At 43.3% G+C, this 72,089-nt stretch overlaps 1 protein-coding gene across 1 annotated transcript; it reads left to right on the top strand.

Moving 5' to 3' along the window:
• Positions 1 to 22,299: 22,299 nt before the first annotated feature.
• Positions 22,300 to 57,403, top strand: ONECUT1 (one cut homeobox 1). The gene is made up of 2 exons (XM_049769316.1): positions 22,300 to 23,457; positions 56,033 to 57,403. The coding sequence occupies exons 1-2, from the start codon at positions 22,320 to 22,322 to the stop codon at positions 56,323 to 56,325; spliced, it is 1,431 nt and encodes a 476-aa protein (XP_049625273.1). The 5' UTR covers positions 22,300 to 22,319; the 3' UTR covers positions 56,326 to 57,403.
• The last annotated feature ends 14,686 nt before the right edge of the window (positions 57,404 to 72,089 follow it).

The following is a 72,089-nucleotide window of genomic DNA, read 5'->3' as shown; positions in this document are numbered from 1 at the left end:
GGAGCAGAATCAGGTACCACTCTAGGGTGGGAGCAGAATGCCAGGTCACACCCTAGGTAGGGCACAATCACCGATCAGGGTAGGGTCAGTAACATAATAATCCCATAAAAGTGTTTACATATACAACAATGGATGACCAATAGGTATCAGAAAAAAATGCTCCACATAACCCATTATTAAATTAATGAAACTCAAACAACAATGAGATATTATCGCTTTACACCAGTAAGTCTGAAACACATTTAGGATACCAAAACCAACCAATGTTGACTTGGATGTAGGGAAAAGGATAAAGGAACTCTCATCTAGTGTTAATGTGAATATCAACTGGTTCAACCTTTTTTTTTAAGTCAATATGGACTCTTCAAAATAAAAAAATAGAATTAAGTTTCTATATGACCCAGAAATTCTACTGCTTGGCATCTATGCTAAGGAAGCAAAAATTCTATTTATGAAAGACATATGTCACTCCAGTAGTTACATGCCAATTTAGGTATCAACATGAATTAAAAGTCACCTAATGTTCAGAAACAAAAAAAGAGGTCACTAGCAATAAATCAAATTAGCAACCTTTCTGACATGACTTAATGACCTCATTGAGAGATACAATAATTTTCACAAAATTTGTATTACTTATTTAAAAATAATTTAAATTTCACTTACCTGTAAACAGCAAAATAAAACATATTATTTCATGCCTGCCAAGAGGAATGGGTGGAAATACAGAGCAACAATGGAGAGAATTTTACATTGGTAGTAAAATTGGTTTTGGAACAAAAGTATTATAAACAACTATGTAATACAGTCTTTAAATAAAGTAGTTTATATTTTAAAAAAAGAAAGACATTTGTGCCCCTATGTTCAATGCAGCACTATTCAACATGCCAAAATCTGGAAACAACCCAAATGTCCAAGATAAAATAATTGGATTAAGAAACTCTAATATGGGCCCGGAGAGATAGCACAGTGGTGTTTGCCTTGCAAGCAGCCAATCCAGGACCAAAGGTGGTTGGTTCGAATCCCGGTGTCCCATATGGTCCCCCGTGCCTGCCAGGAGCTATTTCTGAGCAGAAAGCCAGGAGTGACCCCTGAGCACTGCCGGGTGTGGCCCAAAAAACCAAAAAAAAAAAAAAAAAAAAAAAAGAAACTCTAATATAAAAAAGTTTTAAGAAAAGTATATTTTTATATATAAATGTATATGATTTTATATTTTATTATATATTTTTATATATTATGTATATTTTATATATATATAGGGGCCTTATATGTGATTAAATCAGATTCAATCTCTGGCACTGCATGTGATCCTCATAAGCACCATGAGAAGCAATTTGTGAGCAGAGCCAGAACTACTCCTGAGCACCGCTGGGCATGGCCTTAACTCCTCCCTCAAAAAAGTTTTAAGAACTTAATGATGGGGCCCGAGAGATAGCACAGCAATGTTTGCCTTGCAAGCAGCCGATCCAGGACCTAAGGTGGTTGGTTCGAATCCCAACGTCCCATATGGTCCCCCGTGCCTGCCAGGAGCTATTTCTGAGCAGATAGCCAGGAGTAACCCCTGAGCACCGCAGGCTGTGGCCCAAAAAAAAAAAAAAAAAAAAAAAAAAAGAACTTAATGTTAGGGGCCAGAGAGATAACTCAGTGGTAGGGCGTTTGCCTTGCATGACCTAACCCCAGACTGACCCAAGTTGGATTCCCTACATCCCATATGGTTTCCCAAGCCTGCCAGGGGAAATTTTTGAGTGTAAAGCCAGGGGTAACCCCTGAGTGCTGCTGGATGTGGCCCAAAAACAAACAAAAAAAATTTTAATGTTACATCTTTTAACATTTATTTTTAAAGAACCATGTTTAAAGCATCTAACATTATTCTTTCTCCCTAATGCTTGTTAAATCATTCTAATTCAGATTATTTCTAGAAAGCAAAACTGCATTTGTATTGTCATTATGAAAAAAGACATAAAATAAAATACACAAAATACCCTTATCAATAAGAAACTATAATTATTTTATAATGTCAGAAATCTAGTTAGGGATCTTTGACATTTCAAAAGAAAACAAAGCTCAGAAAAATAAATAGAATATTTTTATGAATATGACTCAATTTATTTCTACTTTACTAAAATTAATTTTAGAAAAGAATTTTATTGTATTTGTTATAGTGAAGACAGATTTTCCTAAGAATGAGAACTGAATCATCCAGATGTTCTGAAAATTCTGATAGAATGTAATTTCTACTTGATTTCAACAAAAATGCTTCTCCATTGCTTTTGATTATAACTGGCTTATTTCAATCACATTTTATAAAGCAAAGTTACTATGGTTTGGTGGGGACAAAATCTAGAACTTCATCCTGAGAGCTCACTTTCACTAGTTTTCCTAGGAAAGTAAGGCTTATCAGAGTCCTGTTTTATAATGTACAGTTGTTCAAATTGTACCTTTTTACTACTGAAAATAATGGATTTTAAAGCACAAAATTGAGAAGCACCAAATGTTTCATCTTAATATATTGTTTCTATTTCTAATCCTATCTCAAAGTGCCTATTGTTCTCAAGCTGCTTACATGATTCACTCTGTTTTAATTATATTTTGAGACACTACATGTGTAGTGACTATGAATTTTCAATTTCTAAAAGTCAAAGAAAAGAAGTATATATTTTAAGGAATACATTAAGCATGTCTTCATTCACTGTTTTGTTTTAATACCTTTAGGTAAAGTGAGCAATAAACCATTGTCCACTGTAAGGCCAGGTTTCACACTCTAAATGCAAACAAAAGTCCAATGATTTAGAAAAGAAAAACTATTTCTCTCTTATGAAAAAAAAAATGGATATAGAGTACAGAATTAAGGACTAAAACAATGACATTAGAAATAAATTTCCTGGGCTGGAGTGAAGTGTTGTATGTAGGGCATTTCCTTTGCGTATATAAATATATAAATATAAATGAAAAATTATATTAGAAAGGGGTAAAGAGATTTCTACAAACTAGATGATTTTTCTATAGGTACCAATACACCTGAGTTAAAAGGGTATATCACAATAGAAAGAAAAATGATAATGCTATGAGGAAAGAATAGATAAATGGCACTCAAGCGAAAAGAGAAACACTTGATAGCATATGATGTGAACTAAGTCACTGAGGGAAGCTTCTTCGTTTTTTTTTCCAGTAAATGCATAACGTGTTACCCAACCTGGATACAGACCTGCCTCACAATCAGCTTAGGTAGCAGATTTTTTATTTGGCTTGTGTTTGGAAAAGTACTATTCAGCCCAATCAAACTCAATACATCCTTCATTAAAGGTAATTTATTATGTCTCCTTGGCTATTCTAAATCTAAGCTAATTAATATTATGTCCAATTGTTGTATATATTCCGTATGGCTCCAATAGTCATATCAAGAAACAAAATAAAATATTTTAACAATTATGAATATATATGAGGTTTTTTGGGGGGGCAGCACCTGGCAACACTCAGGGGTTGCTCCTGACTCTACACTCAGAAATCGCTCCTGGCTTGGGGGACCTTATGGGATGCCGGGATTTGAACCATCATCCTTCTGCAGGCAAGGCAAACACCCAACCTCCATGCAATTTCTCCAGCCCCAGAATATATGTTATTTAATGTGAATTTTAGTCTTGACTTCACTGATGATCTAGTAAAGTCACTGTAGTTTACAACTATTAGTAATGACTTAAGAAATGTAAAAAAATGGGGCCGGAGAGATAGCATGGAGGTCAGGCGTTTGCCTTTCATGCAGAAGGTCATTGGTTCGAATCCCGGCATCCCATATGGTCCCCCTAGCCTGCCAAGAGCGATTTCTGAGCATGGAGCCAGGAGTAACCCCTGAGCATGGCCGGGTATGACCCCCCCCCAAAAAAAAATAATGAAATGTAAAAAAAATTAATCTAAATTCATTTCCTGATAAATAGAAGTAAATAAAACGTGACATATGAATGTGAATGTATAGAATAACAACTGATAAGCAACAATAAATAAAAGTGCATCTGTCTGCAATGAGACAAAAGGAGAATAACCAATATGCCTAGATAAGTGAAAGACTGTCAGCATTGAAAATGAAGAAAACACTAGGACCAGAGAGATAGCACAGCAGTAGGGCGTTTGCCTTGCAAGCAGCCAACACAGGACCAAAGGTGGTTCGAATCCCGGCATCCCATATAGTCCCCCGTGCCTGCCAGGAGCAATTTCTGAACACAGAACCAGGAGTAACCCCTGAACATCGCTAGGTGTGCCCCCCCCCCAAAATGAAGAAGACTGATATTATCTTGAATAAAAGGTTAGCGATGATTGTCAGTACAACCCTACCAGAACTTCCAGCTTTTTTAAAATCTACATTAGAAAGTCTAGAGGTTGTATCACTTAGAAACACTTTAACTGTTAGTAGTATAACTGAAATAAACTTTACTCAAAATGATGAAAAGAAAAACTATTTCTCTCTTATGAAAAAAATGGATATAGAGTACAGAATTAAGGACTAAAATAATAACATTAGAAATAAATTTTCTGGGCTCAAGTGAAGTGTTGTATGTGGGCATTTGCTTTGCATGCAACTTACCCAGGTTCAATCCTAGGCATCCCATCTGGTCCCTGAGCTTACCAGGAGTGATTCCTGAGTGCAGAACCAAGAGTTGCCCCTGTGACAGTTGAGTGCAGTCCAAAAAAAAAATTAAAATTAAAATAGTAAAATAATTCAATTTCTTTCTATCTTTAATTCTATCTTTATTTATATTTAATTTATATCATATATTATATATTATATCATATATAATATATTTATATATGATATATTATATATTAAATTATATTTAATTTATATTTAATTCTATCTTTATTCTCAAAACTGTCTCATAGTTGCAAAAGATCGCTGTAGCTCCAATCAAGTCTATGATTCAGGCATTTAATAAATAAATATATATATATCAAGAATCAAAGGTATCACATCTCAGTTGATCTACTCTCATATAAAGTACTTTAAGCTTGCCACAAAATTGCCTACTCTCATGGACCACTTTCTGCAAGATGTTCAGAAATAGTCTTGCATTTCTAAGCACATTGCTTAGAACAATATGGGAATTATATTACAGAGGAAGCATGGGCTAGATTTAGAAGAGATTTATGTAAAGACCAGCTTTATGAAATTGAATGCAGAGACTATTGTTTAAGAATAGACAGTGAGAGGGAGTACTGCATGATCAGAGCAATAGAAACACAGGTAAGTCACTTGCCTTGCACACAATGAACCAAAGTAAATTCCCCAGCACCCCATCGAGTTCCCCAGTTCTCACTAGGACTGATCCTTGAGCACAGCCTGATGTGACCCAAACAACAAAAAGAACAATAGAGGCTCAGAGATATGGTATAAGGGGAAGGCACTTACCTTGCCAGTGGCTGAGTACAATTCAATCCCCAGCACCCCATGATCCACATTGTTATAGCAGATTTACTGAAAGTGTTTAATTCTGGTACATCCTCAAAAGACACCTAGTCTAGGAAACTAAAAGTGAAAGACTGTCCCCATTCTTTTGGGGGACCACACTCAGGCATTACTCCTGGCAGGCTTGGGGAACCATATGGGATGCTGGGGATCGAACCAGATTAGCCATATGCAAGGCAAACACCCTACCCACTCTGCTTTTGCTCCAGCCCCTAGATAATCCCATTCTTAATAGTCTCATTTAAGCAAAAACTGGTGACAGTGAAATTTGTAGAGATTCAATGATGCTTCCAGGATTCTTTACAAATAGGGAAAAGTCCCTGTCAAATGCAGATGGCTCAGTACCACCTTCCTCCTTTTGGACTAAATGGGGTCCTTTTAAGGAGGAAGCTGCTAATATGGCATCAGGCTATTAATGGGCAAAGCATTTACTTTAGATTAAGAACAGTGTAAAGTAGAGAGAGGGCCCTCTCTGACTGGCTATTAGGGATGTTAATTAAATATTTATAATGTCTAAATTAGCATAGTGAAAGCTCAATTCATCAATTTGTTCTGGTCTGTTTGCAAGCAGGGAAAAATAACTCCAAATGCCCCTGAAGAAAGATGCTATATGAATCAATAGGAAGATGACTGAACAATTTATTATGATTGTGGTGTGCTTTTTATTTGGATTTTATTTAAAGGTACTTGTTGCAGCACCTCCCTTTAAAGACCATTTACCACAGTCAATATAGTAAAGGGCCCTACATTCATTGTTAGCAATAAAAATTTTGCTAAGATGCTTTAATGGCAAATGTCTGGCAAAATTGCTTCATAGTTTTTTGTTTGTTTGTTTTTAGGGAATAGGTTTAAATGTTCAGATCTGGAGCTGGAGACCAAACACCTTGGGTTCTCCTCCATTGCAGCTCAAAAATTTGGTGTTCCTAGCCTCGAAAAATATGTCTTGCTCACAGACTTATTTCAGGCTTCATAGTTAATAATTGAGAGGAAAAGTTGCGTCTTCCACTGAAAATTACAATGTGTGGCTGCTTCTTCCTGCATTTAGTCTAAAGGAGCCCAAAATATGAACACCTAAATATTCATCCTTTGTAGAGGTTTAATGAATGCATTTATGACTTCCAATGCTTATCATTTTTACTTCACCATGACAAACTTCCAAAAAGAAAAGGTAAACTGCCCAGCTTATTTTCCTTTTTTTTTTTTTCTGGTTTTTGAGCCCCATCCAGCCACACCCAGCTTGCCCAAGTATATGCTTACCAAATGGAAAGATCAGATCGTTCCAGACCTGTCCAACTAGACATGAAGCTAGCTACAAGAAAATCTTCATCTCCAACCCTCTAAATAAAGTCATCTGAAGCTTCTCGACCCTCTCAAACGTATGGATAAAAGCAATTAGGGGGTCAGGAGGGGATCGTTTAGGTGCCCCTTCCTCCTTCTCCTCCAACTGGCCCCAGTAATTCCCGATCCTATTGAATGAATGAATGGATGAATACTGCTTCTCCCAAAGTGAACCTGGGAAAATGAAAACTATCTGAACATGTTTTGCTTTGTTTGGACTCGAACCACCTGGTTTACTTCTGCTCAAAAACCAGTGACTAGGACAAACAGTTGGACTCTCCGGATGAGACTGCAGACAGAGGCCGGCAAGAAGGGGTTAAAGGTTCTCTAGGCAAAATGACCCAACAGAAGGAGCCCAGGACGGGGCTGAAATCTAAGTGCTAATGACCGCTGCCCTTCACCCCAATGCTGTCCACCGCGCGGCCATCGGCGGGGTGGGGCCCTGGTTGGGCCCAGGCACAATGTCCCTGCATTTAACATTTGAACTTCTCCCTCTCCCGGGCAGCAGGCCGTTTTGTCCTGGGGTCGCTGACCCTGGCTCTCCCATCAGCTGCCCCGAAACCTTAATTGAATGACAGATGGTCATCTTCGGGGACGCCAGAAGCCTCGGGGCTGCGGGCTGAGCTGGGGGTTGCGGCCCCCCGGCCCCAGCGGTCCTGCCCGGCAGCAGGCGGTTCCCGTGCTGGCCGAGGCCCTGGAGGGAACCCGCCTGGTCCTAAGCGGATCTTCGCAGGGAGGAAGCCAGTGGGGTCCCTTGTGGGGCTGGACCCCAGGTTGTGCCAGGGAAGGCAGCCTCCGGTCTTGCATCTTGGAGCTCTGGGCTTTTGGGGTCGGTCACTGTGAGGTCAACCAGCAGTAGGTCGACGTAGGGCCTAGAGGACACAGTTGGACCTGGCCCGAGTGCCCAGTCTCAGGTCGGCCGGCTGGACCAGAGAAAAACCATGGACTCGCTCGGAGCCTCCTGCTCGGGAAGCACCAGAGATTCCTGGCCCAGTCCCAGACCATGCGCCTGGTCACGGCCTGAGCATCCTGGTGGAGGGTGTTGGAGGGGGGCCTAGTGGTACTTGGGCTCCAGAGGCCAAGAGACTCGCGAGTCTCAGTCGCTCAGCGTCGGCGCCTGCCTGAGCCCGAATGTCCTATTTCTTTAAAATAAAGGCTGCGAGCCCTACAATTACTGGGATTACGACAAGCGAGTATTGATCCGCAGCCAGCATTGTAGGATCCAGCAGGCGGGCGGTGGAGGGAGGGAGGGAGAGAGGGAGGCAGACATCCCCACCCCCGCCCCTCGCCTCCTAGGCTTGCAAAATGCCTTTTAAAAAAATAAATAAAAATAAAAATAAAAAAGCCTTTTCTAAATGTTTGGTTCCAGGCACAGGGTCTACACCTGCTGCAGTCACACACCACACACACATACACACACACACACACACACACACACACACACACACACACACACACACACACACACACACACACACGCCGCACCCTACCCGCATCCACCCCTGTGCTATCAAGCCCCACCGCCTCCTTTTTTCCTGCCTCTGGGCCTCCCAGACCATAGCCTGCCACGCAGTCACCTTCAGTCCACCTCCTTTCCCCCCCCCCTTGTTTTTAATTACTGAGGGAAAATATACACATAAGAAGGGAAGAAAAGGGGGAAAAAAGAGAAAGAAAAAAAAAAGCAGGCTCCAGGCAGGCACGAGGCGGATGATGAGGGGCTGGCTGGCGAAGGCGGTAATGCAACCCTAATGCACAGATAGCTGACATCAACTTCCGTCAGCCTGCTCCAGGAGATCGAACCTTTCGATTGTAACTGGGACGATTTGCATAGTGATTCCCTTTCAGAGCTTTCCCGGGTCCGTAATAAGCCCAGGCAGCTATTCAAATGCAAGTTGCAACCTCAAATGCGAGGCCGCCTGCACCCAAAAGAGGCGGCGGGCACACTGGGAACCAAGAAACGCCGCTTCTTCTTTCTTGTACCTTCTTTTGGCTTTCTTCTCTTTCTCTCTTTCTCTCTCTCCTCCGCAGTCCTGATTTAGCGGGGAGCTGTTTGTTTATGGCTGCAAATGTGCGTGTGGCTCGCCAGAGAGAGAGACAGAGAGGGAGAGAATAAATTGATCCTTGCTTGGACTTAAAGATGGAGTCGGAAAAGGCGCTGGAAGGGAATTGAGTTTGGCCAGGATGGCTCCAACCCTGGGAACCAACCGAAGTCGAAGGCTGCTTGGCACGGAGCCCGTGGTCTTTCTTCCCAGCACGCCTCACCTGGAACCCCTGCAGGACCCCGCGGGCCTAGGAACTATCCGGCATGACCCACCTGCCCGAGGCCTGCTTGCCAAGGAAAAAAAAGCCTTCGCCGAGGACTCTGTCCAGTCCCGGGTGTTAAATGAGTGCAATAAAAGGTATCACCTGCGACCTGTTCGGATTCTTTCTTCTAACGGGGTTTGTGGGGTGGAGGGGGTGTAGTTTCTGGGGTGGGGGTGGAATTAGTCTCTCCCTCACCTATTTCTGTGTCCACATTGCCTTTGACTGTCCTGCAGTATCCCACCTTCTTAAGGACCCAATCCTCCAAGGCAAACCTAATGGCTTGTCGCAGGGGCCACTTGCCATGAAATCTGCTAATGCTCCACGACTACCCACCGAGGAAGGTGGGCGCGTGTGGGGTGTGAAGGCAGTCCCGGTTTGATCTGGGGTTCCAGGGTCATCACTCCCCGGGCCGCTGCCAAGCAAACGGGATATCAGAGGAGGAAGGACACTAGCCCTGTCTGTCACCGATGATGAGACAGCGGGGACGATCCACTCTCGGCCTGACCTCCTGGCTACAGCCACTAACAGGCCATCCTCTGGGCGAGTTCACGGAGGCCAGGAAGGGGCTAGCAGGAGGCCCCGAATCCAGTGTGAAAATGAGGCGTTACCTAGGTCGGTGGCCTGACAGCGAACGCGCTTCTTTCGTCTACGTGCGGTTCTCAGACCCAACTGCTGTCGGTAGTGGAACCGCCTCTGCCGGACAGCCTGTTATCAAATTGGAACCTGCCCGGGCTATTCCCGCCTGGAGCCCCCCAAAAGTGGAGCTTGACCGCACTTCCCAGTGCTGGTTCTTTTGGCTTTCTCGACCTACTGGGTTGCCGGCTGAGTCTCCAAATCTAATCCAAATCCGAGAGAAAGTGAACGTGGTTTGTGTTCTAGAAAACCGTTATCTAGGTGGCAGACCTAATTCCTCTGGTCAGGAAGCATACAAAGGCGACCAAATTCGTATCTTTCTCTCTTTTTTTTTTTTTCTAAGTGATGAGAAACTGGGAGCTTCTGAAATCCACAGGCATATATCAGATGCCTGTCCCGGTGCTCTTTGCTGATTTTTGGTTAGGGTGTTAAATGTTGTCCGATTGAGGTTTTCGTTGCGTTGAGTTTTATGCAGAGCGTTTGAGGCTTGTTTGTTTGTTTGTTTGTTTTTATTTTTAAAGTATTTGTATATTTATTTAATTTAGGGTGTTTTTTAGATCCTTTTAAAATGGGTTTCCAAAGGACCAAACATATAGGGAGCAAGAGGTTGAAATCAAATGGTGGAAAAAGCAGGCTCAAAAGTTACAAATAAACTTGATGCCAATTACAAAGACAAAATAATTAGGAACAAAAGATGAGAGGATTAACTAGCCTAGGAAATTGAACTTTAAGGTCTGAATGTTCCAAATGCAGTAGCCGTGCAAAACAATTCAAAAGAAATTAAATCTATTTTGCTATCTCTGTGTACAGACAATCCTTCAGGGAACCTCAGAGAGTCAAGTGTCTCATTTCAGGCATTTCCAAAGACAATTTTGCTTTAACCCCTTAGTTTTTCAATAAATGACAACTGGTCGAACGGCCTTTCGTTTTGATGGGGAACTATTTGCAATTTATTTCTTGCTGTAGAAAAAAATAAAATGTGTTTTTAACCCTGGTAAATTGTTCCTGACTTCTAAGAATAAATTTTATGTAAATAACCTCCCCATCTTTGCCCACAGTACACAGTGGAGATAGCAGTAGTAGTCCAGGGCAAGAAACCTGGTCGGTTAGCTAGGTGAAGACAGTTGTGTGAATCTGAGGGGTGTGTAGGAAAGCTAAGATCCTAACTTGGTTTTGCTGCATCATTCTTGCTCTCTTAAAACAGTAACTCAAGATGTAAGTAAAAGTGTTTTCATTTTTTTATTGATCCTGCTAACATCTTTCATTATCCAGCATGTAGCCACAGCAAATTATTGCTCATTTGATACTGAGAATTCTATTGACCATCTTTTTTGTTGGAGAGAGAATTCTAACTCTTCAGCTGCTTGGCAGTCAAGAAAGGGCTGGAAGTGTTCCTCCACAAAAACCAGAGCAAATTGAGCCGTCTGCCTCCAGGAATTGATGGAGATGTGTTCATTACATGGGCCACGTGAACATGCATAGAAATCTGCTTTTTACTCTGCCATCTTTGCCCCCACTCCAGGAAAGGTCGGCCCCTTTGGAACAGATCTGCTTACTTGTATGGCTGGGCTTTCCTTGGCTTTTCCTAGAACCCTTCTGGCAACCTTTTCAGCATTGGCCAGATTGGGGCAACTGAAAATATGCAGTTGGAAACCTGCTTCAGTGGTCCGTTCTATCTTTAAATCTACCCCTAGTTTGGACACCTGTATAAACCATTAATATGCCCCCAAAGAAAAGCTAAAATACCCAAATAGTGAGCTACATAATTAAGTGACATCATTTCTTTTATTATACTGCCCCCACCCCGGATCCTTTGCCATCAGAAGGCTAAAGCCAGAAAGCATGCTGCGGGAACTTTGGGATCAGCGACTTTCTCTTTAAGTGGCAGTGGGCATGTAGCCCAGAATGGTAGGCGGGCACACACATGTACGCACAAGCGCGTACACACCCACACACTCCTTTCTGCTGTTCCAGAAGGAGTACCGGCTCCATCAGCTGAAGGCTTGACCTTTGACCCTCGGCTGGCAGCTGGGGCACTGAAGGCTAGAGAGCACAGCTAATAAGGATCCCTGGAAACTAAGCCAGTAGGTTTCCCCCCTGAAATTGGTGAGGAACCCACCTTCACGCCATCCCGCACCCCAGCCCAGGGACTGGACTGCCTTTGGCTACAATGCCTCTGCAGTCTGTCTGCAACCATTCTCTGGGGCCCACCTCGCAGAGGCCCCTATACCAGAAGGCCGGGCTTGACTTAGGTTGAGAGACATAGAACCTGACAGTCAGCTAAGCGGCCCAGCCCGAAAGTTAGAATTCCTAAGCGTCTGCTTCTCCTTAAGCCCTAGAGCCCACAAAGAACTCAAGCAGTTCCCCCAAGGGTTTCAGTGGTTGGGTTTCGTCCTCCATGCCAGACTTAAAGCCTGCTGAGTTCCAGAAGAAACCAGGCGTTGAACAAATGAGTCTAAGTAGAAGGCCAAACTTGAAGGTGCTTTTGAGGGCTGACTTATTCTATTACTGCTGGTGCTTTTTAAATGTGCGATGAGTCCATCGAACAAGAACGGGGTGAGAGTAATCTCTAAGGGGCTTTTGGGGGTATGGAAGACAGACGCAGACGGGCTTTCAGAGGACAATCACAAAGTGGATGTTGTTGGTTTTTCTTTGTGTTTTTAATGTAGATAAATAACCCCCGCGGCGGCGGCGTTGTTGGTGTAAACCGCGTACGTCCAGTGACAATGACTAGACTGCTCCCAGTATTTCGACACTCACCTTACTTGGAGAATACGGCCCCACCGAGGTTTTGCAAATGTTTCTAATTGCACCCTTAAACCTGGGCCTCCCGCAAGACTCCCAGAGAAGTGAACTTGAACCCGGATAAACAGCTTGTCCGACGCACATAAGAAGGTTGCTGCGCTGGGCAACAGAAGCAACGCTGCGTGGTCGTGAAGATCCAGAACTAGACGGGCGGCTTAGGTCTGACTTCAGGAGGTGCTGGTACCCTCTTAGTCGCGCCCTGGAAGTTACTTGGGGTAACACGGTTTGAGTTGAAAGAAGTCGGCGCCAAGGGGCCCGTAACCCACCGTTTTTTAGGGAGGAAGCAGAGTCGGAACAGCATCGCATCAGACTGGACCTTTGGAAACTATGCCGGCCCACACCGAGCCCCAGGGAGAGTCCCTGCCTCTGAGGGGCTACCCGATTTCTCCCAGCTCTTCCCCGTCCCTCTTCCAGCCGCCTCCATATTTTGCCAGGCAAATGAAAGCAGCAGAACTCGATCGTAAATGGCTTTTCTCTGCCTTCTGTCTTTTTATGAAAATAAAAGACAACGCTTTGTCATTTTTAATCATATAAGCAACACAATAAACCTAATTTTATATTGATTTTTTTCCCTCAGAGTCAAGTGATTTTGTGCATTGTTCTGTTGTGTTTCCAGGCTGCGGAAGGCCCTTTCTTGTGAGACGGCCTCTAGACAATCTTAGTGTGAAATGTCTTTTGTGTGTGTGTGTGTGGGCTCTAGCCTGGTGGCTGAGAGGGAAGTCTTCCTGGAGCAGGAAGTTTGTCTTTGTGCGTGGGTAACTATCTACAGAATGGCTTCAACTGGGCAGCCTGGTGACCTAGAAAAGACTTAAGGATTGACTTGTGCTTTGGGAAGCTATGGGGGTCTAATTTTTTTTTCTATTACAAGAGGATTTGCTGGTCTCAGAAACCCAGGCAGCACCTTGACGGGTATTTCTCAGGGGACAAATGTCTCTGATGCCCAATTTGGTTGAATGGTCCAACCATGAGTAGGGATGTGTCAACACACACACACACACACACACACACACACACACACACACCATCAGCAAATGCCAGGGGTGTCCTTTAGAGCAACAGGTCCCAGGGGTGCAGTGTTTTCTATAACCTGATCTTCACTCACCTCTTACCTTTCCCAAAATCAGGACTTCTAAAGGGACCAGAGAGGTAATACAGGAATTAAGGTACTTGCCCTGCGACCCTGGGATAGGGGCACCGCATATGGTCCCCCAGAACACCACCAGGGGTCACTCCTGAGCACAGAACCAGAAATAGCCCCCAGCACCACCATTCCCCCAAAAAATATTTTGTGTACAAGCTAAGTCAAGTTTTACGAAAGAGTTTAGAAATGAGGAGATGGCAAGCAGGCAGGCCTCTTCTTAAAAGATGAAAAGGAAAAGTGTTGTGGGGGAGAATAAGGGAGAAGCGGGAACCAAAAATAAAAAAAAAGGAAGAGAAAAAGAGCCTAAAAGAAAAGAATGAGGAAGAAAAGATAGAAATTAAAGGGAAAGTGGTGAAGAAGGAGAAGGGGGGGGGGGAAGAAGACAGTTCTAACGTCTTAAAAATAATGTGGTTCGGTGTTTGGGATTTTATTAGCTGCTGCTGGAGTGGCATAAACAGCAGAATAAAGGATAGTCCCGAGCTTGAATTAAGCCTTCCCTCCACACACACCACACCACCTCTTCCACCACGCCTGGACTTGGGGTGTGCCAGAAGCGCCGTTGGGCTTGGACTCCGCGACCCCCAGCTTCCACCAAACCAGACCAGGTTACCCTCCAGGCTGTTGGGGTCAGGGGCGCTCCCGAAGGGCGAGAGCTGGGGAGTGTGGGGAGCGGTGTCGATGCGACTGCGATGACCCTCAGGCTCTGGCCTTTCCCCGCACTCCTCGGAGCTGAGTATTAGTCCTTTCCCTCCGTGCCAGGTGGGAGGGAGCAGAACTGAGAGCGACCGGGTCTGGATCTAGCTTGCGCACCCCTCTCCTGACACCCGTGATCACCCATCCGGGAGGACCCTGTACACTGAGTCCAACAGGACCCGCACGTGAGAAGGAGCCCGCAAGAGATCGAGAGGAGATGGGGTGTCCTCCCAGCTTCCAGGTCCCATTTAAACAGTTTCTCTTCCTACAAGTCGCTCCCTGCCAGCACCGGTTTGCAATCTCAAATCCAGAATCTAGCCTAAGTTGATGGATCAAGGGGAAGCCAGACGAGTTCTGGTCCTTTGCAGGAGTGCAAGGAAGCAAAACTGAAGGAGACCAGTCAAGAATTTGGGGCCCAGTCCAAGCTGCTGGCCCAGCGGCCAGCAACAGCCACGCACCGGCCGGCCGGGACAGCAGGGACCGAGCAGCGACTCGCCTTCGATCAGCGCCGACCACCGGCGCCCACTAGGCTGTCCCCACGGGAACACGGGAGGCTGCAGGAGGCCCGCAGTGCCCCAGACCGGCAGGGCCCCAGCCCCCCTGTCATCTCCCCAAGGCTTGGGGTTTTCGCGGTCTCCCCAGCTGGAGCCGGGGCCGCCAGGAGCCGGGCGCGTTAGGTTCAAATGCATCAAAGGCTCTGAAGTCATTTATCCGGTTTCATAAATAATTTTCTTATTACGCTTAATTCCTGCTCCCCTTCCCCCCTCCCCTTTTATTGCGGGGTTTCAGCGGCTAAAAAGTTTCTCGGTCGGGTGGGGCCGTTGTTTTCCTTTCTCCATCATTAACATCATTAATATAAGCTATCAATAACCCTGTCGTTGGGAGCCTAGTTTCACGATATTGATCCACGAAGGGCTATTCATCTCTGCCATGCAAGACACGGAATAATTTTCGCATTACAGTAGCTTGGATTTGCTTTTAATTCATATTTAAAGCTGCAACCGGCTCGATGGAGCGCTCTGCGAAAGACTAGAGGCGCCTAATTAATAATAAGTTAGAAACGAAGGAAGGCACCAGCGAATAAATAATTAATACAGACATCTATGTCTCTTTGAATATTGTTCCTTTAAAAATTTAGACTTACCAGGACCATTCTGTAAGTCTGCAATTTATATTGTGGGGATGATTTAAGAAAGCTATTTTTTTCCTTGAAATACAATACTAAATTATTCACAATGTATTTTGCAAGCCGAAGTTTCTTCATTCGCCACCCCCTGCTGTTTGTCCTTTCACGGAGGGAAAACACCAATTTAAAAAACAAGGATCATAATAAACTTTAAACAAGAATCAGCTGCTGAGAATTAGTGTAGGTGGGCAGGGTGGCATTGAGAAGATCAGGGGCACTAAATGAGGAGGCGGCCCAGGAGGGGTGCTGGGTACTCGCTTTAGTCAACAAGGGAGAACAAAAACCAAAGTCTTTGGACAGTGACTTTTTTCTGATACTGAAAGGACAGTTTGAGATACATTTGAGGACTCAAATGACCTTCTGGTGGATGGGGGAAGGCAGGGATTTGAAGATCCCTAGGCTTCTCCTAAGGCTAAAGAATATCAGCATTTTTGATGGGACAAGAAAAAAAAAAGGTTCTGGACACGGGAACTGAATTACAGGCTTGCCAGAATTCAATGGACTAAGGAAAAGAAAAAAAATTCATGGTAACTAAAAATGAGAAATAGGTTTTTGTGTGAGAGGCCCAGATTTGTTTTACAATATTGTTGCAATATTGATTTTTTTTTGGTTATTTGGATTAATGTATGTGAAACATGAAAATGCAGTCTTTAGTCAAGTATATTATAATTATCTATTGTTGAGAGTAAAGTTTGTCGAGTGAGTGCTGGAGACTCAAAAAAGTAGGCAATTCAGAGACAAGAGTCCATTCTAGGTTCAAGAAGGGGAGACCCAGCTGGCTGGGCAAAGGCAGCCAGAGAGAAAGCAATTTTTCCCTCAGATCATGCTTCTTCCCTCCTTTTATCATCACAGCCCTTCAGCTTTCAAAATACAATCTCTCCTGTTTGCTTAAAACATGATTCCAGAAACTGAGAGGTAGAGGAAGCTGTTCTTGGCTACCAGAGCCCCCCTCCCAGAATTTCTCACCCATCCTTATCTCTACAATCCCTTAGACTCCTGTGGTGACTAATCCTTGGTCCCATTCAGTTCTAGGTACTGAACCAGTACCAAACCTAGTACCCAGGGAGACACAGTCCATGGCCTATAGTGACATCTGCCTATTCTCCCCACCTATTAGTGTCTTTCTAAACAGGTGTGGGTTGAGAAGGTGAAGATAGTGTCACTGGATCCCATAGTCACTGATGTAGAGAAGCCATTCTGACCCTTCCTCTGTCAGGGCTCAGGCCATGGCCCAACCCAGAGAAGCACACATAGGACAAGCCAGCCTGAGCCACACTTTGCTTCTGGCAAGGGTATCCCCTTGCCCCATAGGCCCTGCTTCCTTACCCAATTCTCAAGCCTGGGGGCTCAACTCTGCTTTTTCTCTCAATTCCCATTCTTGTGCCAAGCCCTCTCTCTCCCTTAAAGCATTTATAGGTGAAGACTCTGAGAGACCTAACTGCACAGGGGCCTGTCTGGAAAGAAAAAGGTGGGGGGGGTGTGAGAGAGAGAGAAGATAAAGGAGAGGGAGGGAGAAGGAGACTTTGCTGAGGAAAACGAAAGGCCCGGCAAAGTCCAAGCCAGTCTGTGGGAAGGCACCGGAAGGGCAGGGGAGTCCTGAACAGCACCGTTTCATTTTTAAATCTTCTAGGTGTCTTCGGGTCAAATAGAGACAAGGGCGGTAACGATTATTCTGTTAAATCTATGGCACTTGACTACGCAAACGCTAATTGATTAGACACCAAAATGATTTGTTTAAAGAGTTTTTCTTCCCAAGTGCAGCTGCTCTCAAGCCCAGGGTGGGCATTCACCTTCAGGCTGTGGTGATTCGCCCAGAGTCCCTAGGTCCTGTACCTGGGGTCCCCTTGGCTGACCTAAGCTCACCTTTCAAGCCTAAAACCCACCCTTCAGGCCTAGAGAGCTGGAGGATAGTGCACCAGGAGACATGCCCTGAGCATTCCTTACTTTGGATGGCTCTACACTTCACCAGTTTGATGGGCCATTTTCCCTGGTCTCTATCCTGTCCATCCACCAATAGTGGCTCCTCTCAATACTTTCCACCTACACGTGCCCCCATGTACCCCTAACTCTGAGCCCAGTGTGTGATGGAAGCTATGACCCAAAGCTGAAAGATTTGGGCTCCTCAACCCCTCATCAGACACTTGGACATGTCTGTCTCCTTTGTCACATATTTCAGAGCAGACAAGAAAAAAATATCCAGAAAAGGGTTGAGAAGGGAGGCTTTATGGGCTTCATTCCATTCTGCAATGGAATTTCTGTAGGTAAAACAGAAGATGGCACTTTTGGCACCCAGAGGCCCCCTTCAGTTTAGGGGGTCTGAAGCTTTGTAAAGCTCTTGGCTGCTATCTAAGGGGACTGAAGCCCAGGTGAAGCTGCCTCTAGTTTATTGCCTGGTTCAGGAGAGGAAGTAACAAGAGATGCTTGAAAAGCAGCCGTCATCATGGGGCCACTGCCTGTCGCCTGGCCATCTCCTACATCCAAGGTCAGCAGGGCTTGTCAGCAGCTATAAAAAGTGCCTTCAGCAGAGCATCCCTTTCAGATTTGGAAGGAGCAGGTGAAAGACTGACCAAAGGCGAGTACAAAATATAGCATACTAAAATCATAGTAGGCTGGGAAAACACGGTTTGAGGTTAAAAAGAAAAGGGAAAGGACAGGGAAATGTTAACAAAACAGATGAATAAAAAACTGTATGCTAACAGACAAGTGACAAATCAGGTCAAATAAACTGGTTACCACTTCCCAACCCCCCAGAAAATGACAAGAATTCTTTGACTTAAAAAAAAGGGTGCATAATATTGAATTTACAGACCACCCCCCTTTTTGAATGTCTTGGTATTCTATTCTGAGCCAAGAGTGATTTTCTAGATAAAGTTTCTGCAGTGGAAGACAGCAAGGTCTGGCGGGAAACACCTAAAACTAAATTCTTGCCTGCAGTGACTAAATTCCCTACCCCAGTATCAGACCCCAGTTCCAAAGAACTGCTTCCTCACCAGCAGTGTAGCTACAGGCATCAGAACTGGTGGGTTACCTGCTTTCTGAAGCTCAGGCCATGAAGTCAGCCTTTCCTTGGACACTGAGTGTTGGGCCTTTACACTCAGGCCTACTTGCTTACTGGTCAACAAGTTATTTGGATGGTCAGAGGAGTGAGGAGCATTTCTTTGGAATGGTCCTGAAAGTTGGGCATATATTACATCTCTATTACTCAGAGAGAGAACTAAATAAAACTAATGGAAACTCTCTGGGAATTCCATGTGACTGATATTTGGAGAAACTGATATTTCTCTTTGTTTTCTAGGTTAATTGGACAATCTGACAAGTGTTAGACTACCCTGCATAGGAAAAATTGTATTTAAACAACTATCACCATAGCTACCACTCAACATTTACCAAATAAGCTGTCTAGAATACTCTCCACACTGAAAACATGCTAATAATATGAAGCTTCCAGTCAATACTCTTATTTTTCTTCCAAAATATATACATATGTGTAATATTGTGATGTGACTGTTTTTCCTTGCTACATTCTCTGTGCTTTACAAAAACTAGGTTTCATAAGGGCTATGCCTCAAACTTCTTACCTGTTTTTTAAAAAAAAATTGAATGAAATTTTGTTATTATATACTGATCAATCAAGGATTATTAAGGAGCCACTCTTTGGGTTCTACTTTGTTCATTCCCTATAGCACACTTGGTAAGTGCCAGGCACTCTACTGGGCACAAGAGGTGGAAAGAGGGAGAGGGATAAAAATGATGACAAGGACAGCAAAACCCCAGCCCTTCAGCAACTGGCAATCCATCTTATTGCTCTCAAGCACAAAAAGACCCATATAGTACATTCAACTTCACTAGGCCTCGTAGTATCCTTCTTATCTACCATATATCCTTGAGTAATGGGGGGGGGGGGGGAACTACAGTTGATGGCCATCTTAAATAAAAGATGTGAAGACTCACAAAAGGTTAGGAGGATTTGCACACCAAAGTAAGAGCTACACACAAGGTATCCTAAATACCTAGAATATTTATCCAGATCTTTCCTTTGGCCTCTGTTTAGGGAAACTGGCATGGAAGCAGGCCCTCTTTTCATCAACAGAACAGAGGGTACAGGGGTGCAGTCAGAGGCCCACCTGGGACTCAGCCAGAATCACACTTAACATGGGGTTTCCAGGACCAAGCACCTACTTAGGTTCAGAAAGAAAAAACTATTGTGTAAGTGATGGTATTTACACTTTCTGCACCAACTGCTTTAGGAAGGAGACTTGTCTTAAGTGTAAATTTAAGGAACTAAAGGTAAATTAAGGAATTAAGGGTAACTGTAAGGAAAATTAAAGTATGGCGGTGAAGACTCAGCTGAAAGTTTCTCTACTGCCTTCACTCATTGTTGGGTATCCAAGGACAGCACATGCTCCATGCTAAAAGAGAACAGAAACAAACAATAAGGCTCTTGAGTATGAGGCTTCCCACCAAAATAGATAGAACTAGGGGTAAGTATAAGAGACTTCAGACTGCTTTCTGAATTTCTTTGAGTTCTTTCTTTATGTCAGTGTCTTCACACACACACACACACACACACACACACACACACACACACACACACACGAGCTTTCTCTCTCCGCAGGCTTAATAGCCCTAACTGTTCATTGGGCAGTAGATGTTAAATCCTCTGAGATTGGCACCGGTTTCCCAGAAGCTCCATAGGCAATGCTTGGACAAGAGAGCCATGTGTCTCTCGAAGGAGCCAGTCTAAAGGATATCAGGTCTGCAGGCATCGTCTGGCACAGGATCCACCTGGACAGTAGTCACAATCGTTGGCAGCTGGTGGAAGGTCCTTCAGCAGCATAAGCTTTTGTCTAAGAACAAATCACCACTACTACTGTCACTCTACCCGGACTTCTCCTGAGGCCTGGGGACATTGCTTTGCTAGACACATCGCCCAGCAAAGGAACGCACAGCCTGACGTTGACCCAGAAAAGGCCACACACACTTTGTCCCCTGTCCGGCCCGGTGTCTGGGTAGTATCCAAGTTCCGAGAGAGGCAGTTCCATTGAGACCACCGTGCAGCTGGAAAGGGGGGGGGGGAGCTGAGGCTTGGCGCTGACCCGGTCGTAACTGCCACCGGCGGACAATGAGCACATCTGTCCTTTCTCCGGGGGTTGAAAGCACCTTAACACGCCGGAGCTCTGCCTTTTGTTACGGAGCACCCCACACGCACACACCCTCCTTTCTTTTGTAAATGAAAGCCGCCGCCTCTGGCAGTCTGCTCTTAAGGTCTTCGGGCGTCCCCACCGGGGCCCAAAGGAACCGGTCGGTTCGATTCCGGATTGGAGCGTGAGGGTGGGAAGCGGACAGTGATTCCCCCGGTGTTGGGATTGATTTTTTTCCAATCTGGAGGCTTCTCCGGAGGCCTCCGGGAGTAGAAGCGTGCGCCTGGTGCAGGCAGCCTGCCTTTTTTGGGGGGTGTGGGGAGGGTCTTGGGAGAGAAAGAGAGAGAAAGAGGGGATTGGAACCACTGCAGATAGGCAGCTGGGAACTAACTCCCCAGGGCGCTGCCCCCCCCCCCCAAAAAAAAAACAGACACCGAGCGGCCGCCGCCTTAGGTCCCAGCCGAGTCGGGGACAGCCAACAAGCCAGCAGCCAGGGACTGACAGCGAGGTACGGCCCGGGGCGGCATCTCCAAGACTCTGAGCGCTCCAGGCCCCGCTAGTCGGAGTGGATGGAGGGTGGGAAAGAAACGGAGGATCAGGGAGAAATTGTGGGGTTCGGTCAATAAATGGCAAATAGCCCAGGCAGGAGGGAGGGAGGGAGGGCCTTGGAGAGAAGAGATCTGCTCCCTTTTTTCCGCGTGGAACTCCCAAAACAAAAACAAAACAAGACAAAAAAAAAAAATCCTAGGAGGAGGAGCAGGGAGTGATAAGCGTCGGGGGGTGGGGGGTGGCAAGGGTGGAAGGAAGGAAGGAAGGAATGCAGAAGACACGCCACGGTGCTCACCCCGAAGCCGGGCAGCGTGCAACTCGGGGGGCTCCCAGCTCGGAGGCGAGGGGCGCCCCGCGAGCGCTGCCAGGCGAGCCCAGCTTGCGCCCGGCCAGCCCGGGGAGAGCAACTGCCCGCTGCCTGCCAGGCCTGGCGGGGCTCCGAGCTCGGGCACGTGGGCGCCGCCAGCCCTCGCCCGCCCGCCCGCCCGGGGACCGCTCTGGCCACCCCACGCGGCCGGGCCGGGGCCGGGGCCGGGGCGCAGGCGGAGGCGGGGCCAGCGCCGAGCGTGCGCATTGAGCTCGGCGGGCGTGGGCGTGGGCGTGGGCAGGCCGCGGCGGCGGTGGCGGCGGCGGCGGCGGCGGCGGCGGCAGCGGCGGCGGCTCGGCTGCCCGCGAGTCTGCAAGCAAGAGCGACCGAGCCATGGCTCCAGCTGGCCAGCGGCGCGGGCGGCCGGCAGCCGCGGCTGCAAGCGCGCGAGCAGCACCGGGGGCGCGGGGGGCCTCGCGATTGTAAGCCAGAGACGGACCAGCACCACGGGGCTAGCTAGAGAGTCGAGCTGGCGGCTCCTCTCCTTTTTTTTAGGGGGGACCCATAAGGGTTTGTTTCTTTTCTTTGCTTTTCTTTATTTTTCTTATTTTGGAGAGCCAGCCACGCGCGCTCCGGGGGGCGCTTAGCGGGCCCGATTGCAAGAACCGAAAGGTGCCGGAGCGGACCCCCTGGGCTGCTTCATCCATGCGGAGGTGCTGTCCGCCGCCGCCCGCTCGCCCGCCCGGAGGAGGAAGCGCATCCTCCTCACCATGAACGCGCAGCTGAGCATGGAGGCGATCGGAGAGCTGCACGGGGTGAGCCACGAAGCCGTGCCCGCCCCGGCCGACCTGCTGGGCGGCAGCCCCCACGCGCGCGGCTCCGTGGCGCACCGAGGCGGCGGGCACCTGCCCCCCGCGCACCCGCGCTCCCTCGGCATGGCGAGCCTGCTGGACGGCGGGGCGGGCGGCGGCGGCGGCGGCGGGGGCAGCGACTACCATCACCACCATCACCACCGCGGCCCCGAGCACAGCCTGGCGGGCCCCCTGCACCCCACCATGACCATGGCCTGCGAGACCCCGCCGGGCATGAGCATGCCCACCACCTACACCACCCTCACCCCGCTGCAGCCGCTGCCGCCCATCTCCACCGTGTCCGACAAGTTCCCGCACCACCACCACCACCACCACCACCATCACCACCACCACCCGCACCCGCACCAGCGCCTGGCGGGCAACGTGAGCGGCAGCTTCACGCTCATGCGGGACGAGCGCGGGCTGGCCTCCATGAACAACCTCTACACCCCCTACCACAAGGACGTGGCCGGGATGGGGCAGAGCCTGTCCCCCCTGGCGGGCTCCGGCCTCGGGGGCCTCCACAACTCCCAGCAGGGGCTGCCCCATTACGCGCACCCGGGCGCCGCTATGCCCGCCGACAAGATGCTCACGCCGAACGGTTTCGAAGCCCACCACCCTGCCATGCTCGGCCGGCACGGCGAGCAGCACCTCACGCCCACCTCCGCCGGCATGGTGCCCCTCAACGGCCTTCCCCCGCACCACCCGCACGCCCACCTGAACGCGCAGGGCCACGGGCAGCTCCTGGGCACCGCGCGGGAGCCCAACCCCTCGGTCACCGGCGCGCAGGTCAGCAACGGGAGCAGCTCGGGCCAGATGGAGGAGATCAACACCAAGGAGGTGGCCCAGAGGATCACCACGGAGCTCAAGCGCTACAGCATCCCGCAGGCCATTTTCGCGCAGCGGGTGCTCTGCCGCTCGCAGGGCACCCTGTCCGACCTGCTGCGGAACCCCAAACCCTGGAGCAAACTCAAGTCGGGACGGGAGACCTTCCGGAGGATGTGGAAGTGGCTGCAGGAGCCCGAGTTCCAGCGCATGTCTGCGCTCCGCCTAGCAGGTGAGTTGGGGCTCGGACCCCCCCGGCGCGCGGCGCATCGAGGTTCTCTTTGGACTTGGGTGGGGACGTCTATGGGATCCCGGGAGGAAGGGAAAGAGAGAAAGAGGGCATGGCTCGCCCCCCGTTCTGCCCAGGGAAGGGACTTCTCCTAGGCCTGGAATAGCTTGCGCGCCTCCTTGAGCGCTTGGTGAGTTTTGGGCAGCGCTGTGCTGAGCGCAGAAGCTCGGTGCCAGCCAGCACTTGGGTTTGGGAAAGTTGGTGGAAGCTCCACTAGCTCGCTCGCTATTCTCGGCCAGAGGTAGGGAGAAGTCCCTGCACCAAGTCACACCTAGGAATGTGAAGGGACACTCCGTTGGAGCCGTTGGAGCCCAGCAAGGCGGCATGCTCTCGGGAACTGCGCGTAGGTGTTGCCAGGCAGTGCCCCAGGATGGCGCCTACTTAGGCTGGCAACCGCTGGAGCTGCCCCGACCACCCCTTTTTGCATCCTCTCTCGCTATTTGGCTATGTATTTGGCCTGGACTCCTGAAGTCACCGGCCCCCTTGAGCTCTCAGTGCAAAGATTTGAGCAAAGCCCTTTGCTTGCCATATAGAACGAGAAGCCAAAGTCTGTCTCTGCCAACGGAGCAAAAGGGTGCTAGCGGACAGCCCGGCCGGGACAGTGCCTTTCCTCAGGCTGCTTGCTCCGGGATATCGCTCTTGCTTTGATTTGATTCCACTCCTGCGTGATTTTTTCATTTGAAACCTCCATGCAGGGGTCGAGGGTGTGAAGTGACCCCTAAGTCAGCAAGCTGAGGACTCAGGCCCAACCCCAGGACGTTCGTTGTGCTCCTTGTTCGATTTGAGCGGGAAAGGTGCCTGCCACCAGTGACCGAGGACAACAGTGGCCGCCGCGTCTACTGCACGCCAGCTGGAGCTCGGATCCTAGAAGCCTGAAGCTTGAGCCAGGAGTGGGGAACTGGAGAAAGGAACGCCAGTGGCCAGGACTCCTGGGTCCTGCCACCTCCCCCCAACACCCGAATTTCAGCTGGGGCCCAGTGCTCAGTGCAGCGAGATCACGGGAGAGTCGAAAGAGGGTGTGTTAATTAACTGGTCATTGTCCATTAATTCGTCCCCCGAGAACAAGAAACAGTCAATCCTCTCGGAGCCCGGGGGGCACTGAGCCGTTTCACCAGCTAAAATCAAAGCCACGCCGGAGTCTCCTCCCCCTCGCTATGGCCAACGGGGAACAGGGGAACCAAGCCATTGCCAGCAGAGCTACACACCACCTGGAGAGCTTCCTGTGCCAGCAGCCAGGACCCTGTCCCCTGGTTGACTACACACTACTAGAACTTGAGGTTGCACTCTCTCGCCCTTGAGTGCATTCCCTTTGTCTCCTGTACCCAAGGTGGAGGCACATCTCTCAGCAGATAACACTCATTCCAGCTCTGAGATTTGTTCTGCAGAGTTGGTCCATGCTCTGCACACAGACTGTGTTGTGTCCTCTCACTCCCTCACATCGTCATCATTATCATTGGTGTCAGTCTTGATTTCTCTCTGGATTCCTTTACGAAACTGATGCCAATACTGCTCTGCAGAGTCCTGCAACACTCCTGCAGAAAGGAGCACCCCCGAGGGATGTGCTTCCCCACCCCTACCTGGTGAAGCCCTGCTCCGGGACTGAAGTGCCGCTCTCCCTTATACCAACCCCCCTCCGCTATCTCCTGGGTCCCCTAAGAGGATAGAGTTTGTCCAAAAAATGATTCCCTCCTCACCTGGACAGCTGTGCTCCTCTGCCTGGGAGTCTTCTGAGTTTTAGGAGCAAGCCTAGCCATGCTGAAGTGGCTGAAGGGGGACAGGCCAACTCACCCATCAAAAGTGATCCTAAGGGCGCCTGTTGGGGTGCTGCACACGTGCTCAGTCTAGGGTCCTGCTTTCCAAAAGCACATGGTTTTTGCCTAGGCTATGTGTATGGAGGATTGGTGGGAAGGGAAACTGAAAATTGATGTCTGTCAAGATGTGGGTTTGGGGCCAAGCATTGCACCTTTAGACTCTCTAGGTTTCCTTTCTTTAACTAAAAGACTTAAGGATGCAAGAAAAAATGTCCATGCTGAGGGTGCCAAGCCACGATCTCTTATACATATATTTTTGGAGGTCGATCCATACCTGGCATTGTTCAGAGACTACTCCTGGGTCAGTGCTCAGGGGTTCTTCCTGAATCAGTGCTCAGAGCCTATTCCTATCTCTGTGTTCAGGAACCACTCCTGATAGGGCTTGGGACCATGCCAGTGCCAGGAATCAAATGGTTAGCAATGTGCAAAGCAAATGTCTAAAGCCCCATTCTATCTGCTATCACACTGAAGATCTCAGGCTCATATAATTCTGCATAGAGCAATGTGTCCTCCCTTTACAGTTTCCATTTGGGTAGAAAAAAATTGGGGAGCTCATTTCCTGAATCTTCCCAATCCTTGAATATGGCATTCCTCAGTTTGCTTGCTGTTTCAGAACTCCTTGGCTTCCACTTTGGTCTGTGCCAGAGGCATCCAGGAATAGAAGGCATGGTAGTCTGGGGGAGTGACTTCTCCGTGCTCTTCCCTGTACCCCAAATTCCGTCTGTGCCTGTGTGAAGCAAAGCCCTGTCCAGGTATCAGCATTTTTTTTCGAGAGACACCTTCCCTTAGGAAATCACAACAGCTGGTGGAAGAGGAAATTCTCACCGAATTAACTACCTTTAACAAAATCAATACATGTTCCCTCCTTGTAATACTTTCTGCCGCCCCATTAAAATGCAGCATAACTATTCTCAAGCTGCCTTTGGTCCCCATGGAGTTAGGTGGGCTGGGCTATGCTTGTTGGTAGGTGGTCACTGCTGAAGTAGAGCCCATTAAGAGGGCTCTGAGAGACAACATGGCAGTTAAGGCTTTAAATGTGGCTGACCTGGGCTCAGGTCCAATACCTGGCAACCACATGTCAGTCATTGCCTGGAGTAACTCTTGAACACTACGGGGGTGTTCCAAAGCCACCTCCCACAAAGGGCAAGATTAACTTCCAGTTAGATATTCCAGAGAAGCTTAGCCACAGAAGAATCTGCAATACAACCCCTTTACCAAGAATCTATGAGTTAGTCCAGTAGGCCCAGGTTTGGGACAGGTACAGAGACTCTCTGATCCTTTGGAAGCAGGAAACTGGAAAGCTTAGCCAGAGGCAGTGGCCAAACTAAAAGCTAAATCCCTTTTCATTCCAGTCTTTGGCCCCGAGTGACCTGGAGGAGGACCCGAGATGGGTGGGGTGGGGGAGGCTCCAGGCCATGAGAAAGTCTCCCTGCGCCAACCTGGGCCATGTTTGCTGTAAGTGGCCTTGTGGCCTGGTTGATTGATAACTGGCCCCTGCACAAGTCCATTTGCTTTTTGTTAATATTTATCCCTGTGGGTGACATTTCAATGGTCCCTTTACTTCTCTTGGGTTACAGAAGCCCAGCAGGATAGCCATACCGGCCCTGGGAACCCCTATTTTTCTAGAATCTGAAGAGTCCCAGAATGGAATGGGGGGTGCACCCAGTGCATGGCATACAGAAACTGGAAGAGTTCCTGGGCTTAAATGAAAAGTAAAGATACCAATCTCCCCAGGGCTTGGTTTCCTGCTGGACTGAAGGCAGGTGTCTCTGGAAACTCAGCTGTTGGCCCTGCTGCAGCCTCAAGAGCATAAAGGGCCAGCAGGATGCAGCCAACAAGTCAGCATGGGGCTGAGAGAGCTATCCACAGGGAAGACATCTTCTGAACAGCCTGGGATGGCAAAACTGGCCAATTGTCAGACAAACCATATAGTCCTATAGTACCCAGGAGGCTCCAATGCCCCCCCCCCAGACCAGCAGAACAAAAATCCAAAAGATCTTAGTGTTAGAAACAAACCTCTGAAGGTTCTGCCTGGACTCTTCTTTCTCACAGTTCATGCCAAACCTCTAGTGTACATGGGACCCTGGCCGTCCCCACTAGGGAGGACAAATCCCAGTGTGAAAGAATGGCCAGCATGTGGTTAGGAGGAAGTGTGTTTGTAGATAAATGAGCCAGATGTTAGATGAGTGAGGACAGGAAAGGGACCTGCCCTAGGGGCTTAGGCCTAATGACTGCATGGTGACTCTGGTTTCAGTAGACAACGATGGTCTCCTGAGACAAACCCTCATAGGTACAGCTCTGTGCTCCTGCAGGGTCAGTGCAGGCATTCAGGGCAGGCTGCAGCAACCTCCCCACCTAGACCTCCACAGCCCTTTAGCCCTGTCCCTGCTATTTTGCAACTAGCCTTCAGGAAAAATTGCCAAAGATAGAGGTTGAGTGGTCATAAAGACCTGGCTGCATCATTCTTTACTTTCATGCTTCAAATGCTCCCGGACAGAGGAGAGTTGGGTTGGCACCCCCCTTCTTTGATGCAGTCCTCTGCCAGGACTCACCTTGTATGAGTGACAAGCTAGTCCATGATGATGCACGCCCTCTGGGAGCCACCTGAATCAGGGCTCACAGCAACCCTCCTGCCAAAACCCCACTTCAGAGAGGAAATGGACCTAACACTGTTTGTAGACCACAGCTGTCCTGAAGATCTTCAAAACGACAACTCTCTTGATCAGGAAAAGGTAGAGATGAGGATGTAAGGATGTTTACTGGATTTAAAACCCTGCCAATGTCTGGGTATTCCCCTTCTACTGAGAGAATATTGCCACATACCCCCCTCCCCCAACTAACCTCTCCAAATGAGTGGATGAGAAGAGGGTTGGGCCACACTTGGTGGTGCTCAGGACTCACTCCTGGTGGGCTTGAGGGACCATATGAGATGCCAAGGAGCTGTGTGCAAGGTAGCTGCCCTATCTGCAGTTTTGTTTCAATCCATTGTTCGGTCTTCTTCTTCCTCCTCCTCCTCTTCCTTGACTTCCTCCTCCTTTGGTGAATGAGTAGGAGATGTGGGTCTGAGGTAGGATGCTCAGTCTTTTGCCTTATTGTTTCCTAAATAGCTGTCTGCATTCAATAAGCAGAGAGGGGGCCTTCAGCTTAGAGGTTTCTCTCTATTCCCTCCAGAGAGGGCAGCAAAGAAGTTTGCAGAGATGATCAGGCCTTGAGCTGGTCAGGACCCTGGACAGAACACTGGTGCCAATGCCTCTCTCCATAGTAACCTTGGGAGTTGACTAGAATGCTTTTAAAGAGTTGGGGGTTGGGATGGATAAAATCTAACCGCAGATATTCCCAAGTCTGTGACACATCATGAAGTCCCACCCAGATAATATCCAGCTACAGTTGTGCTACAGGAAGCATCCTCTCTTCATCCTCTCTTCCCTCTGGTGGTTGGGCTTTCCAGCCCACCCCAGCATTTTCCTGTGCAAGTTCACACCTGCTTCCCAGTCAGAATTCCCTTGTCTCAGGGTGTGACAGGGGTCAGATCATTAAGCTAAAACGTTCAATTCCATTCCTTTGATCCATGCTGGGGGAAATCTATAATCATTTCTAGTCTACATAGGTTTTAAGGAGGCTGTTTTGATGTCATCATCCCCACATTCAGGGCAATCATCTTCTCCCAAAGACACTGCTAACTCGAGTTCCCAGAGAAACTATTCTCTAGAGTCAGCAAAGGGGTTCTGGATTTCTCTGAAGTCTGACAGAGGTAGGTAATTCAGAAGCAAATGTCCTGGCATTTTCTTCCTCAGAATCCAAAATTCAAGACCTCAACCTTCAACCCATAGTGCTGAGGACTCTCCTGTAGATACCATTCATTAGAATAAACATCAACTTAGTGTCTTAAGTAAATTTAGAATACTTTATAAAGTGGGTGAGAAATAATTATCTTCATTGAATCCTCCATTAATAGCCCCTATTGAACAGGTCCCAATATAGAGCAACATTAGAAGGAAATGTTAGATAGAGGCTAGCATCCTTATAATTCTGGATAAAAAAAAAACTCACCAGGTAGTCATTAAATAATATTTTCTAAGTAAAATAAGTTCTTTCAGGAAAAGAAAGCCATACCATTTTCACATACACACATTGTTGATTTAATAGAATTCAGTAAAAAGCAAAAACATTTCTTTTTAAAAAATTCTTTATTTTATTGAAATCATTATGATCTACAAAGTCTTTTATAGTTGAGTTTCAGACATAGAATCAAGGTCATTCCCACCACCAGACCTCTCTCCACCAATATTCCCAGAGTGTACCCTGTACTACAATCTTTTGCCCCCTGGCCTGTCAGTACAGTATATTAGGACCATTTTAAATTTAGATTGTTAAAGTTTAGGTCAGTATTTTGATTCTATGGTTGTTGACTTTGGCTTGGATATTTAGTTTTGTCCTTTATTTCTCCACCAATGCACCTGAAGCCATTTGGCCCCTGGCTCTCATCCTTTCTTTTTCCTTTTCTTAATTTTATAGAAAAATGCAGAAATATGAGGTAAAAAATAATCCAAATCCCAAAATTCTATGAAAAATTTAGGAGCCCTAAGAAGAAAACATTTTAATATGAATAAATTTATTGCAAATCAAATTCATATTTTCTATCAATAGGTTTGCATAGTTTCTTATATTAACATCATATTTTCTTTTATTTTTGTGGTTTTTGGGTCACATCCGGCAGTGCTCAGGGGTTATTCCTGGCTCCAGGCTCAGAAATTGCTCCTGGCAGGCACGGGGAACCATATGGGATGCCGGGATTTGAATCGATGACCTCCTGCATGAAAGGCAAACGCCTTACCTCTGTGCTAACTCTCTGGCCCCATCATATTTTCTTATATTAACATTAAGAATACTAATGAAGCTTATATGCCTTCTGGAAAACATTAAGAATAGTAATGAAGCTTATATGCCTTCTGGAGTTATAGTATTTGGTTAGAGAACTAGACCAACTGCAAGATAATCTGAATAGTTTATTTACTTTTCATTTAGGGACCAGACCCAGGGTGCTCAGCATTTATTCCTGGGTCTATGCTCAGAGATCTCTCCTGGCAGAGATCAAGGGATCTTATAATGTGCAGAAGATTGAACCTAGGTTGGTATGTAAATACCTTACATGCCATACTATCTCACTAGCCCAATCTGAATATTTTAATACAGACATAAGAATTTATATTTTATTGCATTATGTATCGTACAGACCATCTTTAGTATGTTTCTCTCAAAATGTGTTTCTTTGTTTTATTTATTTATTTATTTTGGTTTTTGGGCCACATCGGTGGTGCTCAGGTGTTACTCCTGGTTGTCTGCTCAGAAATAGCTCCTGGTAGGCACGGGGGACCATATGGGACACCGAGATTCGAACCAACCACCTTTGGTCCTGGATTGGCTGCTTGCAAGGCAAATGCCGCTGTGCTATCTCTCCAGGCCCTTTTTGTTTTATTTTTGAGATCAGACCCATCTATGCTCAGAGCTTACTTCTGGATTTGCACTCAGGAATCAATCCTGAGAGCTCTTGATACCTCATGGGATGCTGGTACCTCATGGAACCTGGACCAGCTGCACACAAGGCAAGTGCCTTGTCCACTGTTCTATATCTCCAGCCCCTCATCAGCTGTTACTTTACCATAAAGTTAAAACAAATTAATTTCTTGAGATTTTTGCTTCATTTAGAGAAGATAGTTCTTATGAGATAATAAATGACCAAATCTCAAAATATAGCTCATCAAATGTGTTACAATAATCTTTAAGGAAGGAGCTTATGTCTGTTGTCCACATTCTCTTCACTGGATTCTCAGCGAGGCTTCCACATTGTTGTGTTTTTTTTTTGTTTTTTGTTTTTGTTTTTTTGTCTTTTGGGGTCCAAACCCAATTCTGATTGTGCTCAAACACCAATCCTGGTAGTGCTCAGGTATTGAACTTGAGTTGGCCCATGCAAGACAAGCACCTTACCTGTTGTTCTATCTCTCCACCCCCAATTTCATCTTTTGATAGTCATTGTCTATATCAGTAGCCCCCCCCCAAATCTTGCTACACATTGGAATCACTTAGTGTCTTTAAAACTATGATCTTTGGAGGCCGTAGCAATGGTACAGTGGTAGGGTGGTTGCCTTGTATGTGGCTAACCTAGGACAAACTCTCAGTTCTATCTCCAGCATCCCATATGGTCCCCCAAGCCAGAACTGATTTCTGAGTGCAGATCCAGGAGTAACTCCTGAGAATCACAGGGTGTGGTCCAAAAACAAACAAACAAAAAAACCCCAACAAACTATGATCCTTGGGCCAGAGATATAATATAGTATAGTGAGAAGGGCATGTATCTTGTCTATGTATCTTGCATTTAGTTGACTAGGTTCCCTGCCTGGCACCACTTAATGGTTCCCAAAGCCTTGCTATGAGTGATTTCTGGGCACTTTTTGATGTGGCCCAAAGTCTATTAACCCAAAAATATGACACCTGTATATGACCTCACATGTTGGTGTGGGATAGGGATAGGGAATGACCTATTTCTTGGGATATGTTTTTGTTTGTTTTAAGCTCTAATTTGATTTTAGTGGGGGAGTTCCTGGCAGTGTTTGCTTGGTAGTTGGCATTATAATGCCTGTTTCTCTTTTTGATGAGGCTAAATAATGTAGCTATGGTCACAAATCTGGAAACAGTTGAATTCAGCTTTTCCTCCACTTCCACCCCATGGCACTGCTGCAGTACAAGTCCACTTGGTCATAGCCCCCCAGATATGGAAACATTGATTTAACTATCAGAAACTCCTCATCTAGAAAATCTCTTCGATAAAATTATCAGTAAAGATCTTGAAACTTGAGTGTATTCCTACGTGTAGCTAACTCTCGAAGAAAGTTACTTAGGGAAATAGTTTATCCCTAATAGTTTATCCTCCAATACTTATATATGGCACTTTTTAAACTCCCCTTTCCCTTTACGCCTTCCCTCACCATTGTTGAGCTCCTTTAATTGTGGTGCTAGCACACATTCTTGCTGGGGATCACCCTCTTCCATGATGGTACACATCTTTTGATTACATTTGCCACTGGGGGATGCTTATGTGCTCATTGGGGCTTGCACATCCTGCTTGGGGTGTCTGCACACCTTTCTGAGGTGTGATGCTTACTGGAGGTTGCACTTCATTGTAGCTGAGTGTAGTAGGAAATCATTTTGACACCAAGGATCACAGCCAGCCAAGCTTTCCAGAGCTGGCTTGGTTCATGCAGTACAGGGGATTGAAACTCTGACCCTTCATATGGAAGCCAGGCTCCCTAAGCCACTGAGCTATCACTCTAGGCTCGTAGAGAAACTTCTTATTGTTCTCTTTTAAAAAAAGGACCTAGAGGGAATATAATATAGCAGGGCTAGATATAGAGCCTGAACTCCTTGTCCATTGTTCACTGAAACAATTATTCGTGGGTAAGACCCATCTAATCAGTTGTGTCTGTAGAATTGTGTTCCATGGGGAGCAATGCCTGGAGAAGGACCCAGAGACTCAAACCTGCAACACTTCCAGGCATTGATGTTTTGATCTGCACTCACCAGGCAATTACAATTCTTGGCTTCACACTAGTGCTGATTTCATTATTCCAGAACTCGTCTGGAATAATGTTGCTTCTATCTTAGATTCTCTGCAATAAAAAAATAATAATAATAAATTGAACAAAAGTCTGTTTGTATGTTGACAATCATCCAGAGACCACTTACAATTTCTGCCAGACACTGTGTTTCCAGTTACGTGGTTCTTTTCTTCTCTTCAATATATTGGATGGTAATCAGAATCAAATTTCTGAAATCACTGCTTTCTTTGTCATGTTGCTGCTGATGACCTCATTGTCCCAAAGAGAGGTTATCAAAGGAGCACAGTAAACTATGTGTTTTTCACTTCCCCAGTTGTCTTCTAAAAGATCAATGGGGCCAAGTTAAACAAATAAACTTGCGAAGCGCGCCACCTAGTGATATTTATGCTCATCGCAGGCCAAGTGTACGAGAGGAGTGGCTGAGGCAATTCCAGTATTGATGGAGTCACAAAAATCGTTCATTAAGGCAATTTAATCTTTGCTATTAAATGTCCTTTTAATTCATTTGGGGTAATTAAGATTCATTTAAAGTGATTAAATTCTAATTACTTATACTAGACAAAGACATATTTGTCACACTAATGCGGTTAGCTAAGGACTCAGAAAAAGAAAATTAACATTTACTTCAAAATGATGCAACTGGAAAAATCAGTTCCTCTTTTCATCATTAATCCGATGCGCTGGGTGCTCGTGTAATGGCACTCCAAGTTCATTAAGTAGGGGAAGTGCTGCTGATTACAATGGTTGCTGGGAGGAAGTCCTGAACCAAGAATAGTTGCTTTGTATTGTTAGCAGACGTGCTCAAGGCTCTTTCCCTCCTGTTCCACCACCCCAAAGCAGTCAATGGTTCCTTAGTGTTTATTTGTAATTAAAAGAGGGGTGCCCCAAAGAAGATGGGGAGGAGGGATTGACCACACCTGGCAGTGTTCAGGGCATACTCCTAGCTCTGTGCTTAGGGATCACTCCTGGTGGGGCTCAGGGAACCATGTAGTGCCTGTACTCTGGTGTTCAAATATTTTTTTAAATATTGTTACTGAGGCCGCATGGTTATAATCATATTCATGTTTATACTTTTGTATACAAAGTTACTGTACCTCCACCACCACCCAAATGCCAAAGACAAGGCTGAATCTCCACTAAGGGGATCAGGTTCAATCCCCAGCATCACAAGTGGTCCCTTGACCTGAGCACCATGAGGCATGCTCTCTGACTGAGCGCAGAGTCAGGAGTAAGCCCTGGACATCATCATGTGTGGCCTCAAATCTACATAAAGGTAGAGAATAGAGATGTGAAGCTAGAGAGAATCATCAGTAAGGCATTTGCCTTACATTGCTGTCAATCTGGGCTCAATTCCTGAAACCCTGAGCATTTCCATTAGTGATTCCTGAGTACAGAACCCTAAGGGTGGCCTCTTCCAAATGCCAAAGATCTTCCATTTCTTCCTATATCCCTTCTAGTAGACACTTCCTTTTCCAACTCTTAGCCCCCATCCATACACATCCCCCTCATATCCTCAGTTCTATTGTCAAAGTCCAAAGGTTTGTTTCATTCCCTTGTTTTGTTTCTTTATATACCACATATGATTGAGATCACCTGCTATTTGTTCTTATCCTTCTGGCTTAGTTTGTTTAACAGGATACATACACTCTACTTCTATCAAATATGGCCAAAGCATTTTATCTTTTCTTATAGCTGGGTAATCCTAAATAATTTAGCCATTCATCTGCCATTAGATATTTGGGTTGTTTCCATATCTGACTATTGTACTTAATATTGTAGCGAACATAGATGTGTTCATTATTTGACTTTATCAATGTAGACGCCAAGAAGTGAAATTACTGGGTCATATGGAAGGAAACTTGATTCTTCTTTTCTTTTCTTTTCTTTCTTTCTTTCTTAAAAAAAAGAAAGAAAGAAAAAGAAATCCCCACACTATTTTCCACAGAAGCCAACCCAGAATGGTATTCACACCAACAGTAAATAGGGGAATCTTTTCCCTCAAATTCCTATGAACACTGACTGGTTCTAGTATTTCTCATAGAAGCTATTCTCACATCTGTGAAGTGGTATCTCACTGTCACTTTTATTTGCATTTTCCTTGATAATGAGTCCCTACTTTGAGTATCTGTTGTTGAGGAATTGTCTGTTCATCTCTTCTTCCCTCTTTTATGGGATTGTTTGGTATTTTTAGTTGTGAAGCTTTGAGTGTTTTTTAATAACTTGGATTTTAGACTTTTTCTAGATATATGAATATTTTCTCCATCCAGTAAGGTGTAGTTTTATTTTAGTCATTCTTTTACAATGTAGAAACTTTTTTACCAGATTGAGTCCCATTTGTTTAATCTTGCTAGTGTTTTCTTTGCCCATGGCATATAATTATTGAAGACTCTTCTGAAATTGATATCCTAGAGAGCTATGCTTATGATTTTCTTAATTTACTGTATAAATACTGGTATAATAGAGATCTCTTTAATATCCACTGGAATTAATTTTCTCTTGTATATTGCTGTGGTAACTTAACTCCCTGCACCTTTTGTAGAAGTGACTTTTTTTCTTTATTTAATTCAAAGAAACTTCTATCTCCAACTTAAGACATTGTTAAACCAAAAATGTTTTTCATTATGTTATCTTATGGGTGGGGTGGCTAGACTCGGGCATATTCCTGGCTTTGTATTCAGGGGGTCCCTCCTGACTCCTGGTGGTGTTCTGGGGGAACCACAAGGTGCCAAGAATCAAATTAGGGCCAGCCCCATGCAAAGCATGCACCCTAATTCTTATATTATCACTCCAGGTCCTCAAAGATAAAAAACTATTTTTTTATTTAGTTTTGGGGGGAAGCCATAACCAGTGGTGCTCAGGACTTGCTCCTAGTGATGCTTGGAGAACCATTTGTGGTGCCAGGACTCAGACCTGGGTCAGAAGACCTGAACCCCTGTAGATTTCTCTCTCTCTTTCTCATGCTTTCATCTCTTTCTCTCTCCCCACTCTCTCTCCCTCTCTCTCTCTTCTTTTTTTCTTCTCTCCCTTTCTTTCTCCCTCTCTCCCTCTCTCTCACTCTCTTCCTTCCCCTCTCCCTCATTTATATTGTAAATGAATTTTGAGGTTCAAAGGAATAAGCAAATGTGCAGGAGATATTTCTGAAGTAAACAGCTTGAAACAGTTGAAAATTTTTCATGGCCAACGTAAGGCCACTTTCCTTCCCAACTTCCTATCGAGAAGGAATCCTTCTGCTGACAGAGGCACACAGATATCCCACCTAATTCCACTTCTACTACCAGAAGTACAGGCGCAGATTCCTCTGCATGGAATGCAGCCCACTTGGTGGTTAGACACTCTGAAGAGTCCTAGTACCTCTTCTACAAACTGATCTCTCTTCACTATTCTATCAACCTGGAAAGCCATCTGAGATGACAAACTATCAACCTACTGATGCTTTATTGCCATAATGTTCATAAATAGTTCCCAAACTCTTAGTTAGGGTGACTTCATTATAACTGCTCATGAGAAGAAGTTATATTGAAACCTACTGAACTGGGGCTGGAGAGATAGCACAGTGGTAGGGCATTTGCCTTGCATACAGCCAATCCAGGATGAATGGTGGTTCAAATCCCAGCATTCCCTGTGCCTGCCAGGAATGATTTCTGAGTGCAGAGCCAGGATTAACCCCTGAGCACTGCTGGTTGTGACCAAAAAACCTACTGAACTATAAGCTTGTCTTCACAGAAATTATTTTAAGGCAGTGTTTAGCATTTGCTGGTGTGTGTTTTTGTGTGTGTGTGTTTTGTGTGTGTGTGTAGGAATATAATCAAGAACCAGGATTGTCAACATAAAAATTGAGGTTTATTTTCTCCAGAAAATAGATGATTTTAATATTATTCCATTTATATATTGAAAAGCCATAATAATGTCTCCATTTATCCCTTTGAAGCCCATTGTGTAAACCTGTTGACTTCATCAAGAAAGCTAAAGTCAGCTGGCTCATTAAGCACTTAAAGCAGTCATACTTTATAAATAAATTGGCAATGATTTGAATATTTACAGATAAATTTTTAATTTACTAGGTAATGTTATATTATTTTAAATTATGGAGGAAAACAAGCTGCACAAGAGCCCTATAGATAGATATTTTTACTAAAGTGAAATCACTCCTCGTAGGTCCCATCCGGGGACATTATGGGATGCCAGGATTTGAACCACAATCAGTCCTGAATCGGCGGCATGCAAGGCAAATGCCCTACTTCTGTACTATCTCTCTGTCCCAAGAATGTTCATTCTTTTTTTTTTTTGTTTTGTTTTGTTTTGTTTTGATGTAATGACACATTTATTGTGTTTTCTGGCCTAGTTCTGATTTAGTCCTATATTTAGAAGGTGTTTCAGAAATGGGATTTTGTCCATTTTTTTCTGCTGATAAAGAAAATCAATGATTTTTTTTAGAGGCCAAAACTATAGACAACTTTAGAAACTCATTACCCTAACTAGATGGAGGTTTTAGACAAGTCTATACTTTCTTCAAAAAAACTAGGTTAAAAATTGCTAGTTAATTTTATTTTTAAAAACTTTTTATTGAATTCTTTGGCCATCCCTGGCAGTTCTTAGGATTTACTCTTGTTTACTCTTGGTTCTTTTTTTTTTTTGCTTTTTTTTTTTTTGTTTGGGGGCCACACCCGGCAGTGCTCAGGGGTTACTCCTGGCTGTCTGCTCAGAAATAGCTCCTGGCAGGCACGGGGGACCATATGGGACACCGGGATTCGAACCAACCACCTTTGGTCCTGGATCGACTGCTTGCAAGGCAAACGCCACTGTGCTATCTCTCCAGACCCTACTCTTGGTTCTTTACTCAGGAATTACTTGTGGTACTCAGAGGACATAAGAGATGCTAGGGATCAAACTTTGGTCGGTGAAATTTGCAAGGCAAACCTCCCACCCCTTGACTATCATTTTGTCTCTATTAGTTAATTTTAAGTCAGTGAGTTTTTTCTTTGGTTTTGGTTTTGCCATACCTAGTGTTGCTCAGGGGTTACTCCTGGCTCTAAGCTCAGAAATTGTTCCTGGCAGGCTCGGGGACCACATGGAATGCGGGGGATCAAACCTGGTTCGACCACATGCAAGGTAAATGCTCTGCCCTCTGTGGTATCACTTCAGTTCTAGTCTGTGTTTTTTTCTTTTAAATGATGTCTGCTTCTCATTATAAGTATAGTGTGAGTCTTTACATGTTTTTCTTAATTTTATTTCAATTTTTATTTAGATGCCATGATTTACAATGCTATTTTTTGGGGGGGGGGGCCCACACCCGGCAGTGCTCAGGGATTACTCCTGGCTGTCTGCTCAGAAATAGCTCCTGGCAGGCACAGGGGACCATATGGGACACCGGGATTCGAACCAACCACCTTTGGTCCTGGATCAGCTGCTTGCAAGGCAAACGCCGCTGTGTTATCTCTCCGGGCCCTGATTACAATGCTATTAATGATCATTTTTTTGGCACACAATGTTCCAATTCCAAATTCGCCACCAGTGTCAGTGGTGTTGTTTCCTTTCCTATCCCTAACCTGCCGCTCATTAATTATATCATTATTATTATTATAGTTTGGAGCACATGCTTATAATTGTGTTCACAATTATTATCGCATGTACACAGTTAACTCACCTCTATACCACCAACTCATTCAAGACCCTCGATTAAATCTTTATTATGTATCATCCAAATATTTAGAGAGCAGCCACTATATGTCAGAGTGGAGCAGGAAAATTAGACGTGATTGCTGCTTTGATTTCAATCTTGTTGGGATGGGAGTTAGAAATACATTGACGACCACAATTATTCCTAGCCATATGACAATGCTAAAATAAGGATCTATACAAAATAAGTAAGGTCTAATGACTGATAAGAAATAATGGATATGGTTCAGTCTACTGAAGATACTGACAAAAGTGTCCCACGGCATTATCCCTACAAGTCTGACAGGAAGTGTGAAATCTTTCTCCCAAGGGTTCACTGGCAAATATTCCAGGAGAGATCAGATTATTTTAGTAAGTTAGTCATGATAGTCTTTTTTTTGTTTTTTGTTTTTTTTTTTGTTTTGTTTTAGGACCAATGCAAGTTCAGTCCACGACATCCATGGTTCCCTGAGTGCCATCAGGAGTAATTCATGTGTGTGTGTGTGTGTGTGTGTGTGTGTGTGTGTGTGTGTGTGTGTGTGTGTGTGTGTGTGTGTGTGTGTGTATGTGTGTGTGTGTGTGTGTGAGAGAGAGAGAGAGATCCCATTTCTTTTTTTCCTACAGTCACAAAGATGTTCATGATTTATTTTCAGTCATACAATGTACAACACCTTCACCAGTGCACATCTCCTGCCACCAGTGTCCCAGTTTCCCTCCCACCCTCCGTCTACTTCTGTGACAAGTACTTTTCTTCTCTCTCTCCTTTGGACACTGTTTTTTACAATATTATTACTGAAGGGGTGTTGTATTAATTAATTAATGATGGGGCTGGATGGAGATGGATGGAGGCCTTTGTGCTTAGGCCCCAGCCACGTGGCTTTATTCCCCATCTAGCCGGCGGGTCCCAGGTTAGGCAAACGGCGGAATCAGACTCACAAGCAGGCAGACCTCAGGAAGCATTATTTTTATTTAGGCCCTAGCCACCACATGTGTGTGGCCTACTCATAACCTTTCAAGCATACAGCCATTTTAGGCTTGCCCTGCGTCTTATCCTCTTTCAGCCATCTCCCTCCGAGAGCCCAGCAGGGCCAAAAGGCAAAAGCCCCTTAATCCCTTGGCTTCCGGGTTTATCTACCTATTCCAAGACCCCTCCCAGGAATGGGCCGGGCTTTGCAGGTAAGGTCACACCTATTATCCGGTTCCCAAGACCCCTCCCAGAAATGGGTGGGTCTCAGATAAGTACCCTACAAAGGGGTATCATGTATGTCATTTTATTTCCTTTCAGCACCCAGTTCTTGTCCAGGGTGATCATTTTTAACTATCATTGTCACAATGATCCCTTCTCTGATCTAACTGCACTTCCCTGCTATTTATGGGAAGCTTCTTACCTTCAACTAGTTCTCCTGCCCTCATCTCTATTGTCTCCAGATATTATCACCATACTATATTTTTATACCCCACATCATTCTATGTGGATCCAAAAATTGAAGGGATAAAAATGCAAATAGCCCAAATACCTACTATACACATAACTAAATATAATCAGATGATACATAATTTACTGTGATGAAAATCAATAGTATAGATAAATCTCAGAAACCATGTTGGGGGGCTACTCCTGGATCAGTGCTCAGAGGCATTGCATTAGGAGACCAGGCAGTGCTAAAATCAAACCTGGGTATTTTGTATGAAAATCATATGCTTCAGCTTTTTGAACTATTTGTCCTGCCCCACAATGTTAAAAAAAGATTGGTTTGGGGCTTTTTAGGTTTGGGGTTTGTTTTTTGTTTGTGGGTTTTTTAATTTTTGTTTTTTATACAACACTCAGTGGTGCTCAGGGCTTACTTATAGCTCTGTGTCCTGGTATCATTCCTGATAGTGCTCAAGGACAATATGAGATGCTGGGAATCAGATCTGGGCTAGTCTCAAACAAAACAAGTGCCTAACCCACTATACTATAGTTCTGACCCTTGAGATGCTCTGTTGAGGGTCATGTATCATCCTTTCTAAGGTCTGTTTTCCTCCACCCATTGAGCCCTGATGGGTGCCTGTACATTTTCTCTGGGTTAAGTTCTGGAGCTATGGAATCATTGGGTTGATGTGGGAGGAAGTTGGCAGGTGAATGCTGCTATGATAAACAGAGGGATCAGGAAAAAATGATGGAAAACAACAAAGAGTGTATTTTTCTTTGAGTTCAGGGACCTGGGCTGAAGCAGAAGGAAGTGGTACTTCTCATAAAACAAGCTTGTCAGACATGAACTTTTGAAAACAAGATGGATGGGAATGATAGAAGTAGTAGTAGGACTAGCCATGGGGAGTAATAATAGTTTGTATGGCATTTTCAGGGAGGTAGAAAAAAGAGAAATTGGGTGGGCAAAATTCAAGAGACTTGTAAAGCCAAGTCAAGGAATCATTGGTAATAGGGCTAGAGTGGTAAAAATGAAAGAACCGAGCCCTGACATCTTACTGGGAAGATAAGAGGCTTGTAATGGCTCTGTTGATGTAAATAAATGATACAGATATTCAGACTATCTCATAGTCTATCATTTATTCTTTATTTCTATGGAGACCACAACAACAATAGTGCTGGAGACAAAGTGGGGATCAAACACAGGGCCTTACACATTCCAGATTTAGTTTGAGATGGGAGAATACACCCAGAAGTGCTCAGCACTTACTTCTTACTCTGTGCTCAGTGCTTACTCCTGGTGGTGCATGCCAGGGAACAAATCAGAATTGGCTGTATCTTTTCTCAGGCCCAGCTAGGTTTACTCTATTTTATTTATTTTTATGAAGATAGTATGGTTTATAATATTATTCATAGTAGAGTTTCAGAAAGACTATTTTTTTAGCACCAATTCACCACTGGTGTCAGTTTTTTCCACCAATGTCCCCAGGTTTTAACGTTATCCATCAGTCCGTATTCTTGAAAGACCCAGCCAGGTTTGTTATTAAGGCCAGGATCTCTAGCCTCAAAAGAAATTTGTTTTTCCTTATGTCCTACAGATGAGTGAGATTACTCTATGTTTATTCCTTCCCCTATGACTTATTTTACCCAGCAGAATAATCTCTGTGTTCATCCATGTATAAGCGAATTTTCATGACTTCATTTTTCCTAATGGCTGCATAGTATTCCATTGTGTAGGTATACCACAGTTTAGCCACTCATCTGTTGTCAGGCACCTGGATTGCTGCCAGATTATGCCTATTGAAAATAGCCAGAATTGTAAATATTTGACACTGGATAGACTTCCCCCAAAGTACTGCCAGAAGAAGCACTAAAACCCTAAGCATAGAGCCAGGTCCTGAGCACAACTGGATGTGGTCCACACCTAACCTCAGCAAATATTTCTCATGTTGTTTTTATTTAATGTTTTCTCACAATTAGATTGAGGTGACACTTCTTGCCCAGAAAACTACCTGGATAAAGTGTGTGCCTCTCATGGGAGCATAGTGGTGGCCTCTGAATCTCTCTGCTTTTCCCTTGGGTGAGTTCAGTCATCCACCAGCTAAGTTGTTTCATTTCTTCACTTGGTGATCATTCCATGGCTGTTTGATTCTCCTTACAACTCATTAGCAATCCCTGAGGAACTACTTCAGACCAAATACTTTCAGATGTCCTACCCCTTGTCACATTCCCAATTGATTTAAGTATCCCTGATTCTTTCCCAGTCTATACTTTATCACAGTGGTTTAAGAAATTATTTTCTGGGGCTGGAGAGATAGCATGGAGGTAAGGCGTTTGCCTTTCATGCAGGAGGTCATCGGTTCGAATCCCAGCGTCCCATATGGTCCCCCGTGCCAGCCAGGAGCAATTTCTGAGCGTGGAGCCAGGAATAACCCCTGAGCACTGCCGGGTGTGACCCAAAAAAAAAAAAAAAAAAAAAAAAAACAAGGGGCCGGGCGGTGGCGCTAGAGGTAAGGTGCCTGTCTTGCCTGCACTAGCCTAGGACGGACCGCAGTTCGATCCCCTGGCGTCCCATATGGTCCCCCAAGCCAGGAGCGACTTCTGAGCGCATAGCCAGGAGTAACCCCTGAGCGTCAAATGGGTGTGGCCCAAAAACCAAAAAAAACAAACAAAAAAAAAAAAACAAAAAAAAAAAAAAAAGAAATTATTTTCTATCTCCTGAACTCCTGCCATATTTTAACAGTACTTAGCTTCCTGTGCACAGTGCCATCCCTTCCCCTCATTTTCCTCTCCCTTCTCCTTCTCTTCTCTTCCTACCCCTCCTTTCCCCTATTCTCTTACATTTCATCATAATCGATTTTTTTAACTGATGACTTCTAATCTGTCCCTGTACTTAATTACTTTGATGTTCAATTTATCCCCAATTTGACCTGTGGTAGCTTCTTTAACCTGGTTCCTATATTGTTTTGGCATGATATGCCACCACCGCATCCTTCAGTTTTTTATTTTGACTTTCTGGCATAGTAATAAAGTTCCTACCTTGCATAGCCCTAGAATCTGCCTCCCATTTGACAATTCCAGAGAAGGCATACCTAGACAATAAGTCTGGATACTATTGCACCATCAGACAAATCTGGGAAAAGCATGCATGAATGATGCATTCATACAAATACACTCATAAATACATTATATCATACACATATAGGCATGTTTATTAGAAAAATGTATGGACATGTTTTTAAAATGACAAGTTCAGGGGGCCCCGGAACAATAGCACAGCAGGTAGGGCATTTTCCTTGCACACGGCCTACCCGGGTTAGATTCCCAGCATCCCATGTGTTCCCCCAAACCTACCAGGAGCAATTTCTGAGCTCAGAGCCAGGAGTAACCCCTGAGTTCTTCTGGGTGTGTCCCCCAAAAAATAATAACAAGTCAAATCAGTATCCCTACATCCACTACCAATATCTCCATAGAGTTTATATTTGCCCTTCCCCATTCTATCAATGTCTATCCCTTTATTTGAAAGCACCCAATGACATTTAGTCACATTATTAATTATATGTTCATCAAAAATAGCTTCACTCAGGTGTATAAATCATTTGCATAAAATCATCTTGCTAAAATGTTTTATAAGATAGAATTCATTTGTAGTTCTTTCCCCATGCAGTATCACTTGACTAAGAATCTTATGGAGGACTGGAAAGATAATACAGCATGGAGGGCATTTGCCTCGCATGAAGACTACCCAGATTCACTCTCTAGCACTGCCTATGGTCGCCTGAGTCCTGCCTGGAGTAGGGGCTGAGCACTGTCATGGGGCCCTGAAAGCAAAATCTAATGTGTGCCAGAACAGTCAGAAATATGCTCTGGATGTTCTATACGTACTATGCAAAACAATTTTCAAAGTTAACAGCCACCACAAAAGTCATTGTGGACTAATGAGTGGAGGAGTCCTTGCTTCCCAATTTGGTTTGAAGAGCAGCTGTCAGAGTGAGGTTGCTTCACTCTCTTATGGCCAACTAGGAGGAGGTGTGTAGTACCCCATATGGCCAAAGGGGGCGCTCTAGTCCCACGTCTCCCAACCAGCTCCACCCACTTCAGGGGCTAGACTAGAGGGAAAAGCAAAGAGGAGGGAGGGGTTCCTGTTGCAAAGCTCTTTGGAACTGATCCATTCCATGCTGTTCTCACCAAGGGCCTCTTAAAATCACAGGTTCCTTCTGCTTCCAGCGAGCTGCAGGTACTTCCCCATCTCCATCACTCATGCCTGCAAGCATCTGCTTCTTTCCTCTGCTGACTGACAGTGTTGCTGAATTTTAGGAAGTTTCATTATAGAGAGAGGTGGATGGCCTGGACCTTTCCCAGCTCCACCCAAAGATCCCACCAAGCTGACTTTTCTAGACCTAAGATCAGGGGTCACTTGATGTGCCTCTTTAAAGACAGATTCCCAAAGTCAACGACAACAGAATCAATACCCAATCTACAACAAGCTATACACAGAGGGGAGCAGTTACATTAGCAGTGGGGGGGGGGGGGGCAAAGGAGGGGTGATACGGGATGCATGCTGGGAACAGGAGTGGAGGGAGGACAACACTGGTGGTGGGAATGGCCCTGATTCATTGTCACTATGTGCCTTAAATATTACTGTGAAAGATTCATAAAAAAAATAAAAAATAAAAAATAAGACAGATTCGACAGCTGGAGAGATAGCATGAGAGTTAAGCACAGGGTGTTTCACAAAGTTTTCAGGTTCAAAAACACCTGGTGGTTTTGGTATTTAAATTACCTGGGAAGGAAGCCAGAGTGATGGCACTTGCCTTGCACACAGCTCACTCAGGTTCTATCCTTCACAGTCCATACGGTCCCCCAAGCCCTGCCATAAGCAATCCTTGAGCACAGAACCAGAAGCACGGACAAGTGTGACCCCAAAATAGAAACAAGGAAAAACCCAACAAAACCAAAAGCAAACAAATCACCATTTAAATGGATGCTGGTGAATGCCACTTCCTCAGAGAAATCAGTTCAGAAGGGAAGAGAGGGGATCCTGGAATGAGCTTTTTGAACAACCCTGCTGGTGTTCTACCCATTCTTTACCTTGAGTTTCTTTTTTTTTTTTTAATTTTTTTTTATTTAAACACCTTGATTACATACATGATTGTGTTTGGGTTTCAGTCATAAAAGGAACACCACCCATCACCAGTGCAACATTCCCATCACCCAAGTCCCAAATCTCCCTCCTCCCCACCCAACCCCTGCCTGTACTCTAATCAGGCTCTACCTTTCCTTCATACATTCTCAATATTAGGACAGTTCAAAATGTAGTTATTTACCTTGAGTTTCTGCTCTGGGTTTGAGAACATCCTTCATTGTTCTAAATAGGACCCTGGACAATAACTGGACATCTTGCCTTGTTAAAGGTACAAAAATCTTAGGCATGGTAAGAATATCCATCTGCAGTAGCTATTCAGAAGGTTCTGTTTGCACACTCAGGTTTGGAGAATCAGCTGAGAACTCTGTGGCCAGGTGTTTAAAAAACCAGGAAAGCTTTAGAAAATTTCATATCTTTACTAGATAGACTAGTAGGATTTCAGGAGATGGGTTCCAGCATCAATGCTTTCTGATGGCCTATCCCTCTGAGGTCAAACAGTCTCTCCCTGAGGATGCTAGAGAAGGGGTTCCTTCCTTACACAGACTTTCCTCACTTGTGGAGTCTGGCTACCTATTAGAGTTCCTGCTCATAAAGCCCAGTGACCTGGCTGCTTCCAAAGAAAAATGCAGATCTTATTTCACAAGCATTCTTGTGTGTGTGTGTGTGTGTGTGTGTGTGTGTGTGTGTGTGTGTGTGTGTGTGTGTGATACCAGGTGACATTCAGGGTTTACTCCTGGCTAGGAACTCGGAAATCACTCCTGGCTTGGGGGACCATATGGGACACTGAGGATAGAACCACGGTCCCTCCTGAGTCAGCTGTGTGCAAGGCAACTGCCCTAACACTTTACCATCACTCCAGCCCCACATATTTCACAAGCATTCTTTATTCAAGTCCTTCATCTCTTTTATTCTAATTTTTCCAATATTATTTCCTCAGAAGGTATCTCATTCATTGATTGTTAGGGTTTCATCTCATGGATTCTATGTGGGTAGTTGCTGGCATTTTCTTTAACTGGGATCGTGACTGACTCAGTATTTGAATAAGGCATAAGGTCCAATAAGCCCCAGATTTAGCAAGGATGGACATAGTGTCTCTCTGCTGACTGGTACCCACTACCAGTACCTAACTAGGTACCTCATCTGAGTGAGACTTGCAGGCCCTAATTTAGGCTAATATCAAAGCCCCAGCCCAAAATTTAGCAACTCCAAATCTCAGTTCTTTCCTCTTGTCACTACAGCCTTCTCCCAGGATGACCCCTAACTACCTTTTGACTCAGTCATAGGATTGATGTCAATACATCCCCATAGTGCCATCAATTAATTAAAAATAATTGCCTCACACAAAGATGAAAGGCATCATGCAACTTCATCCTATGAACATTCTCAAAAGAAAGAGATTTTATCTTGGCTGTCTCCATTTTCTATGGGGTCATGAGCTACTTATTTATCCAACTGGAATGCTGGCTATGACAATGAAATAATCCACAGTGTACTCTTACAGAATCCTTCATTTAGCGAATGAGATGAGTAGGTAAATAATTGCTCATGGAGTACTAGGAGTGTAGACAGAGCAGTTATCCTTGGATGAGAATGGGGATGAACAAGGCTTGTCAGAAAATGAGATACTTGAGCTAGGCCTTGCTTTTATAGAAAAGTTTTTATATGAGAAGAAGGACTTCTTGGTAGGGGATAGTCTGAGAATGGAGGAGAGACAGATGAAAGTTCACAAGGTATTTAGGAGTGACTTCTGAGAAGTGTGGCCAGGGTGAGAAGTGGTGGCAAGGGGGGTTCTTGGGGGAGTTGTGCAAAGTGTGATGGGAAATGTGGTTGGGATCAGGTTATCATAGTCTTTGAATATTAGCAGTGGGATGAGGCATCCGAAGCTTTCTTGCCAATTTGTGGGATTCTCTTTGGGACTCATTGTATAATACATCTCATTGGGAAAATAGTGAAATTTGTAAGTTCACCCTCCAGACAGATTTGAGGAATGCAAATACATTACTAATTTGAAATTAATTGTGGAAACTGATTTAGTGAGAAATAAAAATTATAGGTTTTTTATTTTATTGTTTGGAGCCACACCTGCTCAGGAATGCTTAACTCTTGGCTCTGTGCTCCGGGATCACTTCTTTGGGCTTGACACCACAGAGATTGAACCCAGATTGGCTGCATGCAAGGCAAGCACCCTCTCCACTGTACTATTGCTCTGGCTCCAATTTTAGTTTTTTTAGAAAGAATTCCATTTTACAACTTTGAATTGCTATGAATATTATAAAATATTATAATTGACTATTAAATAAATGATATCAACAAACTGAGGCATAACTCACAACAGGTCTCCCTGAAAAAATAATAGAATAAGCATGTATTTCACCAGGTCTGCCATATGCTTTGAGTGTTTTATAGAACCAGCATCATAATAGTGCATCTGATATTTTCATTAATTGGGGCTCGAACAATTGAAGGAATCTTTAAGGTGAAGGATACTGCTGTAATAGATGCCTCATGTATTATCTGAAGTGTATTTAAAGTTCAGAATCGATAAGCCAGCTTTTCAGAAAAATGACCATATTGCCTTTAAAATTTTTTGTTTAAAGTGTTATTATTTACAAAGTTATTCATAGTTGAGTTTTAGATATACATTATTTCAATACAATAAACCAAACCACCACCAGTGTAAACCTTCCTTCCATCAATATTCCCAAAGTCCATCCCATATCTTCCCCTGTTATTACTCCTTCACTGGTGGCCTACCATAATAACAGGCACTTTTTTTGTGTGGGGGGGGATTTTGGATGACATCCAGCAGTGCTCTGAGGTTACTCCTGGCAGGCTCAGGGGACCATATGGGATGCCGGGGATTGAATCCGGGTCCATCTCAGATGATCCACGTGCAAGGCAAATGCCATCCCATTGTGCTATTGTTCTAGCGCCCAATAGGCACCTTTTTTAATTTGGTTGTTCAAGTTTGGGTCTCATAACTTCAGTGTTGTTGAATTTATGGTCTGGATATGTAGTTCTATCTTTCCTTAACACCACCAATGTACCAGAATCCTCTTGACTCCTGTTCCCCATTATTTTACATCTGTCTTTCTCCCCTTCCAGTCTATTTCTTTCCTTCTCTTCACTATATTTTGGGGCCAAGAGAGTTCAAGGCAACCCAATTTTAAATCATTGTATTCTCTCATGCATTTATTCAAAATATCACATATAAATGGTAGCACCCTGTATTTATCCTTTTTCTTCTAGCTTACTTCATTTAACATATCTTCCAGTTCCTTCCATGTTGCAGTGAATTGCATAAATCCTTTGAGCTATGCAGTAGTTCATTGTATCACATCTTCATGATCTACTTGTCTGTTGTTGGACATCTACATTGAATCCAATATTACCTTTTGATACTAGCTGAACAAATTTGTATGGGGCAAAGGTGTCTTCTCCCATAGCCCCTTTGAAGCTTCAGTGCAGAGGGAGATATTAGTGAAGGGAAGGATCAAATGTGGTTGTCTTCTCCTGTACTGGAAAATTTGAGCCTAAAATAAGAAATGTACAAATGTAATGGTGTCTGGTCTGAAAAAGGACACTATTAGTATAATTGTATATACAAAACTATATATAGTGATATATATAAAATAAAACTTGATTCAGCTTGTGAGAGGGAACACAGGATAAACAGACAACATAATCTTTGTAGAACAAAGACTAGAACCATATCAAATTGTAGTCTAAGGCAGGGGTGGCAAACAAGTTCGACACAAAGAGCCAAAATTTTAAACTGTGAGAGTCAGAGAACCACACCACGCAGCGACCTGCCAAAACAGACAAACACTCACACAAAGGCATATAATTTTAACAATAATATATTAAACACATATTGCATTTTATCATTTTGAGTGAAGGTAAAAATCCTGTTCGCCACCCCTGGTCTAAGGGGTCATGGGAAGCAAAAGCTGCCCTGCTTCTCTGACTTCTCCACCTGTACTATACTTGGGAATGCCTAGGTCGTCTCTCCTGGTCACCAGGACCATCCTGAGGCCCATTAAGATCTTCACTCTTTGAGTTTCACATTTATAGTCAGGATATCCAAGAGCTGGTCTCTGACTACTGCATCTCAGGATAATTTTCAATTAATAATATCTGCCTCCCACTGATGCTGAGATTTTATATAGTGCCCCACAGCCCCTGTGCAACTTGATTGTAGAATCCAATAGTCCCCGCTCCCTATGCCGTAACAGTGGAGCTCTACCTGGTGAAGAGAGGCTGATGATGATATTTAATAGGTTGTCTCCAGCCATACATGCATGGAAAGCTCTCTTCTGTTGAGAACCCAGTTAAAGATGCAAATATGCTGGAGGATTGTGAGGTTCTGTGTTTGTTTGTTTGTTTAGTCCAACATAAATTTGATTTGATAAAATCTTCACTTGGATTTCTCCAAACCTGCATCTTTCCATCTTTCCAAGTCTATGAAGTCAGCTCACTTTACTGCAGCTTTCTATCAAAATTCTCTACTTGAAACTGGAGGACATCAGGCTGAGCACAATAATCCAGAGAGAAAAGGACATGCATTAAGGGTTGCACTCATCTGTGGTGTGTAGGAAAGCATAACAAGGGGATTGATACTTTCAGTTGCACTCTGGGTCCCAGAGAACAAACTAAGAACAGCATATGAGAATTGTTTTCCATACCAGTGTAAATAAATTACCTTGATGATATTTTTAAAGTTATTTTTTTAAGTCAGTATCTACAGAGATATTGTTCTCCACTGCTGCCCTACCCCCAAATGAAACCATGATCACAGTTGGTCCCTCTCAGAAGCCACTATCTCCACACTATTTTAATGGCCTCCCTCAGCTCTCTGCAGCCCTTCCCTTGATGGAACAATCACACTGATTTTAGCAGAAATGACAACTAGTCCTGTTGTGTTGGTTGGTCCAGCAGGCTAACACCTCTTGTTCTGTTCATCATTATCCACTGCTTATTCTCATTTTATCATCCCAAGGAAAGTGTTTCTGATGTGCTGCCATCTCCCTACAAGATAGGTACCAGGACCTACTAACTAGATGTGTGTCCCATACGCAAAGTCACTAAACCTGTCACCATTTTTTCTACAGGAAGGAAATAATACCCATTTCTACCTTGCCTAAAATCACAAGGGAAGGTCTCATGGAAGTGCTTCAAGCACTGCAAAGCAGGATAGGGTGAGTTTTGGAGACTGCTTCCACCTGGGACTATTGGCTCTTTGCCTTTCCTTAGGATTTCCTGTGTATGCCTTGAAGAGTTTCCAGATATTCTGTATCCCCTAAACTCACAGACACATATGAAACATAGTTCATGTTCAATAAGTTTACTGGCTCTCCTACTGCTGTAAGATAGCACAGTTTCTAGATAGTCCTATAGGAATCAACTTCCTCTACAAAGGCTTCCCCTTGCACAACTCACTGGAGTCACTCACATTGTACATCATGCCTTTGCCCTCCATTTGCCACTAGAGATCTGTCTCATTTCCATCAACTCCCGGAGAGTGGAGCACAGAGAGCGCCTCTTCCGTGAGGTTTAAAATTATGATGACATCCATCTTACTCCATATACAAAAGTTATCTTAAAACAGAGTAAGTAACTGGGCATCAAGCCTGTCTGTACAAAATACATAAGGACGATAAAGGGAGTCTTGTATCAATGATACAATTTCAATGGCAAAGAAAACTAAAGCAAAGATCAACAAATGGGTCTACGAGAAATTAAATAGCACTGTCAAAGAAATGAGGCCTAAAATGTTTTTAAAACTTACTGATTAGGAGAAGATATTTATATGCCACATATCAGACAGTGGATTATATATAAGATAATAAAACTTTCTCAGACTTAAAAAAGCCACAAACACATCTATCAAATATCAAAAATGGGTTGCATTCATCTGTGGGACACAGGAAAAAACAACCAACTGTAGTATGAGAATAATACCCAAAAACAGTATAAACACTTAGGGTTGGGGGGGTGCAGTTAGGACAGAGAAGGGACCAGTATGATAATAATAGCTGGAAATAATCACTCTGGATAATGAACTCTTGGGTGCTAAAAGGAAGTAAAGTGATATGCATGATACCCTTTCAGTAACTGTATTGCAAACCATGATGTTTAAAAGGAAAAGAGGAGACATAGACATAAGAGGGAAAATGTCTGCCATTGAAATAGTCTGGAAACATTTATGAGGATGGGAGAATGGGGAAACAAATTTTTATCTCTATCTCTTGGTGATTTAATTAAAAAGTGTTTCAAATGGGTAGAGGAAATGAACAGATAGGTCCTTAAAAATGACATAAGCTCATGAAAAGTGTTCATCATCACTGAGAACCATGGACGTACAAATCAAAATGACAGTGAGCTATCTTGCCAGTGAAAATCATTAATTTTAAAAAGACTATAATTAAGTATTGGCAGGGATATGTTAAAAAAAAAGGAAATGTCATTCTCTGTTGGTGAGGTTGTTGCTACTTGGTTCTGCCTCTGGAAAAATGGTTTGAAGACTTCTCATATAATTAAAACTATCTCCCATATAATTCTGCAACTTCATTCCTGTTGGTATACCCCAAGAATGAATGCAAACACTTTCATCTGGAAGGATATATGCAACATACCTGTGTTCGTTGCTGAATCATTTATAGTGCCAAAATCTGGTAACAAGAGTCCAACAATAGATGAGTGGGTAAAGAAATTATGGTGTATATATATGCATAAATACCATATATATATACATACTATATATACACACTATATATGTGGTATATACCATGAAATCTGAAATCTTGCAATCTGCACATTGGTTGGAATTGGAGAAAGTTATGCTAAGTAAATCAGAAAGAAAAAGAAAAACACCAAATGGCCTCACTCATTTGAAAAGCGTCACGCAGGGGTCTCAAACTCAATTTACCTGGGGGCCACAGGAGGCAAAGTCGGGGTAATCCTTGAGTGCAAAGTCAGTAGTAAGCCTTGAACATTGGGGGGTGTGACCCAAACAACTAAAACAAAACAAAACAAAACAAAACAAAACAAAACAAAGATTCCTCTAGGGCAGTGCCACAAAATGTTGTACGGAGGGTCGTTTGCGGCCCGCAGGCCGCGAGTTTGAGACCCCTGGAAGCAAGACAACCCCCAATGGCAACAACCCTGAGAAAACGTCAATAAACTGTAACCTCAGTGCTAGATGCTTGGAAGGCACTTTTGGATATTGTTGAAAGAACCATCGCCCTCTAGTGGTGATGCACTCAAGTACAAATAAATATCCACTCCTCCAGGGTGGAGCAGACAATGGTGGAGGGACTTGGGGACAGTGGTGGGAAAGGTACAGTCAATTTATACAGCATAACCATAAATGTCAACAATTTTTGTTTGTTTGTTTTGATTTTGGGGCCACACCCGGTGACACTCACAGGCTACTCCTGGCTATGCGCTCAGAAGTAGGTCCTGGCTTGGGGGACTATATGGGACGCCCGGGATCAAACCACTGTCTGTCCTGGATCTGTTGCGTGCAAGGCAAACACCCTACTGCTGTGCTATATCGCTCCGGCCCCAGCACTGTTTTGTTGTTGTTGTTGTTGTTGTTGTTTTGGCGGCCCCAGCACTGTTTTAATCGTGTTTCCTAAAATACAGCAAATACTGAAAATTCAAGTTGAATTTTTAAAAAAGAAAAATCTGAGCTAAGTTCCCCTACCCCCCTTATAAAAAATATGTATAATGTGCAACAAAAATAAATAAAACCTCAGGCAAATAAATAATATTGCAACCAGGACTCCTGGAGTTGGAGGCCATGACAACTAAAACTAAATCACTGTCTTATTGTTTTCCACACGCAGGAACTGGCCTGAAAAATTAGCTCTGGAATAGGCCTACAGCATCCACTACTGTGTCTCCCTCTTTTGTGTCTCACCAACCTCTCTGTTTCATTTGCCTCTTTGCTTCTCCATGTAATTGTCTTACAGAATCTGAAAAGCAGATCGTGGGAAGTCAAAATTGGGTATTTGGGGCTCGGTAGATATGAAACATTGTCTTATCCTTGTCAGCATCCAGATGAAGTTCCCTGCCGGGTCCCTCTTGATTGAGAGCTTACACAGTAGTTGTACCCAGACACTTTTTTTCTCAATAGTTTTATTGAGGTCAAGTTTACATACTCTGTTATCTATTAATTTGACGTATGAATTTCAGTGCTTCTTTTAGTATAAATACAGGGCATATTTATATCACCCCACCCCACCTTCCCCCCAAAAAACTTTTTTTTTTGTTTTGTGGCCACACCCGGTGGTGCTCAGGGGTTACTCCTGGCTGTCTGCTCAGAAATAGCTCCTGGCAGGCACGGGGGACCATATGGGACACTGGGATTCGCATCAACCACCTTTGGTCCTGAATCAGCTGCTTGCAAGGCAAACGCCGCTGTGCTATCTCTCTGGGCCCAAAGAACCCATTTTTATTTCACATAACCACCAGCCTATTTTCTTTCTCTGTGGTTTTGCCTGTTCAGTTCTCTTATTTTTCGTAATCCTATTTTCCTACTGTCAAGGCTCTAAACTCTCCTGAGAAGAGTGTGCAAGGTCATGCCAAAAAGTCTTTCAGGCATCTAGATTCATTGTAAGTTTTTGCATCTAGATTTTGTGTGCACTTTTGCTTTACCAGTGTACCCCATCTGTCTCTGGGGGCATTAGAGTAGCTAGAAACTGAAGACCTTTATATTTCAGGTCCAAGCCAGATCTGTCAAATGGCTGAGGATATCACAGTCTTAGCTGTTCTGTGGAAGTACCAACATGGTGTCTCTTTTTCATAATTCCACATTCTCTAGATAGCAAAAAGTCATGGTAGCCTGAAAATCCCAATGGTCTCCCTTCATCCCATCCCCCTCTTTCTCTCCTCTTCGTCTCTGTCTCTGTCTGTCTCTCACACACACATGCACGTGCACACGCGCACACGCACACACACACAAACACACAAAGCTCTCTTTGAATTTGAGGACCATACTCAATGGTATTGTTCAGGGCACTTTGATCAGAATCACTACTAGCTCTGTGCTAAGGAATCATTGCTGCAGTGAAGGACCACATGTGGTGCTAGAGACAGAACCCGGGTTAGCTCTGTGCAAGGCAAACATCTTAGTCCCGTAGTACTTCTCTCTGATCTCATTGTGTTCTCTCTCTCTCTTTTATTTTGTACTGATTCATATTCTCTGAGATGAGATTAGGCTAGTGGACATTGGATTAAGTGCATGCATGCAATGGTTGTCCCCCTTTCAGGCCCTGTGGTTCCTGAACATTGTCAGGTGTAGCTCTGAAATCCTCTAATCACAGCTGTAGCCTGTGTAATCCTCAGTACCTATGTAATCCAGACTCAATAAGCTATGAATTATTACTGGGCTCTCTAAGCACAATTTGGAAGTCCCACACCCCAAATACTATTCTCCAAAGGGATGAAAGTTAAGGTGCTGAGCCTAGGTGAAATAAAGGAAGTGAAATACAATTAATCAGGTGATATTACTCAGATGGAGAATAGAAACAACCAAATCTAACAAAATAGCAAGAAACAAGAAAACTGACTTCTCTGTTTCATGAAAACAGTGGTAACTACCAAACAGAAAGGGGGTGTGGAGATGAGAAATGAGTGTAGGTGGTAGAGTGTAGGAAAAAACAGCAAGTTCTATACACAAAGAAGTACTAGGCTATATTCATAAACTTCTATAATACTGTAAACCAGTGGGAAAAAATCAGAGCATGAAATTGAGAATATTTTTGTCTTATTCCCTAAAATGTGGTCTATATTGGCATTTCCACTCCTATTCTTTGTCTCTTCCTCTATATTTCTTTTTTGGTTTTGTTTATGGGGCTGCTTGTTTGAGCCACACCTAACTGTGCTCAGGAATCATTCCTGGTGTATTTGGGGAATTATATAGGATGTTGGGGATTGAACCTGGGTTGGAAGTATGCAAAGCACATGACTATACCTGGTTTACTATCTTTCCAACCACACAACTTTGAATAGGATGTGTGGTATGTATGCGTGTGTATTTTCAAAAGGACCTGTAAATATTTTTTTCAGGGACCATAGTGATATGTAAGGCATTTGCCTTGCACACAGCTGACTCGGGCATGATCCACAGCATCCCATATGGTCCCCCACGCCTGCCAGGAGTGATTACTGAGCACAGACCTAGGAGTAACCCCTGGGTGCTGCCAGATATTTCCCCAAAACAAAATAAAAAAACAAACAAACAAAAAAAAAAACATTCAAGGAACCCCCCCCCCCATTGGAGATAGTGACATTCTTATACCATATGGAAAATGCTGATTCAGGATAACTGAATTCACTCTCTTGCCAAAACCTGAGGGCTATATTGAATCTATTCAGACTAATATAATTTTATATGAGAAATAGAAAATCTCTCTGCTTTCCCTTAGTCTTTTGAAGAATAAATAAGCTGTGTCTGTACCCAGTGCTAACTTATTTGCTTTGCCATAGGTGTGTGTTCTGTGTAATGCACTGCCTAGGGCCCTAGATCCTTTTTATCCTTCAGACCTTTCTCTGAGCTCCAGGCCCTAAATATTTCTGTACAGTCACCTAGTGGAGATCTTTAACAGAATGTCCAGCAGCCCAAATGCAAGTTTGTCCTTCACAGAAATGACTATTGCCCTCATAAGACACATTTCTCCATCTACCTTCCTTAATGTTCCCTTTCCTGCCATTTACCCAGAAGTCCAAGAGATGATTTACATTCTACTCTCCTGGAGAAGTTAGCACAAAAGATTCTCGATTCTATTCTCCATATTTCATTAACTTTTTTTTTTCTCTGCCTTTCTACACTTATTTCTTCCGGGCACTTTGTTCTAACATCCTCTCTGCTTCTTTGCAGCATGCAAGAGAAAAGAGCAAGAACATGGGAAGGATAGAGGCAATACACCCAAAAAGCCCAGGTTGGTGTTCACAGATGTCCAGCGTCGAACTCTACATGCAATATTCAAGGAAAACAAGCGTCCATCCAAAGAATTGCAGATCACCATCTCCCAGCAGTTGGGGTTGGAGCTGAGCACTGTCAGCAACTTCTTCATGAATGCGAGGAGGAGGAGTCTGGATAAATGGCAGGATGAGGGCAACTCGAATTCAGGCAACTCCTCTTCTTCATCAAGCACTTGTACCAAAGCATGAAGGAATAACCACAAACTGAAACCTCGGTGGAAAAGCTTTAAATTAAAAAAAATTTTTTTAAATTACCAGGACTTCAAGATAGCAGGTTTATACTTAGAAATATTTGAAGAAAAAAAATGTTATTTATAGTCCAAAGAAACCAAAGACTTAGCTCACCTGCATTCTGACTTTGTTGAATACACAATTCAGCAGTGTGATGACTTAGCAAGAAAAAAATGATGAACAGGATAACACCACTGGATATCACACCTTCGATCCATGATCATTCTCACTGTGCTTGGCTGTTTACTGGGATGGAGCATAGTGATTTTTGTGTCACCAGGTTCTACTGCCCCATGAAGGTGTACAGTCTCAGTACTACATGTGTGTGTGGGTATTCACGAATGTATACACACATATGTGCATACTCATCCACCCGCCATCACCACCCACAGTGGTTAGGGATTTGAGTAGGGCTGGTCTTCAGGAAGAGTTGTGCTGTCAGAGTGCAACCAACATAGTTTGGGGTTGTCCAACTTCATTGGATTAGGGGTGTGTGATTTTGCGCATTTCGCCTAGTGTTTGAACCTGCCGGGCCTACAACTTAAATGCAGATTCAAAACCAGAAAGGAAAAATTTGAATGACACCTAAACCAGTGCATTCTCTTTGTTTGTTAAGAAATGTTCAGATATTTTTTAAGAAATGAAACAAGAGTCCATTCATTCAGGAAAAAAAAATTACCTAGGTACCAAAGAACACAATGTTATAGTGCAGGTATTTTATTGCAGTGATTTTAATAACCAAAGCTATTTTTACACAAGATACTATGTAAAGTTATACATATGAACTGATCTCGCTATCATTCACATGCCGCAGAGAATCCTGGCTCTTATTTATGACTCTTGAAGCATTTTGAAATATTAGTTTTCAGAACTGGCAAGAAAGAATGTAGCTTCAGGGAAGCAATTAATATCATAACAGAGAGGTCAATGCACTGTACTTGTACATCCAGATGGCATGCTCCCTTTCAGGATGCATAAATGTCACTTAAGAAGACAGCTAGACATAATTCCATAATCTGTTCAGACCTGAGAAGACCTGGGTGTTCCTCCAAAGTTGGATTCTGTTTGTAAATCAGAGAAACTAATTTATCTGGGCAGTTGACCGAGTTAGAAAATTTGTTCAATTGTTTTATAATAAAAGGTCACTAGATTAATTTGACATAAATTTGCTCTGTACATTTGGTATCAAGCACAGCTTTAAAATTCTGTACAAACCCATGAAGTTAGCAGATCAACATTATTATTATTATTAAACTATCCAATATTTTTCATCATTCTGAAAAAGTAATCAAGTTTACTATATCCCCGATCAGTCTTCTGGTCAATGTGGACATCAGTCAAAATAGCAGATGTGTTTTAGAAATGGTTGGATTAGTGGAAGTCAATAGAGTCAGAGTTTTAATGACAGTCAAAGGTATTACAGGTATTAAGGTATTTGTGTTACTAAACACAGCTTCCATAGTATACTACATTCTTTCTTGCTATTGCATTAAGCTGGACGTTTTATAAAATGGAGTCTATTTCCTAACAAGGACACACGAAAAACTAGACTGGAGCTTCCAAACAAAATTTTTAGTTTCTACTTCATTACATCTTAGAAACAAAGTCCAGATTACAGAGTTATATCAGTAATACCCAGAAAATTAATAATTAGTAATTCCCAGAAAATTTCTCTGAAAATCCAGCTGAATTGAACTCATCATGCCTTTTGTACTATTGGGTAAGGAATTGGATACTCCTGGCTACTTAGCACATGTAACTATAAACAAAATTAATGTTATCTCAACAATAAGTTCTTGTCTGAGATTCACTAAAAGATTACAGGAAACCATTAAACCTGCTAAATATAAAAAACTAACATTTTAGGGTCAACTCTCAGCATTTTGTATAGGTCTAGAAGAGACAGACACTAAGCAGGAAACTGAACAAACCAACCACTCATGCCTCCTTCAGATCTTCTGTAAATAAGAAAAGGAAGCTAAATTCATACTTCTCCTTTGATGAAATAGTGTGTTTGCCTTGACATATTTTATATTACTATTTTTTTCACTCCAGATTCTAGGTTAAAATTTCCCTTCTAAATATGGCACAATTATAGTTGATCTGTTAAATGCAGAACATTTAAATGGCTCTCCTTGGAGATTTGCTGAAATATGATCTTGATTTAAACAAAAAGAAATTAAAAAAATTTACTTTCCTCTCCAGATATGGAGGGAGCTATGATTACAGCTATATAATATATTTATAATTCAGGAGGAATATAAACCTTATTATTTAAAGTGTAAGAATTTTAAATGCAGGGAAATTCAAGTTGTGTCTACACACAGATGTACCAGATTCATTACCCCAAGAAAAGCAAAAGCTGAATTTTGACAACCATGATTTATTTGTTTATTTTGTTATCTTCCCTCAAACTTACCCAACTGTGTTTTATATTTTTAGCCAGTTGTTTTGGTACATTATTGGCATCATCTTAAAGAACATTGCCACATTTTAAATATCCTCAGCCATAGCGGCTTTGGGGAAAATAACCAGTGACCCTATTTGCTAACACCAAAGATAATTTTCATACCAGCATTGAATTTGTACCTTTGTGCAGTTTCAGGGCCTAGAAATATATTTTTCTCACAAACATGTACAAAATAGAGCTTGAAGAGGAATTTTTTTACTTGCCTGTTTTCAGCATCCTTACAGCCTTTGCTTTTTAGAATTATTATAGACGAGCTTCACTTCTCAACAAGCAATATGTTTATTACATCACCTAAGGCATTCCTTTTTGCTTCTGAATTGGCACCTAAAGCAAAAAATGCTTCCACTCCTGTATAAGATAGCATTAATTTACACTCTTAAGTTTCTAACCTGTCACATTAAGTAGGGCAAATCATGTACTTTTTGTTCACCTATCATTTCTCAATCCTTGAAGAAAATGGACCTAAAAATGTACCTCACTCCTTTTTCATGTCTTTTTTATTCCAAATTGTACTTCACCTATTTTTTTTTAGAATGGAAGTTAAAATTGTTTTGGCCCTAAATCAGTCAAGTCCTGTAATCCAGAAGCTTCCCCAAAAGGTGGCCAAGGGAGAGAAATGGGAGATACAACAGCTGGACTGTTCAAAAGCCCAGGTGCTAGTTGATGCTCGGGTGAAAGAATTCTGGATGTCAGGAACTGTGGATCCCAATACCTGGATGCTCTTATAATAGACCTTCAAACTCAAAGCTAGTATGAGGCAATTCAGAAGTTCTAACTGAATATGTCACTAATTCTTCCCAAGAAAATCCTATTTAAATTTCCAAAAAAGAAATTACTAAAAGCACTATGCTACTTTTGGACTCATGTCACACCCTTTGCTACCCCAGGTGAATGACCTGTCTTTGCAGGTTAGATGTAAACTTTGCTATACCAAAGAGTCCTCGGACATTTTCACAGGAGCTAAAAAGGCATTTTTCCTAAGAAAGGTCCTCCCTTCTTTGTACATAAAGGATGAAAACTATGCATTTAGCAAACAAAGAGAAAGCACTACTTTATTTCCTATTTAGTAATTTAGGGTGCATTCAAACCCAGGAGGGGGGGGCCATTTGGAAACAGACTGGCTTTCTGGATTATTACTGTGGTGTGGTTAGCTTTACAGTACAATTTGTAACTATTTCCTAAATAGTAAAGACAGAAGAAAAAAAACACACACACACAAAGGTAAGAAATAGCTACTTCCATGTGTAAAAAAAAGAAAAAAGAAAAAAAAGAAAAAAAAAGTGTAAAGATCTACTATTTATAGTGTGAACCAAAGACGCTACCTCACTCGATTCCATTGGTGATTTTAATCACGTTGATGATACCAAAGAATACCAAAGATATGTTCGTGCACGACCTGGGTCTGCAGAGGGAACTCAGCCCTTCCTCTCCCCCTCCCTCCTCTCCCCTTTTCACTCTTCACTCTGTGTGTAAACTTGTCTTCATTCTTAATGATACTGGTACACTAACAACAGCAACATTAGAAATTACTATTACTCTTACTACTGCTAGTTCTTGTAAATCTCTAGGCAAACATGTCGCAAACTTTGTAAACTCCTAGGACGAGTGCCTTGCTTGAACCAAAGTGTTAAACCGCTTTTGACCTCTCTCACCTTATACTCCTTGAATACCTCAGCCTCTTAGAAAGGCCACTAATGAAAAAAAAAAAAGGAATAATTATTCACCGTGGTGCTTTTTCCGTGCAACCATGCAATGAAACTTTCTTTGATACCAAAGGATGACGTTCCCTCCCCCAATTTCTTGCTGATAAACCAAAGCTCCTCCTCTTTCCTCTTGAAGTGTCCCCAATTTCGCCAGAGTCCCTTCCCCAGGCAGGCCGTGCACCACTTTTACCAATTCCTCCAAATACCTCATAGTAATAAAGTTTTAGGCTTATGTTGTATAGAGAGTCTATGTGATAAGGCAGAACTTACTAGTTTGATAAATTGTTAAGGTTACTTTTCAAAGAAACTTTATAATTCTTATTATTTATTTTGTAGATTGTATGTTTGAAGTGTCCCCCCCCCTCCCCACTTTGGTTTGGGTTTTATTTTCTTAACAGAACTGCTCTGTTGCTCAAGGAAGGCTTAATTTCTGGAAATATTCCCCCAGGTGGGTTAAAGGTTGTGTAAAAAAAAAATGAAAGAATGGAATAAGAAATGAGTTTTGTTTTGATAGTTACTTATGAAGTTTTTGTGTTTCATAGTAAATTTGTTTCCACAGGGTAAATATACATATACCTATAAATATATATATCTGTGATCTTTTTTGTGAAACTGGTTTCTATTTTTCTCTATAATGTGCTGTGATTTTTTTAATTTAATTACATTTTATATGAACTTATTTAATCACCACTTTAATTTATGACTGTGTAGCTTTCTTCTTTTTTAATGTATATAGTAAAATTGAAATGGCCAAAGTTTTATGTTACAATCTGTTTGTCTTGACACTAAGACAAGTAAAGGCAAGAGCTTCTCTTAACTGCAGGGTGTATCTTTTGCTTTTTCTTAGCAGGCACTTCCAAGTGTGTTGTGAACACTGCCAAGTTCTCCATCCAAACACTTGTACATGACATAATGAGTGTCTCAAAGTAGTCCGTTTTGTCATTTAGGAGAAAAGGCATTGTTTGCGTTCTTCCTTTAACTTATTAATTTTCTTAGAAAAGATGGCTTTAAAGGTTAGGTCTGAAATTCCAAAGAATTGTAGGACTCATTTAATGTTTCAATGTGTGGGCATTTGTGAGATACTTCTTTACTTTTATTTTATTTTATTCTATTTTATTTTATTTTTAGCCATTCATACAGGTCTAAGAAGGGGAATGTCAAACTCTCAAACAAGAAAAACGAATTTGAGATTAAAATCCTTCCCCAAGTTTCTGAGCTGCTTCAAGCAAGGGCAAAGCATGGAGGCAGGTCCTTTTTGCAGAACAGACAAGATGGTATTATGATTTTATTTGTCTTTTCAAACTAAATCAAGGCTGAGGGAGTTGGTCAGGTCCCTGCTTATCTAAACAACCCAAGAGCATAATTGCTCAGCTCTCAATTTAAGGAAGTTGTCTCAAAGTTACATATTCTTCCCCACAATGGGAAAGAGGGTGTTTTGTTGTTTTGTTTTGTTTTTTTATTTCAAAAAATCCTACTCACAATTACCTTCTATTTTCTCTACCATGGGAAAGTAGGATATTTTGTTGTTGTTTTTTATTTCAAAAAATTCTACTCACAATTACCTCCTCCCCTCCCCACACTCTTACCTTTCCCCATCCCAGATTAGAAAAATGATTTGCAAATATCAAAGTGAATATACTCTCGGAATTTTTGGATTAGTTTCTTCATTGTTCCTTTTGTCTTTGCATAGGGCTCTTTCTGCAGAGCTGCTCAGAATGGGCCTGAACTAGTTAACGTACTCTCTTTCTCTCTTTTTCTCTCTTTTTTCTTTCTCTCTTTCTCTCTCTCAGTCACTCTATCTCTCTCTCTGACACACAAACACACACACACACACACCACACACACACACACATATACACACATCAACTTGTGGCCTGTCCTAAAGAGCAGGTGCCCTCTGTTTTATCTTATTGACTGAACTATTCATGGATGTAAATACTTTTTCTTTTCAAGACAAGAATTTTACCATATTTTCTTTTTCAGGGGCTATTCTGGGGTGGGGAAAGGGGGGCTTAGATTTAGTCAAATGTTACATTTTTCTTAGAATCATTTTTATACTCTTTAAGTATAGGGCAATAAATCTGCTCTGAATTGCAGGATCTTTCAGTGCTCTGTTGGTAGGCTTTGATTATTTGTTTTGAATAAAAATGTTGGGCAGAGTTATGGAAAGCCCAGAAAAAATGGTTGAGGGAGTAGACTTACCATCAGCAATGAAAAGTTAAACAAAGTTGTATTCATGAGGTCATAGTTTCTGTTTCTGTGTTAGTCTTGATTTTGGGGGGGTGGTATGTTCTGCATTTATTACATAATCACTGTTGGGTCATTTTTAGATTTGCCGTCTGAATCAAGTGACAAGTATTTTTTGTTAAATAAACTTTGAAACATTGTCTTCCACTGGCTGCAGTAGTTGTCTTCATATCTTACTGTGTTTCTTGTCCCTTCTGAGCCAGCCCACCATCTGTCCCTGACTAAAATGTGTTCTTCTCTTGCCCTTCTAAGGTCAGTGTATAGCTGACCTGAGCTTTTGTTTGAGTCTGACTCGCTCCCTGTTCCACTTAGCTTGATGGTTTATTATGTAAGGAGGGTGCCTAAGACAATCATCAGGTAAATATAAATTGAATTTAAAAATAAAATCAGTAGAATAGAAAATCTTCCAAGAGCAGAGGGAGTTCTTCCTTAGCATTGGGGGCAGGGGTTGGGGTAGGGGTGGGAAGGTAAATGCATAATTAATTTTAAAAACCTAACTATGGGGACTTAGAAGGTTTTTGATAAAAGACAAATGTGCTGTCATTTTTCTTGTGGGTTAGAAAGCAGTGGTAGTTTCTACGTTGCATCTACATTTCAGACTAAATAATTATTGTACCCAATTATGGTTGGTTGCTAATATTTTGTCTCTCTCTTTCTCTGTCCAATGTTTCTTCTGGATTCCTGTGTGTAGAACAAAAAAAGTGTGATGCATTAGGCATTATTCTGGTTTGTTTATGAGTATCCCCTGTACTACATTAAGGTTTCTTTCCTTTTTTTAATCTTTGCTACTGTTCTCATTTTATGCCGTGCAATATCACCTGCTGTGTTTGCTAAGCAAAAAAGGAAAAAAGAAAAAATAATCAAGTGATGACGCCATCATGCTTTTCAGTGTTAAAATGTTTCAGCATTTATGTAGTCACCAAAATGTAGTAAATAAAATGTTGGATTTTCCAGCACTTTACATTTAGACCACTCTTGACTTCTTTTGTTTTTATTCTCCACAACCCTAGCTAATGAATTTTCTATGAAGCAAGTTAGGATCTGAGAATCAAAATCAAGATCATGTTTTAAAGAGATTAACTAGGACTGGGGGGGGGGGTTCAGTAAGAAAGCCCATGTCTTGCAGTCTTGCATGTGTGAAACCTGGGTTCAATTCCTAGGAGCATCTAAAATTTTTCATTTGTAGATAAAGGGGGGAAGGAAGGAAGGAAGGAAGGAAGGAAGGAAGGAAGGAAGGAAGGAAGGAAGGAAGGAAGGAAGGAAGGAAGGAAGGAAGGAAGGAAGGAAGGAAGGAAGGAAGGAAGGAAGGAAGGAAGGAAGGGGAAGGAATAAGAAGGAAAGAAGGAGGAGAAAGGAAGGAGAAGAAAGGAAGAAGGAAGGGAGGGAGGGGGAAGGAAGGCGGAAGGAGAAGAAAGGAAGAAGGAAGGGAGGGAGGGAAGGAAGGAAAAAAGGAAGGGAAGGAAGGAAAGAGAAGGAAGGAGAAGGAAAAAGGAGGAAGGAAGGCAGGAGAAGGAAAGAAGGAGGAAGGGAGGAAGGGAGGGAAGGAGAAAGGAAGGAAGGAAGGAAGGAAAGAAAGAAAGAAAGAAAGAAATAAAGAAATAAAGAAAGAAAGAAAGAAAGAAAGAAAGAAAGAAAGAAAGAAAGAAAAAGAAAGAAAGAAAGAAAAGAAAGAAAGAAGAAGAAAGAAAGAAAGAAAGAAAGAAAGAAAGAAGGGAGGGGGGAGGGAGGGAGGGAGGGAGGGAGGAGGGGGGAGGGAGGGAGGGAGGGAGGGAGGGGGAGGGAGGGAGGGAGGAAGGAGGGAGGAGGAGGGGAGGGAGGAAGGAGGGGAGGGAGGGAGGAAGGAGGAGGGAGGGAGGGAGGAGGGAGGGAGGGAGGGAGGGGAGGGAGGGAGGGAGGGGGAAAGGAGGAAGGAAGGAAGGAAGGAAGGAAGAAGGAAGAGAAGGAAGGAAGGAAGGAAGGAAGGAAGGAGGGGAGGAGGGAGGGAGGGAGAGGAAGGAAGAAAGGAGGGAGGGGAGAAAGGAGGGGGGGGAGGGAGGGAGGGGGGAGGGAGGGGGGAGGGAAGGAGGAGGGAGGGAGGGAGGGGGGGGGGAGGGAGGGAGGGAGGGAGGGAGGGAGGAAGGAAGGAAGGAAGGGAGGGAGGAAGGAAGGAAGGAAGGAAGGAAGGAAGGAAGGAAGGAAGGAAGGAAGGAGGAAGGAAGGAAGGAAGGAAGGAAGGAAGGAAGGAAGGAAGGAAGGGGAAGGAGGAAGGAAGGAAGGAAGGAAGGAAGGAAGGAAGGGGGAGGGAGGGAGGAGGGAGGGAGGAAGGAAGGAAGGAAGGAAGGAAGGAAGGAAGGAAGGAAGGAAGGAAGGAAGGGAAGGAAGGAAGGAAGGAAGGAAGGAGGAGGGAGGTGAGGGAGGGAGGGAAGGAAGGAAGGAAATTTTATTTGTACTTCTCAGCCATGCACATTAATTTTGTTGAGTCCTGGAAGAAATAAAAAGTATTAACACAGATGGCTTTTATTTATTTATTTGGTTTTGGGACCACATCCATTGTGCTTAAAACTTACTCCTGGATCTGTGCTCCAGGAACTAGATGGTATGACAGGGGTTGGACCCTAGTCGACCAGATGCAGGACAAGCAACTTACCTGCTGTACTATTATTCTGACCCACAAGATGGCCTTTCCAAGTCCTATCCAACACAATAACAAGTGAGGGACAAGAAGGTGTGTGTGTGTGTGTGTGTGTGTGTGTGTGTCTGTCTGTGTCTGTGTGTGTGTCTGTGTGTCTGTGTGTGTCTGTGTGTGTGTCTGTGTGTGTGTCTGTGTGTGTGTCTGTGTGTGTCTGTGTGTGTCAATGTGTCTGTGACTATGTCTGACTCTGTAGCTGTGTCTATGTTGTGTTTGTGTGACTATGGAGCTGGGGGAGAGCCAGAAAAGTAGTTTCCTCCTCCTATAATAGTGCAGTGATTGAGCTAGAGACATGACTCTGGGAAAGAGGAAACTAAGATTTGAATTGCTGTTATGCCTCACTAACTATCCAACTTTAAGCAGACAAATAGTTTTGATTATTTAACTTCCCCACATCGATTTTCTTTACCATAAAATGGGCTAAATATATTGCATAAATGTTGTGAAGATAAGACATTAGATCGAAGTGAAGTTTAGCAGTGTCTACCATATCCTTGATAAAATAATTTTTATCTGGATTAAAATATTTTAATCAAAAAGTTATTGCACTACAAATGAGTTTCTATGGCAGGTTTAGATGACATAGTTCCTATGTGCAACAGGGAGGGAGAACAAGGTCTTCCAATGCCATGTGAAGTAATATACTGCCACAGAACACTGCACATTTAAAAAAAATGCATTTAATGTCTTAAAATGTTTATTCCGTGTTTTCTCTTGAAGCTGAAGAAAATTCACCATGCAGGAAGAAAACCCAATCAGCATAACTCCTCCCTAGCTATTTTTGAGGGGCTTAAGAAAGGGTCTCCGGCCCTGCTTATCGGGTCTGGGGGATATTCTCAGTGATGATCTGCTGTGTGTGCCTGATAATTCTGGGGGCACCAGGACTAACCTGGCATTACCCAGGGGTCTTCAGAGTTAATTCCAGTGCTACTCATGGGACTATGAAGCGCTGGGATTAAAATTCAGAGCCTCAAGAATAAAAATTATGTATTCTTACCTTCGAGATATCTCCCAGACCATAAAATGTGGATTTTTTGCCTCCAACTTATTTTCAATAAAAATTGCTAATTTTAAAGTCAGAGTTGTAATCTTTGTTTTGATTTTGAGCCACATTGGTGATGCTCTGGCTTACTCCTGGCTTTGCACTCAAGAATTACTCCTGGTGGTGAATATATATATATATATATATATATTCACCACCAGGAGTAATTCTGTATAGAATATATATATATTCTATACAGATCGAATAAATATATATATATTCTATACAGTGGACCATATGGGATGCCCAAGTTGGCTGTGTGCTAAGCAAATACCCTATCCATTGTGCTATTGTTTCAGTCTCTGTAATCATTATAAGAGCTGTAATCATATAAAAGCTGAGCTGCTCTCTTGAAATTCTAGGAGAAACATCATAATTTTTAGCAGTAGGAGATGGAGGTGGGAGAGATATAGAATAAAACGAAAATGGGAGCCTCTCAAGTGGGCATTGGACTGACCTTGTAGAAAACTCCAGCTCCATGATAAAATAGCAGAATGAGAGAGCGGGGGGGGGGGAGGGGGGGGAAAGTCTCACTTACAGCAACTGCATTTTATGAAGGGCATGATGCTTTTCTAGTATGGTGATGGCAGAAAATTCATCTTTTCAGATATGACGCTGTCAGCCCACGTAACTTTTTTTGAACTGGCCAAATTACCAGAATCAGAATCAGAAGCATATAACATTTGTCAAGAGGGCTGTGTTTATTAAGCAAGACTATGTTGCCTTTGGCTTCATCTTGAAGTTTTTTGATATGAAGTGGAAGGACCCCCAAACGATTTGAAAAGCCATCTTTTCTAAATAAGAAGAATCCCAGTCAAAGAATATGGCATCTTAAATAGCAGCCTAGGAAAACAGATGCTGGTGCTGACTTTCAAGAAGTAACATCAGCAAATTCAGAGAATGAGACATCATCTATGCACATTTACATTTTTTTATTAGTTTTTGGGCCACACCCGATGACGCTCAGGGGTTACTCCTGGCTATGTGCTCAGAATTACCTCTGGCTTGGGAGACCATATGGTACACCAGGGGATTGAACCTCCGTTCGTCCTAGGCTAGCGCATGCAAAACAGATGCCTTACCACTTGCACCACTTCTCCAGCCCCCATATTTACATTTTAATAGCAACAACGCAGGATTCATTCAGGGATACAAGGACCACTGTGGCAGTTTTGCGACTGAACACCATGCCCTTTGGGATCTAGGAATAGTCTCATCTATCTGAGTATAGGAATTAAGCATGCAGACCTTTGTTTGAGCTGTGGACTCAGTGTGGACCCTGAAATGGGCTATGAATGGCTCCAATCCATCGGCCTCTTTTGAATACTTATATTGGACAAAAACACATGGATAAGTTTAGAAGTAAGACAGAGAAGTTTAGTGCACCACTGAAGACTACACACACACACACACACACACACACACACACACGATTTTGAACTCACCCACATAACTCAACTACTAAGAAAGATCTTCCAGATTAATGGTTTCTCCCACATGAGAGATTTAGTGAACACTCAGCTTCCACGACTGTATAAGTCACTGCTGAAGAGATCCATTTCTTTCTCTCCCCCTTCAAGTATTGAGTGGGCCATAGAGGGAGCAGACAGTGACTAGGAAATAAACATTCAAGAGATGCAGATCTTACAAACTATACAGTGGATTCTATTAAGCAGCTCTTGGTAGACCAGAGAGAACGAATAGTGATTAAGACATTTTCCTCGCATATGGCTGACCCAGGTTTGATTTTTCAGCACCACAAAGTCTCCTAAGCACTATCAGGAGTGATCTCTGAATGCAGAGCCATAAGTAAACTATGAGCAGCACCAGGTGTAGTTTCCCACTATCCAAAAAGAAGCTCATGAGTGATTGGGATGCCTCACTCATGAATCCCCTTCAAAACTCCAGTTTCAGCTGTGTATGCTCCCAACATTAATGCGAAAGAGCATTGGAAAACACCTATGATGCTCATCCCCAAACCATGGACCCAGAAAAGAGCAATAACGTAGCTTTTACACCACCCTTGGGAAAGCAAAAGGGATCTCCCAACATTTGAGTCTATGTCACAGGCAAAGATAAGACATAAGGGCTCCAGAAAACTAAGTTTGAGGGTGATTTCGAACTGTTGAGATGACTCCAGCTATGCCACCATTGTCACATCTGATTGGTTGTGATGCCAGATTTTCATAACTTAAAAAATGGATTTTTGGTTCAATAGTATAATGAGTAGAGACCTGATCATAGCACTAGGAAAACACCTTGAAAAATCCTGGTTGTGGCCCCAAACAAAATTTTTGTCAGACAAATTATACATCAATGACTAGTTACAGCAACCTTATGATTATGGTAGGATTGAGGGACCTATAGCAAGGAGCATTTAGCTACAACTTGGTGCAGCAAGGCCAGTTTGTTCCTCCAAACATGATATACTCATAGCAGCCTTTACCACATGGAGATTTTCCAGTCATCTCAGATGTGTATATGTATGTATGTATATATATATATATATATGTGTGTGTGTGTGTATACTATAAACTATATACTTATATATTACACACACATATATATATTTATTTATTTATATACTCCACATATACCGGGGACCAGAGAGATAGCACAGAAGTAGGGCTTTTGGGCCTGGAGAGATAGCACAGTGGTGTTTGCCTTGCAAGCAGCCGATCCAGGACCGAAGGTGGTTGGTTCGAATCCCGGTGTCCCATATGGTCCCCCGAGCCTGCCAGGAGCTATTTCTGAGCAGACAGCCAGGAGTAACCCCTGAGCACCGCTGGGTGTGACCCAAAAACAAAACAAACAAACAAACAAACAAAAAAGAAGTAGGGCTTTTGCCTTGCACACAGCAATCCAGGACAGATGATGGTTCAAATCCTGGCATCTCATATGGTCCCCCATGCCTGCCAGAAGCAATTTCTAAGAACAGAGCCAGGACTAACCCCCAAGTGCCACTGGGTGTGACCCCCAAAATAAATTCTCCACATATACCTCACCCATTTTTTTAGCTTTTTTTTTTAATAAAATTTTTATTTTGACCATAGTGGCTTACATATTGTTGACAATAATGTTTTAGGTACATATTTACATAAAATCAGGGGGGATTCCCATCACCAAATTGTCCTCCCTACACCTCCGTTTTTGTCCTACCTCCCATATCCTCTTCCCTCACCCCCAGGGTTGCTAGAATATATGGTCTCCTCTGTATCTAACCTATTGCTTAGTAGTCTTGCACCTGTTTGATCCTAGTGCCTCTCTTATTTCCCCCTCTAACTGGGGGGGCAGGACTAGCTAGTTCAAGTTACGTGGTTTTGTTTGAAGGAGAGAAAAGTAATAAACTGGGGTAAAAGTCTAATACGCCGAAAATAGGCGGGATTCTTCTAGAGGCTCTCATAATCGGTTTGAGAAACAAAGGAGAGAATAAAGGTGAAACATTCCACCAGTACAAAAAGAAGTGTCAAAAATCCAGTGAGTACTCCAACAATAACGACAAGCACCAAAAAAAAAAAAAAAAAAAAAAAAAAAGAAGAAAAGAAATAAAAAACCAAAAACAAAAACAAAACAAAAACAAAACAAAAAACACAAAAACAGAAACAAAACAAAACAAAACAAAACAAAAACAAACGCCATGGTCTTGATATAAGAAACATGGCATAGCATATAAAGAAAGAACAGAAAGGAAGAGAAAGAATAAGTATAACTGGGGACAACTTCAATAATCACACCCAAACAGAGAAATTGACCAAAAATAGATAGGTAAATAAAAATAATAATAATAAATGAGAATAAAATAATATATAAAAAATAATGTTTTGTGCTTTTTGGTTTTTTTTTTCCCTCCTGCCCTGGCACAGTAAATATTGGGGTCATTCGAAAATGAATTGACTTGGCCTAAGAGATAAGGGGTTTCTCCGCCCTTGGAGTGTATTGTCATGGGATCAACTATAGATTCTGTTCAGGATCATTTGTTCTCCTGGTGGTGCTTTTGTGGTGTTTGGAAGCCCTCTGCTCTGTCCTGGGTGATACAATCAGGCCTCTGTGTCTAGGGATCTCAGTATCTGCACAGATCCTGCGGTGGGATTTATGATGAAGTCAGTCTTTGTGGTTCTAGAAGTTCTGTTCCATCAGTGTCATTTTAATTCATCTTCTGTGGTTGATGATCTTGGTCTTTGCACTGAACCTAGAATAGCACCTAGGATAGTGTCCTTCTTTGTGCTTCCAGAAGCCCCATTCCGTTACCATGGTCTCTGCCAGATCTTTGGAACTGGGGATCATGTTTATTGTGCAGGTCGTAGTTCAAACCCTAGGCTAGGGCTTTCTTATTGATCCCAGGCTGTATACAGTCCGGTCATGGTTCTAGCAGCCAGTCATCTGTAACTCGCAATCTTGGCTTTTGGGCCTACCAAAGGGTGACAAGTCTTCTGATTTTGTCTTGTCGTTAGCTGGAAAGGTAGGATAACCTGCACTTAGGTCAGGTTGTTCCCATTTTCTTCGTTGTCAGGATGTCATATTAGAGCTGTGACCTCGCAGTATTAAGGCTGTCCCGGATGGGATTTGTTTCCTGTAGCAGTTGTGAAGAACTGTGCCGTTCCTATGTCTGGGATCCAGGGTTCAAGGCTGGACGGATGGTATCTAATCACCTGAGGTCTAAGTTGATTCCACATGACATATTTTCAAGGTAGGAGATATCCCTGTATTGTAAACAACTATGAGTTCCTATCTCTAGTACATAAGAGCTCTTTTTTTTATTTTAATGTAAGAATTCCCCTTTTTTTATTGTGCCTTTGCAGGGGGAAGTGGTGCTACATTATATTGTCGGTGCCTTTGGGGGTGGTCAAAGGGGAAAACAGAAACAGGTTACATACCCAAAAAAAAGATAAAAAAAGATAAAAAATAAAATAAAAAATAGAAAAAAATAGGTAATAAAAATGTTTGTGCTTACATATGTATATGTAGGCCAGACTTTTTTTTTTTAAATGAGGTAGCAAAGTATTTAAAGGACCAAAGTGATGCAAAAGACTATCTTCAGCATTAATCTCTTCAAGGCGTGTCTCCTGAGGCGTGTGTTTTCTGTTGGAGTTGTGGATTGTGGACATTTGGGGACTTCTCCTGGCATCCCCTGACGGCTTGCCTCGGCTGAGGTGAGTTTTTGGGGGCCGGAGCGCGGCCGCTCCGCTGCGCTTCACGGCCGCGCACTCCACCTAGCCAATGAGTACCACCACAACATGTAGAAAAACCCACAGCGTAAGCGTGACAATGGGGAGACTACGCAGACCAACTTCAACCATAGAGAATGAAGATGGAAACTCTGATGACCCAACAACGACCAACTACCTAAGCAGTCTTTCAGAAATGGAGTTTAGAGACGAAATATGGAGGTTGCTAACAGATATCAAAGAAAGTATAAATCAGAACACTAATAAAAATCAAGAGAATATGAAGATAGAAATCAGAAAACTCCAAACTGAAATATCAGATCAGATAACAGGTCTGAAAAACTCAGTAGACGAATTGAAGAACATAATGGATGAGCTTTCCAACAGGTTAATAGCAGCTGAGGATAGAATTAGTGCTTTAGAAGAC

This window comes from Suncus etruscus, chromosome 2 (genome assembly GCF_024139225.1).
Source record: "Suncus etruscus isolate mSunEtr1 chromosome 2, mSunEtr1.pri.cur, whole genome shotgun sequence".
In the NCBI taxonomy this organism is placed as follows: domain Eukaryota; kingdom Metazoa; phylum Chordata; class Mammalia; order Eulipotyphla; family Soricidae; genus Suncus; species Suncus etruscus.
The sequence above is the reverse complement of the archived record's forward strand: the minus strand, read 5'-3'. Positions and strand labels throughout refer to the sequence as shown.

Coding starts and splice junctions, on each gene's coding strand:
- ONECUT1 (XM_049769316.1), top strand. CDS start 22,320: ATGAACGCGCAGCTGAGCATGGAGGCGATCGGAGAGCTGCACGGGGTG. Junction 23,458..56,032: donor GTCTGCGCTCCGCCTAGCAG/GTGAGTTGGGGC, acceptor GCTTCTTTGCAG/CATGCAAGAGAAAAGAGCAA.